Here is a 72,089-nt window from a genome sequence, read left to right as displayed (position 1 = left end):
ATCATGGTTATTAAAGTAATTGTTAAGAAACTGAAACCTTTATTCTTACCTGTTTTCTTTATTGCCAGCTGTGGAAAATAGAAAAATATATATTTTTCTATTCTACTATAATTTTATTATTTATTATCCCCGCTTTCCCTCCCTAACCTCTGGAGTATATGCTAGGTGGATTTTAAGAATCTTATTTCTAGAGACCAGTGGGAAAGAGAACATTGGAGTAGGCCTTTATGGGATAATATTGTTAGTCTCTGTAATAAAATGTACATTGTGTTCAGTTACCTTTGAGGAACTGAAGACCTCCCCAAAGAGTACTTTACTATAGTGTGTAGATCCCCAAAAAAAGTATTTTGGAAGGTGAGCAGGAGGAAAACTCAGTTTAGCTAGGGAACCCAGCTACTGTAAATTTAGCCAGTCACGTTCTGAATAGGAAAATTAGGACTTACCTGATAATTTTCGTTCCTGTAGTACCAAGGATCAGTCCAGACTGCTGGGTTATGCCTCCCGTCCAGCAGATGGAGTCAGAGAGAAACTGAAAAGGCACCACCTATACCCTGGTGCGCCCCCCTGCGATCCTTCAGTATAATCAATAACAAAGCAGAATGATAGAAGAAATCCTAGGCAAGAACCTGTGACTAGAACAAGTGAAACATGAACTCTTGGAAAAACGAGGAAAAAACCCCGGCTGAAAATGCCGCTGAACGAAACGATAAGAAGGTTGTGTAAGCATTCCATACAGGAATTCTGAAATACAAGAATACAGTGTCGGGACTGTTACTGACATGGGCGGGCATCTGGACTGATCCTTGGTACTACAGGAACGAAAATTATCAGGTAAGTCCTAATTTTCCTTTCCCTGTATGTACCAGGATCAGTCCAGACTGCTGGGAAGTACCCAAGCTGCCCTAAAAGGGGTGGGACCTTGACAGTCCTGCTCGAAGCACACCGCTGCCAAACGAAGGTACCGTCGGATCCTGTACATCCAAACGGTAATGTCTATCAAAAGTGTGCAAGGATTTCCAAGTCGCTGCCCGGCAAATTTCCTGAGGGGAAACAAAAGCACACTCCGCCCAAGACGCCGCCTGGGAACGCAGAGAATGAGCCTTAAGACCTTCCGGAACGGCACGTCCCCTACAAATGTAAGTTGAAGCAATAGCATCCTTCAGCCAGCGGGCTATAGTTGTCTTAGAAGCTTTGGACCCCTTCTTAGGGCCACTCCATAAAACGAAAAGATGATCAGACAATCGAAAAGGATTGGTGACGTCTAAGTATCTCAACAACGCCCGTCGAACATCCAGCCTCCTAAGGTCCGAAGCCTCACTGTCTTTCGCCGAAAAGGCTGGGAGTTCTACCGTCTGATTCACATGAAAAGACGTAACCACCTTAGGCAAGAAGGAAGGGACAGTTCGAAGCGAAACACCCGAATCCGAAATGCGGAGGAAAGGCTCTCTGCATGACAGCGCTTGGAGCTCTGAAATGCGCCTCGCCGAACAAATAGCCACCAAGAAAACTGTCTTGACAGTGAGATCTTTGAGCGTAGCCCGCTTCAGCGGCTCAAAAGGAGAAGTACTAAGGCCACGAAGAACTAAATTTAGACTCCAAGCGGGACAGATAGGTCGCACCGGCGGACGCAAATGCTTGACCCCCTTCAAAAATCTGGCTACATCGGGGTGCATGGCTATGGAAACGCCGTCAATTTTGCCGCGGAAACAGCCTAAAGCCGCCACCTGCACTCTAAGGGAATTATAGGATAAGCCCTTCTTTAGGCCCTCCTGCAGGAACTGGAGGACCTGTGACACCGTAGCTGGTCTTGGAGACATGGAGGAACCACGACACCAAGAGTCGAACACCTTCCAAACCCGCACGTAGGTAACCAAAGTAGACGGCTTACGAGCTTGAAGAAGAGTAGTAATGACCGAATCAGAATATCCCTTCTTCCTCAATTGACGCCTCTCAAAAGCCAAGCCGCTAGACAAAAGCGATCGGCCTGGTCGAAAAACACTGGACCCTGCCACAATAGGCAAGGAAGGTGACCGAGACGCAAGGGACCGTCTACCGCTAGATTGATCAGATCGGCAAACCACGGCCTCCTGGCCCACTCCGGCGCCACGAGAACGACCGGACCCACGTGGGATTCTATCCGACACAACACTTTGCCTATCAGTGGCCACGGAGGGAACACGTACAGGAGAACATGTTCAGGCCATGGAAGAACCAATGCGTCCACGCCTTCCGAGCTGTGCTCTCGTCTGCGGCTGAAGAAACGCGCTGCCTTTGCATTTAGGCGCGTCGCCATGAGGTCTACGCGGGGCGTTCCCCATCTTTGAACGATGAGTTTGAGTGCCTCTTGTGACAGTTCCCACTCCCCCGGATCTAACTGCTGCCGGCTGAGATAGTCCGCCTGGATGTTGTCGACTCCGGCAATGTGTGAGGCCGCTAATTGAGACAGATGCGCTTCCGCCCAATCCATTAACTTGCTCGCCTTGGACGCAACCAAGTAACTCCTGGTTCCTCCTTGGCGATTTATATAGGCCACCGTCATTGCATTGTCTGACAGGACTCGGACTGCTTGATGTCGGATCAGAGGGAGAAACCACCGCAGCGCCAAGCGGACTGCCCTTGTCTCCAGACGGTTGATGGACCACTTGGACTGCGAAGCCGTCCAACGCCCCTGTGCGGACTGAGATTGGCAGACCGCCCCCCAACCCGAGAGGCTGGCGTCCGTTGTGCCGATGATCCATTTCAGAGGCTCCAAATCGACTCCCTGGAGCAAATGGGTCGGCTGCAACCACCATTGCAGACTGGCCCTTGCGGGTCTAGAAGTGGTAACGGCACCCGGAATTTTTCCGACTTGAGGCCCCGTCGAGATAATAGCGCTCTCTGTAATGGTCGCATATGCGCAAAAGTCCAAGGCACCAACTCTAGGGTGGACGCCATATATCCACCGGCAGCGACAGAGCTAGTAGACGACGAACGTGCGCCATCAGTCGCTCCATTCGCACCTGCGGCAGGGAAACCTTGCCCCACTCCGTATTGAACAAGGCCCCCAGAAACTCTAGGGTCTGGCAGGGTATCAGCTGGCTCTTGGAGTAGATGATGACCCAACCTAGGGAGCTCAGACGGTAAATGACTGTGCGTACTGCCTCCTCGCAAAGCCTTCTTGATTTTGCCCGAATGAGCCAGTCGTCCAAGTAAGGATGGACGAGCACTCCTTCTCTTCGGAGACTTGCGGCGACGACTACCATTACTTTGGTGAAGACCCTCGGGGCTGTTGCGAGACCAAAGGGGAGAGCACAAAACTGGTAATGGGCTCCCAGGACCATGAACCTTAGGAACCTCTGATGACATTCCTGTACCCCGATGTGCAGGTAAGCCTCCGTGAGATCCAAAGAAGCCAAAAATTTGCCTTTGTGGACCTCCGCAATGACGGAACGCAGAGTCTCCATTCCGAAGCGTGGGATTCTTAGAGTTCTGTTGACCTGTTTTAGATCGAGGATGGGACGGAAGGTTCCTTCCTTCTTTGGGACGAGGAAATAGATGGAGTAGCGATCCGTGCCTTGCTCGGCCACAGGTATGGGAACTATAGCCCCCAGAGCCTGTAACCGCGCTAGCGTTTGCGAAATAGCCTTTTGCTTTTCTCGCGACCCGCAGGGGGAGGCTAGGAAGAAATCGCGCAGAGGTCGTGCAAAATCCAAGGCGTAGCCGCGGTTTATAATGTCGAGGACCCACTGGTCTGAGGTTATTCTGGCCCATTCCTCCCGAAAGTGAAATAAACGACCCCCCACTTCCGGAACGGAGGGATGGACCGGCGTCCCCTCATTGTGGCGTCTTATTATTGGTGAAAGCATAGCTCGCCCCCGTGTGCGATTGCCGCCGGCCACGAAAGGAAGGAGACCATCCTTGAGAGCGTGCTGGCGGTTGCCGCGGTGCAAATGAAGAGGAACCTCTCCCGGAGTGATACCGGCGCTGTCCGCGAAAACGACCACGAAAAGATCCCGAGGAATGAAATGATTTCGGCCTGTCTTCCGGCAATTTGAAGACCTTGTTCTCTCCCAAGGACTTAATAAGCTGCTCCAACTCATCCCCAAATAACAACTTACCCCGAAAAGGGAAGGAACCAAGTTGCGCTTTGGAGGATGAGTCCGCCGCCCAATGGCGTAGCCAGAGGAGTCGGCGCGCGGAGACTGCTGACGCCATGGAGCGGGCTGAAGTACGGAGAAGATCATACAGGGCGTCCGCCGCATAGGCCACCGCAGATTCCATTCGGTTCGCCTGCTCTGCTTCCCCTGGAGGCAAATCCTGAGACGTTAACATTTGCTGCACCCAGCGGAGGGTAGCCCTTTGTACCATGCAACTACAAACCGCCGCTCGCACCCCTAGGGCTGACACTTCAAAGATTCGCTTCAGCAACACTTCCAATTTTCTATCTTGGGGATCCTTAAGGGCCGTGCCACCTGTAACTGGGATTGTGGTATGTTTAGCGATGGCCGTGACCGCCGAATCCACCTTAGGCACCTTAAGCAATTCCAAAGCCTCAAGAGGAAGCGGGTACAGCTTATCCATAGCTCGTCCAACTCTCAAGGTAGCCTCCGGAGCATCCCATTCCTGGGACACGATCTGGGAAAGTTTGTTATGATAAGGAAACGCATGGGACAGCGCGCAGAGCCCCGTCAACTCCAAGTCGCCTGGTAAAGAATTTGAATCAATCTGTGGGACTGGGATCCCCAGTTCTTGAAGAACATGCAAGATCAAGGGGTCCAACTCCTCCTTATGGAACAATCTGAGGACGAGCGGATCATCGCCCTCTACGAGATCCGCGCTCCCCATGTCTGCCCCTGAATCAGGAGTAGGGGGATCTTGAGGGGCAGGCTCCACCAGATTATGCTGCGGGGGCTTAGGAGCTGGGGAAGGAGCAAAATTTCCTAAACCTAGTCCCTCAGGACTTATAGAAATTTTCCCCCGCTTATTGGGAGCCAAAGATCCCTGCTCCCAATCTGCTTCTGCCTCCAGGTAAGCTTTGTGCAGCAAAAGCACAACTTGAGACGAGAAGGGGTGTGGCCTCTTCCGAGTATCCCCCTTAGCATGCCCAGATGAACTGCGGCCCCTGGGAGGACTTAAATCCGGCGGAGAGAGGGGATCATCATCCTCTTCCTCCTCTGACAGCTCCGCTTCACGACCGGGTCGATTTAAAATGGCCGCCGCGCGATCCAAAATGGCCACCGCCTCCGCACTCGGGAACGCTCCCTGTACGTCTACCCCCGCGAGGCCACCCGAGGAGATCAGCCGCGAAGGGATTGACTTCTCGGTTGGGGCTGCTCTCCGTGAAGGCCCCTCATCCCTGGGAATGCACCGGGAACAGAGGCCTTCGCGCGAGAGCCGGAGCCCGGACTCCCCGCACGCGACACAAACGAGTCCCCTGGGCATTGCCCTGAAGAGAAAGGAGCGCGAAACGGGGACGGGTGGCAGGCCACCCCCTCCGGAGACCCAGAGTACAGCAGGCAGGGAATTTGTAAAAACACCTCGGGTTTTTTTTCAATTCAACAGCGCTTTCTGCGGCATCTAGCAATGCAGCACTTTTTTTTTTTTTTTTTTACAAACTTTGAAAACGCTTGGAGCCTGCAGAAAGGAGAAACTCCTTCTGCCAACTTTCTCCGAGGGATGGGCTTCTCTGGAGGCGGAGGGGGAAAGTGACCGGCCCACCGATGAATACTCCCCCTCCTCTCACTGGGCTGGGCAAAATGTACTCCGGGGAAAGGCTTCAGGGCAGAGCCCTGCCTTGCCTGCTATGGCTCCTCACTTCAGCTTTTCTCGAGTTTTAGTCACAGTTGCCTCCCAGATAACTTAAATCAAACCTGAAATAGTGGATCACTTCACTCCTCTTAATAAGAGAAGATAAGGCCATCGCGGAAAGATTAAATGATTTCTTTGCTTCGGTGTTTACTGAAGAGGATGTTGGGGAGGTACCCGTAATGGAGAAGGTTTTCATGGGTAATGATTCAGATGGACTGAATCAAATCACAGTGAACCTAGAAGATATGGTAGGCCTGATTGACAAACTGAAGAGTAGTAAATCACCTGGACCGGATGGTATACACCCCAGAGTTCTGAAGGAACTAAAAAATGAAATTTCAGACCTTTTAGTAAAAATTTGCAACTTATCATTAAAATCATCCATTGTACCTGAAGACTGGAGGATAGCAAATGTAACCCCAATATTTAAAAAGGGCTCAAGGGGCGACCCGGGAAACTACAGACCGGTTAGCCTGACTTCAGTGCCAGGAAAAATAATGGAAAGTGTTCTAAACATCAAAATCACAGAACATATAGAAAGACATGGTTTAATGGAACAAAGTCAGCATGGCTTTACCCAGGGCAAGTCTTGCCTCACAAATCTGCTTCACTTTTTTGAAGAAGTTAATAAACATGTGGATAAGGGTGAACCGGTAGATATAGTATACTTGGATTTTCAGAAGGCGTTTGACAAAGTTCCTCATGAGAGGCTTCTAGGAAAAGTAAAAAGTCATGGGATAGGTGGCGATGTCCTTTCGTGGATTGCAAACTGGCTAAAAGACAGGAAACAGAGAGTAGGATTAAATGGGCAATTTTCTCAGTGGAAGGGAGTGGACAGTGGAGTGCCTCAGGGATCTGTATTGGGACCCTTACTGTTCAATATATTTATAAATGATTTGGAAAGAAATACGACGAGTGAGATAATCAAATTTGCAGATGACACAAAATTGTTCAGAGTAGTTAAATCACAAGCAGATTGTGATAAATTGCAGGAAGACCTTGTGAGACTGGAAAATTGGGCATCCAAATGGCAGATGAAATTTAATGTGGATAAGTGCAAGGTGATGCATATAGGGAAAAATAACCCGTGCTATAATTACACAATGTTGGGTTCCATATTAGGTGCTACAACCCAAGAAAGAGATCTAGGTGTCATAGTGGATAACACACTGAAATCGTCGGTGCAGTGTGCTGCGGCAGTCAAAAAAGCAAACAGAATGTTGGGAATTATTAGAAAAGGAATGGTGAATAAAACGGAAAATGTCATAATGCCTCTGTATCGCTCCATGGTGAGACCGCACCTTGAATACTGTGTACAATTCTGGTCGCCGCATCTCAAAAAAGATATAATTGCAATGGAGAAGGTTCAGAGAAGGGCTACCAAAATGATAAGGAGCCCTGCCTCCCAAATTTTAGGAAAAAACTTAAGACTTGGTTATTCAAGCAAGCCTTTCCGGACACAACTCAATGACACAATCCAATAACTCCTAAATCACCTTGCCGTTTGTTTATAACATTTATTTTGTTTACTACATTTAAATTGTATATTGTTTAACCATTTCTATCCTCTTTTCTATTTTTCCTACTCCAAGTTTGGCCACCTTTGTTAAATGTAACTGTACCTTCTTTCACCACAGTTCTAGTTCTATGTTCTTAAGTTCTATGTATTTTATTGCACCCCCATTCTATGTAAACCAGCAAGATATGTTTTCATGATTGCCGGTATATAAAAACTCTAAATAAAATAAATAAAATAAATAAATAAGGGGAATGGAACAGCTCCCCTATGAGGAAAGACTAAAGAGGTTGGGACTTTTCAGCTTGGAGAAGAGACGACTGAGGGGGGATATGATAGAGGTGTTTAAAATCATGAGAGGTCTAGAACGGGTAGATGTGAATCGGTTATTTACTCTTTCGGATAGTAGAAAGACTAGGGGGCACTCCATGAAGTTAGCATGGGGCACATTTAAAACTAATCGGAGAAAGTTCTTTTTTACTCAACGCACAATTAAACTCTGGAATTTGTTGCCAGCGAATGTGGTTAGTGCAGTTAGTATAGCTGTGTTTAAAAAAGGATTGGATAAGTTCTTGGAGGAGAAGTCCATTACCTGCTATTAAGTTCACTTAGAGAATAGCCACTGACATTAGCAATGGTTACATGGAATGGACTTAGTTTTTGGGTACTTGCCAGGTTCTTGTGGCCTGGATTGGCCACTGTTGGAAACAGGATGCTGGGCTTGATGGACCCTTGGTCTGACCCAGTATGGCATTTTCTTATGTTCTTATAAACTTTCTGTGGGGTTTGTTTTTTTTTCAGTAGATCAGGACCGCAGGTTATGCTCTCTCATCTGCTGGAGTCAGAGATATACTGAAAGATCGCAGGGGGGGGCGCACCAGGGTATAGGTGGTGCCTTTTCAGTTTCCTCTCTGACTCCATCTGCTGGACGGGAGGCATAACCCAGCAGTCTGGACTGATCCTGGTACGTACAGGGAACTGACCATTGTGTGATGGCTGAGACTAACTTGCCAGCAGGGTCTCTGAATGATGAATCGGTAGCTCCCTTCTATCCCCACTCCCCCATTCAGGCACGTGTTGCCCTTGGGAATAAAACCCCATCTATGCACTGCCACAAAGCCATCAGCCTGGACTAAATAATTTTTGGCAGATCCTGTATTGTATAAATGAAGAGTTTGACCATCACTAGTTTCGAACAGTATGGTCCTGCAGTAACACGAATTCTACCACACGATGGCAGCATGTCCGTACATCACAAAAGAAATCTCATGCCCTATATTGTTTAATGGAGATTAATCATACCAGGAAAATGCCTCATTTACCCTAAATTGCTACGGTACGTATAAATTAAACAAACATAAAGAGGTCCACATGTATCATCAACATATTATTAACTGGGGTGAGGGAGTGGCCTGGTGGTTAGAGTAATGGTTCTGGTATTGAGACCTAAGTTCATATCCTGCATTTGCTTCTGACATGTGCACATCATTTCATTTCCTGTTACCTCAGGTGCCTGTAAGCTCTTCAAGGCAGGGTGCGATATAAATGCTGAAATAACTACACTTAAAGAGGCATTTCAACCCAGTGATTTCCAGTGGTCAGCTGCAATGCCAGACACCCTCAAAAGGTCAATGCATGCCTCCAGAGGCTATACACTTGGCTGCCCTTTAAAACCACACCTCCTCCCTCCAAAAATCACATGGGGAGGCGCTGTAAGTAATTAGAATGTTTAGGATTAGATTTTCCCTCAGTGACTACCAAGCTCTGTGTGATCCAAGGCAACATGGGATTCCCAGCAACTCCATGTCATAAGGGACAGATGAGTCCAGTCCTGGTTTTAGCCCATTGTATGCATCGTGGATGATATCTCAATGCAAGCAGTGGCGATAGAACCAGGACTGGATTAGCATGTCCACCCAAGGAGACTGCCTGTTTGTTCACTCTGTGCTTATTTCCCCTGCCTGCTTTAAATATGTCTTTGCATTAAATTGCTGGTTACAGGAATCTGTTTACCTCCTCTGGATAAACAGCAATTATGGAAACTCTGGCGCCATCAGCTGGGCATCACATGGAGATGTCAGCACACCCAGATAGGAGAGCAGCATCTACTGCTGGGCCCCCCTGAGAAGGCAGCTCTCGCCCAACCCACGGGGACAGGCATGGTCAGCCCCAGCCAGACAGAAAAGATTTCTAACAGGAAAACTGGCAGCATTTCTGCAAGGTGTATTATTAAACAGAAAACAATTCTGATCACATGCAGATTCTACTCCGCTGAAGTTTATACCTTTTTTTAACCTGAACTTAATGCTTGTGAACGGTGCAGAATTAACAACCCAGGAAAATGGAGTCACAGAAACAGGAGCCAGCCTGATGATTCAGTTGGTAAGTGCTGTTAACAGCCATGCAGAAGGTCCTTGGTTCAATCCCCAAATTAGCTGGCAAAGCCATGGAGGAAGTGTCTACAGCCCCTGGGTGGGAGGGATTCAGGGTCCTTGTCCAAGGATGCCTCCCAGTAGCCATGAATCCAGGTTGAGCCCTAGTACATTATCCCAGGCCCAGGACCATCACTGCAATGACTAGACTAAACCTAAGTCCTAGTTGAACTGGAAAATGTACAGAGGAGGGCAACCAAAATGATAAAGGAGATAGAACATTTCCATCAGAAGGAAAAGCGAAATAGGCTAGCCTTTGGTTCAGCTTGGAGAAAAGATAACCAAGGAGGGATACAATAGAGCTCTATAAAACCATGAATGGAATATAACATTTATTTTATTTATTTATTTAACACTTTTCTATACCGACCTTCATGGTTAGATGACCATATCAGATCGGTTTACATCGAACAGGGGAATTGTAACAAAAACAGTAAAAGATAGTAAATTGAACAGGAAGAACAAAGTTACATTTAACAAGGTTGGTAAACTTGGAGGCATACATGAAGTTGGTAAAGTTGGAGGCAAACATGAATCAATTATTTACTCTTTCAAATATTACAAAGACTAGGGGACACTCCATGAAGTTAGCAAGCAGCACATTCAAAACAAATCAGAGAACATTCTTTTTCACTCTACACACATTGCCAGATGATGCAATAAAGGAAGTTAGTGTGACTGGGTCAAATTCTTGGAGGAGAGGCCCATAAACTGTAATTAACCAGTTAGTGGGAAAAGCCACTACTTATCCCTGGCCTTAATAGCATGGGATCTATCTACTGTTTGGAATCCTGCCAGTGCCAGTTACTTGTGACTTGGATTGGTCACTGTTGGAAACAGGATACTGGGCTTGATGAACCCTAGGTCTGACCCAATGTGGCAGGTCTTATGTTCTTAAGTTGGAAGGAGACATAAAAGAGGTGGAAAAAAAAATCCCACTCAAAAGGAGGAGAACTGCTGAAAGCAAACATGGGCAGTGGCAAAATGAGTTACCCCCCCTTTACACATACTGATCCCCACCACAGAACAGGTACTGCATGGGCAGCAGCAGTGCAAGAAAGCTCCCACCCCAATATACACCTATTGCCCTATCAAAAACCAGCTAGATCACATCCCAGGCAGTAGTGCAAACTTTCATCACACTGCCCCACTTCCCTCTCCACCACTGACATCATTGGGGAGGTGACTACCAGCAGAGGCCCACTGCAGCTGGCAGGTTATCACCAATGGGCCCTTTGGTGCCCCCCCCCTTCAGGAGTGCTTGGGAGTATTTTTTTATGTTTGTGGGAGAAGGTCTGGGAATAATTATGCCCCCTATCTCCCTAGAGAGAGAGGTATGGGGGCGGGTATATTGTGGCTTGTGATCTTGATGACAGGTTATTACTGCTCTATTTTGGGAGTGGGGTGTAAGCATGACATTGCATGTCACCTAATGCCTTGCTGATAGGCCCCAGCAGTGAGGATAAACTCTTTGGCCCTAGCACTGAGACTGCTAGTTACAGCCAAACTGCGCTGCTGAGGTGGTTATCTATCCACAAGGAGACCCCCATCTCAGGTACGGGGTGCCAGGGTCAGGTGCTTGGCTTTCTGTTTGCTCAGGAGCGGGGGTGATAGAAGCCTAGCCCTCCCGGCCCGGGGAAGAAAACTTTACATAATCGCAGTGGGCGTAGTGCTGTGATGGCCACAGGGCTCTGAAACGAAGCGCTGGGGGCTGTGAGGGGGCCGAGGCTGCTGCTGCTGCTGCTCCTTGTTCGGTCGTCAGGGGCTTTCCCAAATCCCAATCCTTGCCTGGGGGGGAGGGGGGGGTACCTGTTTCTGGTGGAAAGACTGCACACAGGGAAGGAGGTGATTACCTCAGTGATTTCTCTCAGCAAGCAGCGCCCGGAAAGCGGGAAAGTGCAGGGATAAACGAACTCGCGGCTCGCGACTGAATCCCCAGGCCAGGGGGCGGCTCGTGGCTGCGTGGGCGGGGCCTGGGAGAGCTCCTCCCGCGTTCAGCAGTCCGCCGACAGGAGGAGGGGGGAGGCCGCCGCCGCTTCTCGCGGGTGCCATGGTAACGCCAGGCCGGAAGCGCCGCAGCGGGCAGGTACCGTTCTCCTTTGCTTCTCTCGGGGCTCGGGGCTGGGCTCCCCTTCCCCTGCCCGGGAGCGCCGCTCCCTTCAGTAGAGCCGGCTGCAGGCCACCCGGTGCTCCGAAATTAGTGCCCACTCACACCACCACCTGCAGCCTCCGTCCTCCGCTCCTCACATTCCTCTCCCTCTCACCACGCTCATCTTTCATCCCTCCCCGTCCTTCCATCCGCCTCCCCTCACTCTTATCTTCCATCCCTGCCCCCTCCTTCCATCCTCCTCTCCACACTCTTATCTTCCATCCCTCCCCATCCTTCCATCCTCCTCTCCACACTCTTATCTTCCATCCCTCCCCATCCTTCCATCCTCCTCTCCACACGCTTATCTTCCATCCCTCCCCATCCTTCCATCCTCCTCTCCACGCTCATCTTTCATCCCTCCCCGTCCTTCCATCCGCCTCCCCTCACTCTTATCTTCCATCCCTGCCCCCTCCTTCCATCCTCCTCTCCACACTCTTATCTTCCATCCCTCCCCATCCTTCCATCCTCCTCTCCACACTCTTATCTTCCATCCCTCCCCATCCTTCCATCCTCCTCTCCACACGCTTATCTTCCATCCCTCCCCATCCTTCCATCCTCCTCTCCACGCTCATCTTTCATCCCTCCCCGTCCTTCCATCCGCCTCCCCTCACTCTTATCTTCCATCCCTGCCCCCTCCTTCCATCCTCCTCTCCACACTCTTATCTTCCATCCCTCCCCATCCTTCCAGCCTCCTCTCCACACTCTTATCTTCCATCCCTCCCCATCCTTCCATCCTCCTCTCCACACTCTTATCTTCCATCCCTCCCCATCCTTCCATCCTCCTCTCCACGCTCATCTTTCATCCCTCCCCGTCCTTCCATCCGCCTCCCCTCACTCTTATCTTCCATCCCTGCCCCCTCCTTCCATCCTCCTCTCCACACTCTTATCTTCCATCCCTCCCCATCCTTCCATCCTCCTCTCCACACTCTTATCTTCCATCCCTCCCCATCCTTCCATCCTCCTCTACACACTCTTATCTTCCATCCCTCCCCATCCTTCCATCCTCCTCTCCACACTCTTATCTTCCATCCCTCCCCATCCTTCCATCCCCCTCTCCTCACTCTTATCTTCCATCCCTCCCCCTCCTTCCATCCTCTCTCCCTCCTCCTCTCCACACTCTTATCTTCCATCCCTCCCCATCCTTCCATCCTCCTCTCCACACTCTTATCTTCCATCCCTCCCCATCCTTCCATCCCCCTCTCCTCACTCTTATCTTCCATCCCTCCCCCTCCTTCCATCCTCTCTCCCTCCTCCTCTCCACACTCTTATCTTCCATCCCTCCATCCCCTTCTCCTCACTCTTTTCTTCCATCCCTCCCCCTCCTTCCATCCCTCCCCTCCTCACTCTTATGTCTCGTCCCCGTCCTCTCCACTGAATAAGGCTTGGTTGCAGGTCTGCTTAATCTTTAAATTTTTTTCGTATTTGATCTGTTTGTTTATTATGTCTAGCATTTAATGCCTTTTGTACTAGGGAAGTTTTTGTAAATATATGTTATGGATGTTTTAGTTTGTATGCCGCTTAGGCCTTGACTGTGTTAAGCGACTAATACATTTTAATAAATGTAAATGTTCCATCCTCCTCTCTCATCTCTTCCACCCCTCACCTCTCTCATTTTTCATCCCTCCCCTCCTTCCACCCCTCCTCACTCTTATCTTCCATCCCTCCCACTCCTTCCATCCCTCCCCCTCCTTCCATCCCCTCCTCACTCTTATCTTCCATCCCTCCCCTCCTTCCATCCCCTCTCCTCACTCTTATTTTCCATCCCCCCTCACCATCTTCCATCCCTCTCCTTTTTCCACCCCTCCTCACTCTTATCTTCCATCCCTCCCACTCCTTCCATCCCTCCCCCTCCTTCCATCCCCTCCTCACTCTTATCTTCCATCCCTCCCCCTCATCTCTCTCATTTTCCATCCCTCCCCCTCCTTCCATCCCCTATCCTCACTCTTTGTTCATCTTTCCCCCTCTTTCCATCCCCTCCTCACTCTTATCTTCCATCCCTCCCCTCACCTCTCTCATCTTCCATCTCTCCCCTCCTTCCACCCCTCCTCACTCTTTATCTTCCATCTTCGGACCCTGTCAAATGCAGGACCACAATTTTGCTTTAGCCCAGCAGCTGCTTCTAGAGGGTGCACTGGCACCTCTTAGTGCCTTTTTAAAATTTATATTGGTGACACTTGAAAGTAGATTACATTCAGGAACTGTAGGTACTTCCCTAAACCAAGGCACTGGAGGGTGAAGTGATTTGCCCAAGGTCACTGGGATTTAAACACTGGCTTCCCTGGGTCACAGCCTGCTGCGCTAACCATTAGGCTCCTCCTCCACTCTTTGGTGCTTGGTGTCATGTCTGACTGCACAGGTCACACAGCCCAAATGCTGGCCCTGCCCCTGATAGAGTAGTTTTGGGGAATGGTAAAAGTGGTTTTTTTTGCCACCTGCAAGGATGATTATCTTCTTCACTGTATGTCCTGGCTTGATCACTACATACTGCCAGATCACTGCTCTTCATGTAGGTGTTTTAGGATTTTCCGGTCACACATGCTAGAGTTACTGGTGAAGCCTCTTCTTCCTCATGACATCCCTCCATTGGGCAACGTTAAATGAGGCAGTGCCACGTGTGCCGGAAAGGGGGGGGGGGGGGGGGGAGGGAGTAAAGGCAAGTGCAGGGGGCAGAAAGAGGTCATATAGGGTGCAGGATCCTCTTCCAGCTTATAAGGCACACGTACAGCCCTGACTCTACAGAACACATTTGTAAGCAGTTTGATCAAGGTGAGAAAGCTTTCCCCTTAAGCCTGCTCAGTACTGCAGTTTTTTTTGGAGCTGAGATGCTGAGACCATCCACTGTCTCAGTTGCCTGGCTCTGCTTGCTACCTTCCACCCCATGTTGTCACTAGAATATGTATAGTTCATAGCACAAATACACACAACACTGTATAGAGACACATAAAAGATAAGTCCCTACAATCTAGTCAAGACAGACAACCAGATGAAACACATAAACAAATAAGAGACTTTCAGGTTAATGCAATACCAATTGCTGCGGCCAGTGCATGGCTCAATATGCGACTGGATGCACGTTTTGGATACACATCAATAACCCCTGATGCAAAATGGGTTAGAGCATCCAAAATTCGCAGCCAATTGAGGGCATAGCTAATAGCATTTATCACCTGTAAATTAATGTTGATGAGGCTATTAGCTATTACCCCCCATTGTTGCGGCCTGGGAGCCGCGGTTCGAGAGTGGACCCTTGAGCCGAACCACCCTGGGTAGAGTAGCTCGGGAGGTGGAGCCACAAGCACAGGTCTTCGCCCGGGAACCAGGAACCCCCCAGGAGGAGCCCGTAGGGTCCTGGAGCCTTGGGACTTAGGAGACACGCAGGGGTCTTCACCCGGGAACTGGGAACCCCCCAGGAGGAGCCCGTAGGGTCCCAGAACCTTGGGACTTGGGAGTGCAGCTAAGCTCTTCACCCGGGAACCAGGACCCCCCAGGAGGAGCCCGTAGGGTCCCAGTCCCTTGGGACTTCTGCACAGTGATAGTCTCTCTAGGAAGGCCTGGGCAAGGGTGAGCACAGAGTCCAGTAGCAAGAGCCAATAGGCCAGGGAGCACAGAGCAAGCGGAAGCAGGATCAGAGTCAGTAATGTCTTGACTGGAACTTGCAGAATGCAAAATGGGAGCCAGCCGCGGGTAGGCCAGAGCCCGGCAGGAAGTAGAAGGTATCAGGACTCAAGACAGTCTGGCAGTAGTTCCAGTCCAGGCCTGCAGGAGGCACTGTCCGGAGGACAGGAGCGTGGCAGCTGCGGCAGAGAAGCCGTGGACTGAGGCAGGCGGCAGGCAGCGGTCGAGTCAGGAACGAGCAGAGGTCGGTGGCTGGCGGCAGGCAGAAGCAGAGTCAGGAACGAGCAGAGGTCGGTGGCTGGCGGCAGGCAGAAGCAGAGTCAGGAACGAGCAGAGGTCGGTGGCTGGCGGCAGGCAGAAGCAGAGTCAGGAACGAGCAGAGGTCGGTGGCTGGCGGCAGGCAGAAGCAGAGTCAGGAACGAGCAGAGGTCGGTGGCTGGCGGCAGGCAGAAGCAGAGTCAGGAACGAGCAGAGGTCGGTGGCTGGCGGCAGGCAGAAGCAGAGTCAGGAACGAGCAGAGGTCGGTGGCTGGCGGCAGGCAGAAGCAGAGTTAGGAACGAGCAGAGGTCGGTAGCTGAAGCAGAACAACGGAAGTGCAACTAAGAACTACACACTGTAGCGACCCTCGTTGCAAGGCAATGAGAAGACTGAGGGACGCCGGTTATATCGGGCTTGGGGCGTGGCATGACTAGCTCAGGCGGGGTCAGGCTTCCGGTGAGCATATGTCCACTGCCGTATGTCCACTGCCGTATGTCTCGCTGCCGCCCCTGCGCGCGGGGCGGCAGCGAGATGGCCCAGCAATGGCGGACACCCTGAATGCTCAGCAGAGCCGCAGAGGCGGCGTTCCCGGCCTCGGGGGTGAGCCCTGAACACAGCTAGCAAGGGGGAAGCGGTGGAGACCGCAATATCCATGCAAAAAAAAAAAGTGTGGCCGACGCACATAGTATTACTCAAAAAATTAATGCCTGCCTTGGAGGAGGTGTTAATTCTTGAACAGCCCCAAAAGTTTACAGTAAAGCAGAAAAATACTGCTTTTCTGTAGTTCCTCTGACTTAATATCATGGCGATATTAAGTCAGAACAGAAAAAGGAGAACAGTGAAAAAAAAAGTGTGCCGGCAGTCAGGTTAGGAAATGGATGCTCAATTAACAAGCGTTCATTTTCCTAACCCTTGGCTCTGTACAGGTTAGGAAAACAGACGCTCATAAACCTGAGTGTCCGTTTTCCTAACCTGCTGACAGCCACCTCTCCCAGGCTCCCGAAGTCGAGGAGGCGCTAGGGACACAAACTTTTCTCAAGCGCTTCCTTTTTACCGCAGCAGCCTATTTAAATATTAAATCGGGCGCCCAGGAGAGATGGACTGGCGAGCGTTAAAGAGAGTGGGTGCTCAATCATGAGTGCCTGTTTAACGTGTGCCAATATTGCATCAGCCTATTTGAGTTAAGAGAGCAAAGCCTTGACTGAGAAAGTAAAAAGTAGGTGGTTATAGGTGAGGCTAAACTGAGAATTGTGACTTAATATCTTCAAATGCGATAGTGGGGCTGTAATCGTTAAAAGAAAACTCTGGTTATATATACAGTTACAGATCAGCCTATTTGTTTTTACTGTAAACAAGCCAGAATATCTGCTTTTAAAACTGGTAAATTCTAAAGGCTTTCCCTAGCTGACACCTAAGCCAGATTTTGGTTACAAAATATATCAGGACATGTGATCTAATGACAAGTCTAGGTATCCAGTGCCATTTATTTATTTATCAAAACTAACAAAGAGAGGGAAAAGGATCAAAGTCCAATATCCAAATCTCAAACCCACTCAATGGCAAATGACAATATCATAAAAAAATTTTGCTTCGAAATTTACATCTGCAGCCTCTCGCCTCGCAATGGGCCGCAAGCTTTAATCAGCTTGTGAAGCAGAATGTAATATCTTTAATCATTTATTGTCAAATTGCACATCTCAATTCAAAACTTTATTCAAACAAATTACTTTACCACTAATCTAACCTCATTTAAACCACCCTATAAAAGGTATGCCCATGTGAAAAATTTGTACTTGTCATTTCTCACTATAGGTTAAAAAATTTTAACCATAAATCTTGTAAAGAGGAATACTTAGCCAATTCATCGTGAAATATAAGTCAAATTGTTCCCGACATGAATCACGTTTCGATTGTAAAAACAATCTTCCTCAGGGGATTATTTCGCGATGTTTATTACTTGAAGCGGCCAATATTCTTCAGTATCCTCAAAAACACATTAAAAGTGCGCCTACCCTTAACCATACAAACCCCACATAATCCTGCCTACTGACCAATCCAAAAATGGTTCACACAAGCTTCAATCGACTATAGCAGAAACAAAAACTTACCCGGACAAACAATGTCTCACCAAGCACTTTCAAAAATGGCGCCAAGGCGTCTCTACTCATCTCCCAACCCATCTACTCTTATAGCTAGCTTCCGTTACGTACGTCACCGGAAAAGACACAAGCAAAAGAATTTGCGTATCAGTGGTAGTATGGTACTTGTAGTTTTTTTAGTATCTTTTAGATACGATTTCCGGTGACGTATTCCGATTTCCGCCCCATAGGCTCTAACAGGCGAACACAGGCTTTCACACACGTACACAGACTCTCTCACACAGTCACACACAAACTCACACAACCTCTTCCTCACTTTGGGCCGTGGTGGGATAAGCTCCACCACGGCCCTGCTGGCCGTCCTATGCTGGGGAGGGAAAGCTGTTTGCGCCCACGGGAAAAGTTATGCGTAGGTGCACAGTTTAGAGGGAACACTGCCTGTGGCTTGTCCTCATTTTCAGCCACTGGTGGGTTGGACTGCAACGGCAGCCTGTGGCCTCTCCTCATTTTTGGCCATCCGGCGGCCCCGCAGCCTCTCCTGCTACCGCCATCCACCCAGGTGTGCCACTCCATCCAAATGTACAATATGCACACCCAGTCACGCAGGGCCTGGTTACTGTGAATGTACAGGCCAAAGACTGAATTACCCTCTCATTTGTGAAAACAAGATTGAGGCACATGGGTAGGGCAGCGTGAGGAAAGCTTGCACTGCTGCTGCTGTGCTATCAAACTTTGCTCCTCCTGCCTGATATGAGGCAGTGGAAAGAGTGATTCACCCCGCCTTCTTACAATGGTTTATTAATGACTGATCAGCAAAGTCAATATTTACTGAAAATGTACCTGCAAAATGGAAGTTTATTAGCAGAGGAGGTGCACCCAAGTGATGAGAACATTAAACAATAATTAAGAAAATAATTGTTGAACAGAAGTTCAAATTTTCAGAAGGCGTTTGACAAAGTCCCTCATGAGAGGCTTCTAAGAAAACTGAAAATTCATGGGTTAGGAGACTATGTCCTTTCGTGGATTACAAACTGGTTAAAAGACAGGAAACAGAGTAGGATTAAATGGTCAATGTTCTCAGTGGAAAAGGGTAGAGATGTGAATCGTGTCCTCGATCGTCTTAACGATCGATTTCGGCTGGGAGGGGGAGGGAATTGTATTGTTGCCGTTTGGGTGTGTAAAGTATCGTTAAAATCGTGAGCCGGCACACTAAAACCCCCTAAAACCCACCCCCGACCCTTTAAATTAAATCCCCCACCCTCCCGAACCCCCCCCCCCCCCAAATGCCTTAAATTACCTGGGGGTCCAGCGGCACACTAAAACACGGCACACTAAAACCCCCTAAAACCCACCCCGACCCTTTAAATTAAATCCCCCACCCTCCCGAACCCCCCCCCCCCAAATGCCTTAAATTACTGCAGGTCGTTCAGCGGGGGTCCGGAACCCTCGCTGAACGACCTCCTGCAGTCGATTTCCTGCCGGCGCCATTTTCCGTACGGAAAACGATTCGCGGCAGGAAATCGCTTCCGGACCCCCGCTGGACCCCCAGGAACTTTTGGCCAGCTTGGGGGGGCCTCCTGACCCCCACAAGACTTGCCAAAAGTCCAGCGGGGGTCCGGAACGACCTCCTGCGTCGAATTGTTTTGGTCTATGGCCACCGCCATTTTGCGGCGGCCATTTTGCAAAATGGCGCCGGCTGAAGACTACACGATTTAGTGTGCTGCTTTTCCTGCTCTCCCCCTTCCCCCGATTTAGCTACGGACCGCCGCTACGGAGGTAATTTAAGGCTACGGACCCCCAGGTAATTTAAGGCATTTGGGGGGGTTCGGGAGGGTGGGGGATTTAATTTAAAGGGTCAGGGTGGGTTTTAGTGTGCCGTGTTTTAGTGTGCCGCTGGACCCCCAGGTAATTTAAGGCATTTGGGGGGGGGTTCGGGAGGGTGGGGGATTTAATTTAAAGGGTCGGGGGTGGGTTTTAGGGTGTTTTAGTGTGCCGGTTTTCCTGCCCTCCCCCTTCCCCCGATTTACGATTTTTTGACGATAAATCGGGGGAATTGGTATTGTATCGTGGCCCTAACGATTTTTGACAATTTAAAATATATCGGACGATATTTTAAATCGTCAAAAAACGATTCACATCCCTAGAAAAGGGTAAACAGTGGAGTGCCTCAGGGATCTGTACTTGGACCGGTGCTTTTCAATATATTTATAAATGATTTGGAAAGGAATATGACGAGTGAGGTTATCAAATTTGTGGATGATACACAATTATTCAAAGTAGTTAAATCACAAGCGGATTGTGATACATTACAGGAGGACCTTGCAAGACTGGAAGATTGGGCATCCAAATGGCAGATGAAATTTAATGTGGACAAGTGCAAGGTGATGCATATAGGGAATAATAACCCTTGCTGTAGTTACATGATGTTAGGTTCCATATTAGGAGCTACCACCCAGGAAAAAGATCTAGGCATCATAGTGGATAACACATTGAAATCGTCGGTTCAGTGTGCTGCAGCAGTCAAAAAAGCAAACAGAATGTTAGGAATTATTAGGAAGGGAATGGTTAATAAAAAGGAAAATGTCTTAATTCCTCTATATCGCTCCATGGTGAGACCGCAACTTGAATTCTGTGTAAAATTCTGGTCACCGCATCTCAAAAAAGATATAGTTGCGATGGAGAAGGTACAGAGAAGGGCAACCAAAATGATAAAGGGGATGGAACAGCTCCCCTATGAGGAAAAGCTGAAGAGGTTAGGGCTGTTCAGCTTGGAGAAGAGACGGCTGAGGGGGGATATGATAGAGGTCTTTAAGATCATGAGAGGTTTTGAACGAGTAGATTTGAATCTGTTATTTATACTTTCGGATAATAGGACTAGGGGGCATTCCATGAAGTTAGCAAGTAGCACATTTAAGACTAATCAGAGAAAATTCTTTTTCACTCAATGCACAATAAAGCTCTGGAATTTGTTGCCAGAGGATGTGGTTAGTGGAGTTAGTGCAGCTGGGTTCAAAAGAGGTTTGGATAAGTTCTTGGAGAAGTCCATTAACTGTTATTAAGTTGACTTAGGGAATAGCCACTGCTATTAATTGCATCAGTAGCATGGGATCTTCTTAGTGTTTGGGTAATTGCCAGGTTCTTGTGGCCTGGTTTGGCCTCTGTTGGAAACAGGATGCTGGGCTTGATGGACCCTTGGTCTGACCCAGCATGGCAATTTATGTTCTTATGTTCAAATTCAACCCTACCTTGTCTCACTGTATAATTCAGACAAATCACTTTTTCTCGTGTTCCCCTCCATTCTAATCCTGGCTCTGTCGCTAAACTTTCTATGTCCCTAACCAAGTCACATTAACTCCCTGTACAAAAGTTCTAATCCTTAACTGTGCCACACAAGAAGTAGAAATCCAAGCTACATCCTCAAGACAGAGCAGCAGCAGTGCAAGCATCCCTCACAAACTTCAAAACACTACCTCCCCCCTCTCCCCAGCTCCACCCCAGAATAAGTAAAGCATGGAATGCAGTAGTGCAAGCTCCATCCTCACCACAGAGCAGCAGCAGTGCAAGCTTTTCACACACATACACAGGCACACACCCCCCTACACACCCACCCATTATTCCACCACAGAACAGGTACAGCATGGGCAGCAGCAGTATAAGCTTCTCCCTCTCACTCACACACACACCCATTGCTCCACCACAGAACATGCAGAGAATGGGCAGCAGCAGTGCAAGCTTCTCTCTCTCACACACACACAGTCGGGCACACACCCATTGCGCCACCACAGAACAGGCACAGCATGGGCAGCAGCAGTGCAAGCTTCTCTCTCTCACACACACACACTCGGGCACACACCCATTGTGCCACCACAGAACAGGCACAGCATGGGCAGCAGCAGTGCAAGCTTCTCTCACAGACACACACTTGGGCACACACCCATTGCTCCACCATAGAACAGGCACAGCATGGGCAGCAGCAATGCAAGCTTCTCTCTCTCTCACACACGATTACCTACTCCTCTACCACAGAACAGGCACAGCATGGGCAGCAGCAGTGCAAGCTTCTCCCTCTCACTCACTCACACCCATTGCTCCACCACAGAACAGGCACAGCATGGGCAGCAGCAGTATAAGCTTCTCCCTCTCTCCCACTCACACCCATTGCTCCACCACAGAACAGGCACAGTTAAGCTTCTCTCTCTCACGCACTCACACCCATTATTCCACCACAGAACAGGCACAGTTAAGCTTCTCCCTCTCTCCCACTCACACCCATTATGCCACCACAGAACAGGCACAGTTAAGCTTCTCTCTCTCACGCACTCACACACCCATTGCTCCACCACAGAACAGGCACAGCATGGGCAGCAGCAGTATAAGCTTCTCCCTCTCACACCCATTATTCCACCACAGAACAGGCACAGTTAAGCTTCTCGCTCTCTCCCACTCACACCAATTATTCCACCACAGAACAGGCACAGTTAAGCTTCTCCCTCTCTCCCACTCACACACCCATTGCTCCACCACAGAACAGGCACAGCATGGGCAGCAGCAGTATAAGCTTCTCCCTCTCTCCCACTCACACCCATTGCTCCACCACAGAACAGGCACAGCGTGGGCAGCAGCAGCAGCTCACGCTGCCTGTGCTGTTCTGGGCGTAGCCAGGATTGGAGCCCAGAAGTTCAGGGCTGCGGTGCTGCTGCTGCTGCTGTGGGTAGGAGAGCGCCTCCTGCCGGTCGGGGCGCCTTCCCTGGCTTCCCGCAGTCCGGCTCAGCCTCTTCCCCCTCCGCTCATTCCCCCTCAATTCTGGGACCCTCGTGTTCCCTTCCTAAGCAGGGCCCCCACAGGGATGGGCTTTGCACCCCAAACTCGGCGCGGCTTTACATCTGCGAGACTCCTCTCGGGTAGCGGTGCTTAGGGCTCCGAGTGCTCCCTGGAAGGGGGCGGAGTTAACTCCCCTCTCACTTATCGCCGTGGCAGAGCTGGGATTGGAACCCGGTGCGCCGCCGCTGCTTCCCATCCGGCCTGTGGCTCTCTCTAGGGAGGGCGGAGGAGGCCCGGGCGCCTGTGGGCTCTGTAACGAAAGGGTTAAAGCCGCTGCTAGCCCCCGCCCTCCGGGAGTGCGAGCCACACGGGCGCGGGAGGGGCCCCCCTCCGCTATTCTTTCACTTCCCGGGTGCGGGGGGAGCAGCCTCGGCGCCTTCGCTTCTGCTCCGCTTGCTTTGAATGGGCGGGGGTGGGGGGCGCGGAGTCCCTCGCGTTATTTTACTCTCTCCGGATCCCCGCACGCGACTTCAGCCTACACTCGCCAGGCGCAGTCCTCCCGGGAACTTGTAAGCAGCGCCCGCTCAGCCGTCTGCTGCACCCAGGCTTGCAGGAGTCCCGCGGCAGGTAAGCTGGAATCGGGCTACCGGATGAAGGGGGGGAGCAGCTGTCCCTGCACAGGCAGCAGCAGCAGCACTACAAATATACATGCACTGCCCCACCAACACAGGCAACAGGAGTGCATGCTTCACCACGGGAGACATACGAATATACATGCACTGCCCCACCATCACAGGCAGGAGGAGTGCATGCTTCACCACACGCAGGCACACGAATATACATGCACTGCCTCATCACACAAGTGACAACACAAGCAACAGGAGTGCATGCTTCACCACACGCAGACACACGAATATACATGCACTGCCCCACCATCACAGGCAGGAGGAGTGCATGCTTCACCACACGCAGGCACACGAATATACATGCACTGCCTCATCACACAAGTGACAACACAAGCAACAGGAGTGCATGCTTCACCACACGCAGACACATGAATATACATGCACTGCCCCACCATCACAGGCAGGAGGAGTGGATGCTTCACCACACGCAGACACACGAACATATATGCACTGCCCCACCACACAAGTGACAACACAGGCAACAGAAGTGCATGCTTCACCACACGCAGACACACAAATATACATGCACTGCCCCACCATCACAGGCAGGAGGAGTGGATGCTTCACCACACGCAGACGCACGAACATATATGCACTGCCCCACCACACAAGTGACAACACAGGCAACAGGAGTGCATGCTTCACCACACGCAGGCACATAAATATACATGCACTGCCCCACCACTCACATGACAACACAGGCAGCAACAGTAGAAGCTTGTCCCCCTCCCACATGCTCGTCCCCATCACAGGAGGGGCAGCAGTGCAAGTTTTCTTCACAGACACAAACAACAGGTAGAGGAGGGGCAGCAGCAGTCTGTAGCCTCCACCCTGGTGTGCAGGGAGCAGTCTAGGGACCAGCAGTTGAGCTTCTCTGCTGAGTCAGCACTTGGCCTCCCTGCTGGGCAGTGTTTTGCCTCTCAGGGTCCTGCTCAGTAGCTATTGCTGAAAGCTGCTAGGTAATATTTCATGGAATGCATTCATTGTGAGGGCGAGAGATTCCTGTCACCTCAATGAAGAGGTTTTCCCTGCATACCGTTTCAGGTCGTGAGCCGTGAATTTGTGCTCATGGTGAATCATCTGGGTGATTGCTGGTACCCAAATGGATCTGGGAGGACCGGCCAGGAGGGTCACCCAGGAGGAACTTGGGCTTGCCTCGGGAGACGCACCTGGAGCCCATGAGCAGCGCTGTGCTACTGCGGTTCTCTCCTGGGCTATGTAGGGTTATTCTGGGGGCAATGCCTTGCTGCTGCCCCACTGGCACCACTCTCTGCAGCGTCTGAGGCGTGCAGGGAGCTTCCGTACAGGGCCCTGACCCCTCACACCTGACCGGACGGAGAGTTGCCTGCAAGGTTTCTGCTGTGAAGGTTCAGAACCGCTCAGCACTGTATTTATAAACCGTAACCTTGGGCATGTGTGGGAGCCGCAGGCAGCTTTAGAAAGAAGTCATTCTCGCTGCCTTCAGGAACAAGAATACATTCTTCCTTCCTGATTTCAGTGAACTTTTCTTTCCAGTGCTGGTAAAAAAAAAAAAAAAAAAAACCCAAGTGCATCCTGGTGTGGACAGATTATGGAGGAATTCTTGTTTCAAGAAGCAGATAAACAGCTTTGTTTTTCTCTGTTTCCTGTGCAGGCCACATCATCTCCCAAGCTTCCTTTTCAATTGGACTAATCATGAGCACGGGGGAGGTCATTGTTTCCACAGTCCAGTTATACTCAGGGTCAGCCGCACTAAGGGATTTTTTTGTTTTGTGCTTATAGGGAAAATGCTTAGTCCACAGGCCCTTTACTCAGAGGAGTCAGAAAAAAGGAACCCCTCGTCCCCAGAGGTGCAGGAACGTGGAGAGAGCGGCTCTGTCCTCAGGCCAGCCCTCCTGCACATGGTCATAGTGCTGGGCCTGCTGTTCTGACACACTCAGAAGTCCCTGAGGTGAAGGATACCTGCAGGCCACTCATGGGGTTACAGAAAACCTCCACCTGCTGTCGGGTTTTATTTTACTCACTTGCAAGAAAGCCACGGTAGCCATGGGACGCAGTGAGCTAATGCGATGCAAATAGAACAGGAGTGAAATTTTAAAAACACACTAAATGGGAAAAATGCACTAAAAATGTGAGTTAACCTGAAAATCTGCACTAATACTGAAAATCGCTCTGTAAACAGGAGTAGGGGGAATCAGGTTCTGGAAGTTGGAAAGCCTGTGGCTGAAATGGCCTTCCATGCAAGATTGGACATGGGCATCCCGACTTGGTCAGAATTTCTCAAGCAAGACCATTTGAGCAAACAGCCAAACGGTACACACTTTAGTGCTGTGCATCCCGACTTGGGCACCAGAATGTGAACTGCTCATAGTTACATAGTAACATGGTAAATGACAACTGAAAAAAATCAAATGGTCCATCTAGTCTGCCCAATAAGACTTTTTTTTTTTGTTTAGGATAGTAACTGCTGCGCCATGCAGGTTACCCTTTGATTTCACTTGGTATGCCTTGCCAAAAAGGTCTTGCATACAAGATTGTGCCATAGTGCCAGTGCGTAATGTTCAGCTGTAGGTGGCTACACCAGAGAGCTTATGCTTCAGAACTACCGTGTTTCCCCGATAGTAAGACACCCCTGATAGTAAGACGTAGTGGGAATTTTAGGGGGGTCGGCTAATGTAACACATCCCCCGAAAGTAAGACGTACCTGTCATTTCAAAAAAAAATTATTTTTAAATACCTGTCGGAGGGCCGCGTGGGTCCAGGCGGCTGGCGGCGGGAGCCGGGTGGTCGCGTGTTAAATCTAGGCCGCGGGCGGGTGGGCGCTTGTTCCAGGCGGCGGCGGCGGGGGGGGGGGGGGGGCGGGTGGACGCGCGTTAGTTCGAGACGGCCGGCGGGCGGCGGGTGGTCGCGTGTTAAATCTAGGCCGGGTCGCACAGGCGCACATTCATTCACTGCCGGTGGGGGCTGCCTCGGCAGCCCCCACCGGCAGTGAATGAATGCGTGAATGCGTGACGTCACAGCATGTGACTGCCTTGAGCGCCGAAAGCAGCCGGCAGCGGCAGGCGAAAGCAGCCGGCTCCTCCGCCTGGATGAATGAATTCATTCACTGCCGCAGCCCCCACCGGCAGCCCCCACCGGCAGCCCCCAGCGCCGAATCGCAGGGGTCGCACAGGCGCTGTGGGCCTGTGCGCGCATTCATTCACTGCCGGTGGGGGCTGCCGAGGCAGCCCCCACCGGCAGTGAATGAATGCGCGCCTGTGCGACCCGGCCTAGATTTAACACGCGACCACCCACCGCCCGCCCGCCGTCTCGAACTAACGCGCGTCCACCCGCCCCCTCCCCCCCCCCCCCCCCCGCCGCCGCCGCCTGGAACAAGCGCCCACCCGCCCGCGGCCTAGATTTAACACGCGACCACCCGGCTCCCGGCACCAGCCGCCTGGACCCACGCGGCCCTCCGACAGGTATTTAAAAATAATTTTTTTTTGAACACTCAGGTTTTTTTTTCCAATATAAGACATACCCTGAAAGTAAGACAAAGTGGGACTTTTGGGGGTAAAAAGAAAGTAAGACGCTGTCTTATATTCGGGGAAACACGGTACTTGCCATGCCTTGCCAAAATGAACTTAAGAACATAAGAACATGCCATACTGGGTCAGGCCAAGGGTCCATCAAGCCCAACATCCTGTTTCCAACAATGGCCAATCCAGGCCATAAGAACCTGGCAAGTATCCAAAACCAGTCTATTCCATGTTACTGTTGCTAGTAATAGCAGTGGCTATTTTCTAAGTTAACTTAATTAATTAATTAATACAGACCGCTTAGCCTCACTTCGGTGGTGGGAAAAGTAATGGAGTCACTGCTGAAAGAGAGAATAGTGAACTATCTACAGTCTGGAGAATTGATGGACCAGAGGCAGCATGGATTCACCAGGGGAAGATCCTGTCAGACAAATCTGATTGACTTTTTTGACTGGGTAACCAAGGAATTGGTTCGAGGAAGAGCGCTCGATATCATATACTTGGATTTCAGCAAAGCTTTTGATACGGTTCCGCACAGGAGACTGGTGAATAAAACGAGAAGCTTGGGAGTGAGTGCCGAGGTGGTGACCTGGATTGCAAATTGGTTGACGGACAGAAGACAATGTGTGATGGTAAATGGAACCTTCTCTGAAGAGAGAGCGGTTTTAAGTGGTGTACCGCAAGGATCGGTGTTGGGACCGGTCCTGTTCAATATCTTTGTGAGCGACATAGCGGACGGGATAGAAGGTAAGGTTTGTCTTTTTGCGGATGACACTAAGATCTGCAACAGAGTGGACACGCCGGAAGGAGTGGAGAGAATGAGACGGGATTTAAGGAAGCTGGAAGAGTGGTCGAAGATATGGCAGCTGAGATTCAATGCCAAGAAGTGCAAAGTCATGCATATGGGGAGTGGAAATCCGAATGAACTGTATTCGATGGGGGGGGGAAAGGCTGATGTGCACGGAGCAGGAGAGGGACCTTGAGGTGATAGTGTCTAATGATGTGAAGACAGCGAAACAATGCGACAAGGCGATAGCAAAAGCCAGAAGAATGCTGGGCTGCATAGAGAGAGGAATATAGAGTAAGAAAAGGGAAGTGATTATTCCCTTGTACAGGTCCTTGGTGAGGCCTCACCTGGAGTACTGTGTTCAGTTCTGGAGACCGTATCTACAAAAAGACAAAGACAAGATGGAAGCGGTACAGAGAAGGGCGACCAGGAAGGTGGAGGATCTTCATCGGATGACGTACGAGGAGAGATTGAAGAATCTAAATATGTACACCCTGGAGGAAAGGAGGAGCAGAGGTGATATGATACAGACTTTCAGATACTTGAAAGGTTTTAATGATCCAAAAACAACGACATTTAAATTTCATCTTCCATTTGGATGCCCAATCTTCCAGTCTTGCAAGGTCCTCCTGCAATGTATCACAATCCGCTTGTGATTTAACTCCCTGAATAATTTTGTATCTGCAAATTTGATTACCTCAGTCGTCATATTCCTTTCCAGACTATTTATAAATATACAAGCCGTAAAGCCCGTTAAAACGGGCTACATCCCTCTGTCTCTCACCTCCCCCTCATTCTCTCTCCCCTCACTCCTCTCCACCCTCCCTCTCCTCTCACTCAGTCCCCCCTCTCCCTCACTCCCTCCCACTCAGTCCCCCCTCTCCCTCCCTCCCACTCACTCAGTCCCCCTCTCCCTCCCTCCCTCCCTTCACCCACCTCCATTTCCTCCCGGCGCCGTAAGCGCGACTTCCCGCAACCCTCACCCGGCTCCATTAACTCCTCCCGCTCCTGCCGGCAGATCTCGGGGGGGGGTCACTCCCGCCGCGCGCGCCCCCCCCCCCCCCCGAGATCTGCCGGCAGATCTGGGGAGGAGAAGTAGCGGCACCGCGCGCGCGCGGTGCCGCTACTTCTCCTCCCGCTCCTGCCGGCAGATCTCGGGGGGGGGGGGGGCGCGGGAGTGACACCCCCCCCCGAGATCTGCCGGCAGATCTCGGTGGGGGGGGCGCGGGAGTGACACCCCCCCCCCCGAGATCTGCCGGCAGATCTCGGGGGGGGGGGCGCGGGAGTGACACACCCCCCCCCCCCCCCGAGATCTGCCGGCAGATCTGGGGAGGAGAAGCAGCGGCGCCGCTGCTTCTCCTCTCGCTCCTGCGGCCCCACCGCCATTTTTTTTTTCTGATCGACATCCTTGCCCGCACATGCGCAGTAGAGCGCAGCTCTACTGCGCATTTGCGGGCCGTCGGTCACAGGCCATTTATAAGGTAGATTGAAAAACACTGGTTCAAGTACAGATCCCTGAGGCACTCCATTATTTACCCTTATCCACTAAGAAAACTGACCGTTTAATCCTACTGTCTGTGTCCTGTCTTTTAATCAGTTTGTAATCCACGAAAGGACACCGCCTCCTATTCCATGACTTTTTAGTTTCCTTAGAAGCCTCTCATGAGGGACTTTGTCAAATGCATTCTGAAAATCCAAATACACTTCATCTACTGGCTCACCTTTATCCACATATCTATTAACCCCTTCAAAAAATGAAACAGATTTGTGAGACAAAACTTGCCTTGGGTAAATCCATGCTGACTGTGTTCCATTAAACATGTCTTTCTATATGCTCTTCAATTCTGATCTTTAGAATAGTTTACACTATTTTTCCCGGCACTGAAGTCAGACTTGCTGGTCTATAGTTTCCTGGATCGCCCCTGGAGCCCTTTCTGAATATTTACATTGGCTACCTTCCAGTCTAATGATAGGTTACAAATTTTAACTAATAGATCTGAAATTTCATTTTTTAGTTCCTTCAGAGCCCTGGGATGCATACCATCTGATCCAGGTGATTTTCCTACTCTTTCTTTTGTCAATCTGGCCTACTACATCTTCCCGGTTCACAGTGATTTGGTTTAGTTCATCTGAATCATCACCCTTGAAAACCATCTCCGGAACCATTATCCCTCCAACATCCTCATTAGTAAACACAGAAGCAAAGAATTAATTTAGTCTTTTTGCTATGGCTTTAACCCCCTTAACCCCTCTGTCATCTAACAGTCCAACCAACTCCCTCACAGGTTTCTTGCTTAGGATATATTTTTAAAAGTTTTTATTATGAGTTTTCACCTCTACAGCCAACTTCATTTCAAATTCTCTCTTAGCCTGCCTTATCAATGTTTTACACTTATGCTTATGCTTTTTCCTATTTTCTTCAGATGGATCTTTCTTCCAATTTTTGAAGGATATGTTTTGGCTAAAAGCTTCTTTCACCTCCCCTTTTAACCTTGCCGGTAATCGTTTTGCTTTCCTTCTACCTTAATGCATGGACTACATCTGGACTGGGCTTCTAAGATTGTATGTTTAAACAATGTCCACGCCTGTTGTACACTTTTAACCTTGCAGTTGCATCTTTCAGTTTTTTTTCTAACTATTTTCCTCATTTTATCATAGTTTCCCTTTTGAAAATTTAGTGTTAGAGCTGTAGATTTGTATATTATCCCCCTTTCAGTCATTAGTTCAGATTTGATCACCCTTACCTCTCTCACCAAATCCTGCGTTCCACTAAGAATTAAATCTAAAATAGTTCCCTCTCTCGTTGGTTCCTGAACCAATTGCTCCATGAAGCAGTCATTTATTCTATCCAGGAACTTTGTCTCTAGCATGTCCTGATGTAACATTTACCCAGTCAATATTGGGGTAATTGAAATCTCCAAAAATTAGTGGAAACCAAAAAATAATTTTTAGTATAGCCTAGAAGGTGTCAGCAAGCCAGGCGTCTTTTTAAGTTTCACAACGCCTGGCTTGCTGACACCTTCTAGGCTATACTAAAAATTATTTTTTGGTTTCCACTAATTTTTGGTGACTATTTATTGTGTGGTTTACCACTCACTCTTTGATTTAGCGGTAATTAAAATCTCCCATTATTACTGCACTGCCAAATTGGTTTGCTTCCCTGATTTCTCTTAGCATTTCATCCTCTGTCTGACCATTTTGTCTAGGTGGACGGCAGTATACTCCTATCACTATACTCTTACCCAACACACATGGGATTTCTACCCATATAGATTCTACTGAGCATTCAGTCTCTTGTATGATCTTTACCCTGTTGGACTCTATAACCTCCCGGACATAAAGTATCACACCCCCACCAAGTTGATCCTCTCTATCATTGCGATATAATTTGTACCCTGATATAGCACTGTCCCATTGGTTATCCTCCTTCCACCAAGTCTCTATGATGCCAATTATGTCAATCTCATCATTTGCTGCTATACACTCTAATTCTCCCATCTTACTTCTTAGACTTCTGGCATTGGCATACAGACATTTCAAAGTGTGGTTTTGTGTGAAACAATTTTTATTAAGAAAATGTGGTACATAACACACGGTATTAGCGACATATGGTTTCTTCTATATCCCCAATACCATTAGAAACATATTTTAACAACTGCAACACATCTGAGATACCTTCCTCTTCCCCCCCCTCCCCCCAGACCAGACCCCAACTAATTGTCTATTCAAGATGGTCCATTTCTGGTGACTTCACAAGTAGGTGAGCAAGCATGTCCAAAGCAGATCAGCAATTAAGAATCAAGCTTCGAGCCCGATGCGGTAAGGCTTGTACGTATCCATTCCACACCTGGAGAAATCGTCGCCAATGCTGAGGGCTTGATTGAGCGGCCATTTTGTCCATCTGCATCATGTGGTGAAGATGGTTGCGCCACAGCCAAAATGAGGGGCGCGTGGCCTCCTTCCAATTAAGTAAGATAACTTTCTTCCCAACTGCAAAGGCCTTTCGTAGAAACCATCGGGGACCCACCCCTCTAACCAATGGTCTGGGGATGCAGTCAAATAATATCATGTATGGAGATAAGGACAGATCCAACTCCCGCAGATATTTCACAATTTTCCCCCAATATATTTTAATTCCAGGACATTCCCAAAAGGCATGTAAAATATTCCCGTGGGGCCAAGAACACCTGGGACAGGAGGCGGCCTGAACCAACCTCGCATGAAATGCAATCTGCGGAGTTACATAGGCCCGGTAAAGCAATTTCAGTTGCATCTCCCTATAATACATATTAGAAGTGGTCCCCAGCAATGCTTTCATACTAGTCTTGATGACTCCCAAAGGTACCTGGAACCCTCCATCTCTACTCCACCGCTCCACCAAGCATTGATAAACCTCACTAGATGTATCCCTACTGAGGCCATGATAGTACTCTGATAGGGAGGGCCCACGTGGATTACTCAGCCGAAAGAAACGCTCCAGGGTCTGAAGATGGGCAGGAACCCTATTAGTGGCTGGGATCGAATTAAAATAATGCCGAATTTGCATATAGCCAAACATACGGGTGCCTGGCAGTCCATTTTCACCCTGAATCTCCGCAAAGGAAAAGGGGACCCCAGAAGCATCTGTCACATGACCCAGCATGGTAATGCCAGTTGTCTGCCAATCGCGGAACACCCATGACTGAGAACCCGGTGTAAAGTGAGGGTTCCCTATAATAGGCAGTAAAAACGCGTTACACGTCGGAATCCCCAGCTTCCATGTCAGGTAGCGCCATGCATGGTGGAGAGGGGCAATTAGCGGATCCCGGCGAACCTTCTCAGCTAGATCCCTATTGGGACACATGAGTATAAAGAGTACATCCAAGGGCGCCACCAAGGTCTGTTCCGCCAGCCTCACCATATAATTAGAGTCCCCAGAGACCCAGTCCCGAACCAATCGCAGGTTTGCAGCTACCGCGTAGAGTTGCATATCCGGGACTCCCATCCCACCCCTTCCCCATTTCAGTTGTAACCAGTGCAAGGGGATGCGTGCTTTTTTCCCCTTCCATATAAACTTACGTAACAATGCATCAAGGGTCCCCAAATCCTGCCGTTTAATACAAAAGGGAAAGTTTTGCAATATATATAGCCATTTCGGCAAAATAATTAGCTTATATAGATTGATACGCCCGCCCAGAGACAAAGGGAGCTCTCTCCAGTGATCTAGTCTATCCCTCGTGACCTGTAGCAAACGGGTGATGTTAAGAGAATAGACAGAATTCAGGTCTATGGAAAGCAAAATCCCCAAATATTTGAACGCAGCGCCCGCCCAATGTAAGGGAAATGTTCCCATCCATCCCTCTCTCAAAGTAGACGGGAAGCCTAAGGCTTCCGATTTATCCCAATTAATGTTCAGACCCGAGAACTCACCAAAGGCATGAAATAGTCCCAATAGAGCCGGAAGGGATCGATCAGGCGATGTGAGAAAAACCAAGATGTCGTCTGCAAAGGCGGCATATTTAAATATCTCCCGGCTCGAATAGGAATAGAACTGCACTCCTCGAATATTAGGGGTCGCCTGCAATGCCAAGAGCAGTGGTTCAATAGTGAGCAAAAATAGCAGAGGGGACAAAGGGCATCCTTGGCGGGTACCGCGCTTCACTGAAATGGGAGGGGATAGCATCCCATTTATCAATAATCTGGCCTGAGGAGCTGAATAAAGTAATTGGATCGCCTGAAGAAAAAAACCTTGAAACCCCATTTCAGTAAGTAATTGAAACAGGCCCCATTCGACCCTGTCAAATGCCTTTTCGGCATCTAGACTGACCACCAAAAAGGGGATCTCTGTCCGTTTTACACAGGGCCATCGCCACCGCCACCTTCCTGATGTTCGTAATGGCATAGCGTCCCTTGACAAACCCCACCTGGCCTGGTTGGATTAACATGGGTAATATCGTGCCCAAGCGATCTGCCAAAATTTTTGCCAGATATTTATGATCTACGTTCAGCAGGGAAATGGGTCTATATGCCACCGGCTCCAGTGGGTCCTTCCCTGGTTTTGGGATTAAGGTCACATGTGCGGTATTTCCAAAAGGAGGAAATGAACCCCTCTGAATTAGCTTAGTAAATACCCTGGGAAGGAAGTCCACCATGGGGTCAACTAAACACTGATAAAATTCAGAACTGTATCCATCGGGGCCAGGCGCCTTCAATGATTTCGCCTGCTGAATGACTCTACGCATTTCCTCCGCCTGAATCTGTTCGTTTAGCCACCGTTGTTGCGCCACCGTGATCGAGGGGAATCTTAACCCGAGCAGAAAACTCATCCCACTTATCCTGAGACCATCCCCCGGAGCTATAAAGCTCAGTATAGAATTTCTGGAAGGAAGCTAGAATATCGGGGGTGTTGTTAACTATCCGGCCGGTTGCCGTACGTACTGCTGCGACATGTCTTGCTCCCCCAACCGAACGGACAAGGTTCGCAAGCATTTTCCCTGACTTATTACCAAACTGGAATAACCTATATCGATAATAAAGAATACTCTTTGCTGCCCTCTGATGCAGCAGGGAATTAATTTCTGTTTGCAAGGAAATGTATACTGAACGTGTGTGCGCTGATGGGTGGGCAACCAATTCCCTCTTTGCTTTTTGCAACTGAGCACTGAGGAGTAAGAGACGTTTGTCCTTGGACTTCCGCCAGTGAGCAACATATGATATGATGTCACCCCTCAATACGGCTTTAGCCGTGTTCCAAAATAAGTGTGGTTTTTGTTTGCATTAACAACCTGCTTTTCAGTTGTTAGGGATAATTCGGAAATCATTAGCTTCGGAGATTTTTTACATATAGGCACATGGACTATGTTTGCTTTTAATGGAACCTCTCTGTTGGGATGCCCTAACTCTCCTGTTTCATTAGTATCCTTCAAGAATACATTGCTCCGAACCATGCACTACTGAGTGACTGTTGGCTTTCCCCCTTGTTCTACTTTAACAGCTGCTCTATCTCCTTTTTGAAAGTTAGCGCCAGCAGCCTGGTTCCACTCTGGTTAAGGTGGAGCCCGTCCTTTCGTAAAAGTCTCCCCCTTCCTCAAAAGTTTTCCCAGTTCCTTACAAAACTGAATCCCTCTTCCTTGCACCATCGTCTCATCCACGCATTGAAACTCTGGAGCTCTGCCTGCCTCTGGGGACTTGCGCGTGGATCAAGGAGCATTGCAGAGAATGCCACCCTGGAGGTTCTGGATTTCAGTTTTCTAACTAAAATCCTAAATTTGGCTTCCAGAACCTCCCTCCCACATTCTCCTATGTCGTTGGTGCCCGACAGCCGGCTCCTCCCCAGCCATGGATGCGAGAATGTGCCCAAAGTCAGGATGCACAACACCAATCTTGCATGCAAGTCAATTTTGTCAAGAAATGGCAAGAAAAATCAAAGCTTTCTGGAGTGGGTACCTAAGCTGAAGAGTACACAATTTGGGGTTATGAAACTGCATACCGTTCAGGAAAAGCAAGAAATCCTATCTCTGCTGCAAGCCCCAGGGAGCTTACACTGGAAATGTTTAACTCCTGGGTCTGAGGTGTTAAAAGCTCACATTTGTGTTGCCCAGTGTTATTCTACTCTAGTCTCTACCACATGAGCACAGCAGGAGAATAACATGACCACCAGAAATGTAAATTAAGTTTTACTCCTGCTCTAACCCAGGATTAAGAAATTGCGCCTTAAGCTGTCTGCCTTTTAATGCGCCTCCTTGCATTGCTGGGGAATAGCTAATACCTTCATTATCATGGCACCTGCATGCCCCCACACTAAGCCTGGTGTTGGTTTTAACGCAGATTTTTCCTGCACCAAAACCCTGTTAAATACCAAGGTTAAATTACAGTGGAAGAATGCACACAAAACAAGAGTAAAAACCAGTGCTGAGGTCAGCGCAGTTTATTACATCGGCCTCATAGCGCTTGTTAGCAGTTAGGACATCTTGGCCTACCCAGGACTTGATCTCCAGTCACCTCCCTTCCTAGCCCATACCACCATATTCTGTATCTGCTTCCAAGCACAGTTGAATCCCGGTGCTATTTTGGTTGCTACTGTTGCGCTCGTGGCTGATCTTCGCCCTCGCTCCACCCTCTCTACCTCTGTGGCGACTCCCTCTGGGTCTGATGGACGGCTTGCTGCCTTGGCGTCTCCATGCCGCTTCTCCCTGGCGTCCCCGGACCGGCTCGACGCTGCGGATCCGCCATGTTCCTGATGACGTAGGGCGTGCGCTCTGAAGTATGTACCAGCAAGGGCGTGAACCTCAGGGGCGTCCCCCTGTATTGACGTCATCCGCTTCCAACATAAAATGTCTTCACTTGCGCTTACGATTGGAGTTAGTAAGGTGGATTGATTGCGGGGATTCATCTGGACCCGCATCTCTCTACGCTACTCTGCCTCCTTGGACTTACCAGGGGTACCCACTCCTCAGGGGCCTCGCTTTCTTTTCTTGATTTCAGATTGCAGACAGGAAACAGTACTCGCTCCTCGAGGGCCTATGTTCCTGAACTCTCAGAAGATCGCAGATACAGACATATTAAGTTATTATTTCAGATTACAGATAGGAACTGGTACTCGCTCCTCGAGGGCCCATGTTCCTAAACACTCTGAAGATTCTCTACTGTCTAGAAGCTATCGCAGATACAGACATTTGTGAGTTACTATTTCAGATTACAGATAGGAACCGGTACTCACTCCTCGAGGGCCCATGTTCCTAAACACTCTGAAGATTCTCTACTATCTAGAAGCTATCGCAGATACAGACATTTGTGAGTTACTATTTCAGATTGCATATAGGAACCGGTACTCGCCTCGAGGGCTCATGTTTCTGAATACACTGAAGATTCTCTACTACCTGGAAGCCATTACAGATACAGACAATTGTGAGTTACCACCGCTCTCTCAGAGCTTTCCCTGGAACCAGGTACTCGCTCCTTGAGGGCCTAACTCTTTCCAGCTACTGAGCCTTCTTAAGAATCTATGTGAGTGTGCCATCTACTACTGGCTATGTATACAGCATACCCTGTCAACTCACTATCTATAGTCTCTCTACAGCTCAGCAACCCTGGGATTGCAGTTCCAGTATCTGAAGGACTTCAACCCTGCCGGGCATATCAGCTCACTACTGCCACCTCTGGTGGTTCTACTAACCTGTCTAATAAAAGAGCTATCTGTGTCTGTCTCCATACCCAAGCCTAGCCGGTGGTCCCTCTCAGGATATCCTCCTGGGGGTGCTGTCATCTGCCATCGGCCCAAGGATTCACCTATTTACATTAGAGTGCTCACTCCTCCCACTTCAGGAGCTGAGCACAACAGGTTGCTAACTCTCATCAGCATAGCAGATCGTACAGACTGCTAGCTCCTCCCCTCTGGAGGAGCCGTTTGTACAGATTGCGAACTCCTCCCCTCTGGAGGAGCAGATCATAACAGATTGCTAACTCCTCCCTCTTTCAGGAGCCCGCAACACAGATTCTAACAGCTACCACCTCTACATGGTACAGGACAAGGTCTTTTCTCATAAAACATCCTGTGGCTCGGAAAAGCAATAAGTACGGATTTCCCACAGGGAAAAGCAATAAGTACAGATTTCCCACAGGGGACCACAGGATATCCTGGGGACCAGGGCTGGTCGTAGGAGGGAGCCCTGGAAAGCTGACATGCATGGGTCCACCTCCAAGCTGACAGGAAATTATAGTGTTGGGGATGGAGCTACGATGCCAGGGCCGGGCCCAGGGTGGTCACCCCAATTCGTGACGTTAATCGGGGCGAGACGTTTTTACCATGACAACTTGTCCTTGACAGGGAACCATAAGTACATGAGAAAGTTCTGGAAACATCAATCATGCCCGTCCGAAGTAACGAGTTGTCATTAATACACAACATCTGGCAGTAGATATGGTGGCTTGTGCAAGGACACAGAAGCAGAGTACCAGGTATTGTCAGGATCTGGACGTGCTCCTTTACCAATCTTTCTTTATTATTATACTTGTACTAGAGCTAATGCCTGGTCTGCATGCTCACTTTTATTCATTTGGAAGCTTGGAATTTTGCTTTAGATGCAGATCCAGCCTTTGCAAGCCCAGTCAGCAGAGAGCTCGCTTGTCTGCCTCCTGAAGAGGAAGTTCTGGTTTCTCTGACTTCTCTATTCTGCTGTTCCCAAAACACTACGGCCATCCACCAGACGTCACCACCAACCACGGCAGACTCCTTTGGGCAGAACTGAAACCATGACTGCGCAGTACATCATGTGCCCAGTTGGCTCCAGGTTGAGGTTCAAAGCATCCTGGGATTTGTAGTCCAGCTTTCCTGTCCGGCCCATCCGAAAGCTTGACCTATTTACCCTGAAGTTACCCTAAGAGAATGGTGCTGTCAGCAGAGAGAAATGAAATGATTTTCCAAGCAAAGCATATTTTACAGAATAGACAGGCTCTCAGTGGCATCAATGAAGTGCCACTGGCCTTAGTAATCCTAGTCCTTTGTGCTTTTAAGGCAAGCAAGCTCTCATGCTTATATAGTGGCTTTGCCAGCTAGAGCCACAGTGTAATGTTCTGGCAGTTTTGTGGCCTTGGTTTAGAGAAGTGTAATAAAGCTGCTGGGCCAAGTGAAGACAGGAAAGAGGATAGAGCCACGCTGGAGCCAGTGCTACAAAGTTCAGCAGCATTTTTTGCAGATTCCTGTGCACTGCACTTAACAATAGTTAGAAAAGGAAGGCTTCAGACCAGGTAATTACAGCATCTTAATTGAGGCCAATTTGCACATAAACAAGAAATGTTCCTCTCCCGTTCGTATGTGTCTGATTCGGGGGGGGGGGGGGGTAGTGGTGGGCGTGTGCCATGTTTAATCTGCAGCGTAGGCCATGAGGAGCCTCCACTCAGCCCACAAAGCTTCAGCACCCAATCCTTATTTTATGCTTTGGCATACATTCTGCAGTTTCTCATGCCAAGTAACTGGGTTTGCCAGCTTGTGTTTGGAGTCAGAGAATGCTCACCATCGGAGAGCTGTGAGCTCAGAGTGAGGCAGCATCTGGCTGCCCAACTCTTACTTTGCAAGCTTGGTTTGTCTGACTGGAACATGGGGCACTGAGCACATCTGTTGGGGCTAACGTTGGCACCATGTCCCATACCATAAAGGCACCGCAGATCCGATAAAATTAGGAAAGGCTCAGCTTGTTCCCGTAGAGCTTTTTGGCAGCCTGAATTATGAGTTGTTTTTCCCCTCTCCCTGGAACCAAAGGGAGAAATGGGGGCGATATCCCAGGCAGTGGAGTAAAGAACGCCTTTGTGCTCCCATTCAGTTCCGGGCTTGTCCATCGGCGAGAGGGGCATGGAACCGGAGACTGGCCTTTGCTGCCACAGCCCCCCAGACAATAACTGAAATAATCTTCCCCCTAGCCGGTCGGCTTCCGTGACCGTGACATCACGGACGTGCCGTTCAGTGGAGTCTCTGGCAGGTGTATTTTATTAAAATGGATTAAGCGCTTATGTCTAAGTCCTTACAGAATGAAACCGACTCAAAACCAACTATGCGAAAATAATTTACTGCCCTGAACGAGACAATCCCAAAGATCATCATCAATTAATCTGCAAGCTAGGAGATGTTATCTTCTCGGAGAGTCATAGAAAGACCAGGCTCAGCAGAAATGAAGTTCAGGAAGGTTTGAAAGTTTTGTGCATTCCCTGAGCGTTAGGGCTCCAGGTATTGTGCTCCATACAGAAGGTGCAGCCACGGGGAACAACGCACAGTCGCGCTGCGCTTACCGAATGTAGCCCAAAGAGGCCTCCCTGCCCAGATCGAGGAGTCCGGCGCAAAAGGTTTATCCAAGGGGGTGACTTAAAGGTAACGAGTGATGAGAAGTGCTTTGAACTGGACAGGCCGCCAGTGGTGCTGAGGGATGTGAGCAGTGCCCTTTCCCCCACTAATTAAGCATGCTGTAGGATTCAGTAACATGTGTCCGGGCTTCAGTGATAAAGCTGGAAGACTTCTTTCCTCCAGAAAAAGTAAGAGGCTCATATTGAAAAGGGTTTGTCCTGGAAAAGCCCTGAGACTTGAAATTGCCACCCAGCTGACTGGTAAAAAGAAGCAGGCTGTAGGAGGGGGAAGGGGATGGCCGGGCCATGCTTAATATTCACATGGGTAGTGCTGAATATTTCCAGATAAAGAAAGCCGGGTGGGCCTGGCCACATGGATTGCTGTCCTGAAGTAACCTGGGTAACTTTATCTGGATGTAATCAGCAGCAGACGAGCACGGTTAAGTCTCGCTGAATACCCTGGATAAAGTTACCCAGATAGCTTTCCGCTCCACTCGGTATTGCCCTGTAAGTAATCCTGCGCAGAATGACAGTATTCCCAGCCAGAGAGAGACATTTGCTCCTGCCTGGCTTTTTAACTTTGTTCCCAGGGCATTCTGGTCTTTGTAGTCCCTGCTGCCACCATTAGACACCAGCACTACAGGAACCAGAATGCAGTGGGAGAGGTGCCAGACAACCAGGCTGGGGTAAAGGCTCCCTGCAGAAGCAGAATCGCTTGGGGTTTTCTTGCCGTCAAGGTTGCCAGCTGACTCCATTTTTTTTTTCAGAACAGGCTGATCCAGTCCTGGTTTTATTGTTGTCCCCCCACCCCCCCCCCCCCCCCCCAAACTGCAAGCTGGAAACCGTACTCCTGCTTTTTCTCTGCGCCCCCTGCTTTATGTCATGGTTTCTACCAACGCGATGGGCCTGTAGGCACCGAACAGCTCCTTCCCCTCCATGTTTCATTCTCCATTTGCACATTTAATATTTCCCCTCACCCATTTCTTTCTTGTGATTTAGAGGACACGTCATAGCCGCCTACAGACTGAATTTATCTCTCTAGTTTTTTATGGTGTGAGAGGGACAAAGTCTTTTGTTTGTGGCTTAGGTGGGACCAGGCCATATCCTCGCAAATCAGATATGGACAGGAAATTGAATTCTCTCTTGCCTCTTTCCCCTTGCCCTTTGTTATCTATGTGGTTGACTCACCTGCTTTAATCTACACTCCTTTCCTGAGTCTCGGCAAGCAACAAACTACATGTCCCATGGTCCTCTGCTCTTTAATTCATGCCTCCTCCCTGCCCCTATTCATCCTGTTTTGTCATAGCAGACAATACCACGGATTCCAGGTTGACTCCAGAACATATATTGCAGGAGAGCCACAGAAGGTATCCTGGCAGCCTTCTGCCGTCGTCCACAAACAGGGCAAACAAAACCGGAGAAACTATGTTTTGCCGTCTCCAGTAACATTTAATCGGCAGGCAAGTTCTTAAGCAAACATGTAAACACAAGAACGCCCTCCTCCCAGGTTTACAGTTCTGGGCTGGCAGCTGGGCCCAGCTCTTTTAGTTTAATAAAGCAGAGCAAGCCCTGGAGAGAAAGGGAGTGGGGAGCGTCCCTGGCTCCTGGACTCAGGATTAGACTTAGATTGGATTATGGGCTTTGTGTCTTTAGAATGAGTCTCTCTATCAGGATAGATAAATGCTTTCTGGTTCATTTCGTTCCATGTTCTTTGTCTCACGCATATGACCTCACTGCTTTGTGAAATTGGCTGATGCGGTTCAGTGTGGGTGTGGTGAGCTCCCTGGGAATAGCTGTAGGATATAGCAGCATATATAATTAACCCCCACCCCTCCTTGTCCACCCCCACCCACCCTAAGTGGCAGGGCTGGCAAAAACAAAAAATACACAGACACACAGATAATTCACATGGTACTTAAAATAAAGCCGTTCCTTAAAATACATCTTTTAGGTTGAGGATTTATTTCATTCTGTAAATAGATGTCTCCTGCTCAGTTATGATTCTGAGTATACCAGTGCTGCAGTTCTGATCTTCATCAAAGGCCCCTCCAGGCCTCTGACTGATAACTCCTGCACATGACCGGAGCAGAAACAGCTGAAGAGGTGGCCAGGAAAGGGACCAGGAAACCGAGCATAAGAGAAGCTATTTAACTTTCATTACAAGATGTACTAAATCCTAAGACATAAGGCTGGATCTGCTAAAGGGTTTTCCCCACATTGCGCCCATTGGAAAAATACTTAATGCACCAGGCCCATTGCTAGAATAAAGGTAGATTTTAAAACGAGCATGCGTGCGTCCAAATAAGTGCATACTACGCACGCGCGAACACCCATACATTGGAATTTTAAACTGTGCGTGCAGTTGTGCGCATATTTAAAATACGCCTAGCACATATGTGTGCTCCTGATTTTAAGCCGTTACTCAAGCAAACGTACTTCACATATCTTCTTAGGACTTTGCTGGCTTTAACTCACGCAGGTCAACGGATTTTAAAACATGCTCATAAGAAGGACATTCCCAAGAGGTCCACCAGTGTGTCCAGTCTATCTCGAGGTCATCCACACCACTCTGGTTCTTCAGCATGCAGTTCCCCCAGTTGACACGGAGCCCTCACCCTGTCATGTTAGGTCTAAAACGTGATTTCTTCAGACTTACACCTCATCAGGAGCAGCAGTAAATATATGCAGCTAGCAAGCCTCCACACGCTGCTGCCTCTGGTTTTAAATACAGATTTATGCACATAACTGTTGACCCCGCCATGGAGCAATTGGTTCAGGAACCAACAAGAGAGGGAGCTATTTTAGATTTAATTCTTAGTGGAACGCAGGATTTGATGAGAGAGGTAACTGTGGTAGGGCCACTTGGCAACAGTGATCATAACATGATCAAATTTGAATTAATGACTGGTAGGGGGACAATAAGTAAATGTACAGCTCTAGCACTAAAGTTTCAAAAGGGAGACTGATAAAATAAGGAAGATTGAATAAAACTGAAAGGTGCAACTACAAAGGTTAAGTGTGTACAACAGGCGTGGACATTGTTTAAAAATACCATTATAGAAGTGTAGTCCAGATTATTCCACACATTTAGAAAGGTGGAAGGAAGGCCAACAGACTGCCAACTTGGGTTAAAAGGCAAAGTGAAAAAGGCTATTTTATCCTAAAGAACTTCCTTTAAAAATTGGAAGAAGGATCTATCTGAAAAAAATAGGAAAAAGCATAAGCATTGTCAAGTTAAGTGTAAAACATTGATAAGGCAGGCTAAGAGAGAAGTTGAAAAGAAGAGTCAAAATCTCATAATAAAAACTTTCTAAAATATATCCAAAGCAGGAAGTTTACGAGAGACTCAGTTAGACCATTAGATGTTCAAGGGATTAAAGGGGCACTTAGGGAAGATAAGGCCATCGTGGAACGACTAAATTAATTCTTTGCTTCAGTGTTTACAACTGAAGATCATCAAGAGTGATGATTCAGATGAACTGAACCAAACCATGGTGAACCTGGAAGATGAGTAGGCCAAATTAACAAACTTAAGTGGAGCAAATCACATGGAATAGATGGTATACACCCCAGGGTTCTGAAGGAACTAAAAAATGAAATTTCAGATCTATTACTAGTAACTTGTAACTTATCATTAAAATCATCCATTGTACCTGAAGACTGGAGGGTGGCCAATGTAACCCCAATATTTAAAAAAGGCTCCAGGGGCAATCAAGAAACTAGAGACCGGTGAGCCTGACTTCAGTGCTGGGAAAAATGGAAAACTCTTCTAAAGAACAAAATCACAGAACATATAGATAGACATGGCTTAATGGGACATAGCCAGCATGGATTTACCCAAGGGAAGTCTTGCCTTACAAAGCTGCCACATTTTTTTGAAGGAGTTAATAAACATGTGGATAAAGGTGAACCAGTAGATGTTGTGTATTTGGATTTTCAGAAGGTGTTTTACAAAGACCCCCATGAAAAGCTTATAAGAAAACTAAATCATGGGTTAGGAGGTGATGTCCTTTCGTGGATTACAAACTGGTTAAAAGACAGGAAACAGAGAGTAGGATTAAATGGTCAGTTTTCACAGTGGAAAAAGGTAAACAGTGGAGTGCCTCAGGGATCTGTACTTCAACCAGTGCTTTTCAATATATTTATAAATGATCTGGAAAGGGGTACGACAAGTGAGGTGATCAAATTTGCAGAGGAGAAATTATTCAGAATAGTTAAATCACAAGGGGATAGAGATAATTTGTAGGAGGACTTTGTGAGACTGGAAGATCTGGCATCCAAATGGCAGTTAAATTTTATGTTGACAAGTGCAGGTGATGCATATAGGGAAAAATAACCTTTGCTGTAGTTACACAATGTTAGGTTTCATGTTAGGAGCTACCACCCAGGAAAGAGATCTAGGCGTCATAGTGGACAGTACATTGAATTTGTCGTCTCAGTGTGCTGTGCTGGTTATAAAAGCAAACAGAATGTTAGGAATTATTAGGAAAGGAATGGTGAATAAAATGGACGAATATCATAATGCCTTTATTGCCTCCATGGTGAGACCATACCTTGAGTACTGTGTACAGTTCTGGTGTCAACATCTTAAAAAATATAGTTGCACTGGAGAAGATACAGAAAAGGGCGACCAAAATGATAAAGGAGAAGGAACAGTTCCCCCTATAAGGAAAGGCTAAAGAAGTTAGGGCTGTTCAGTTGGAGAAGAAACGGCTGAGGGGGTTGTGATAGAGGTCTGCAAAATCAAGAGAGGACTAGAATGGGTAAATGTTAATCGTTTTTTACTCTTTCAGATAATAGAATGACTAGGGGGCACTCAATGAAGTTAGTGAGTAGCACATTTAAAACAAATCAGAGAAAATTATTTTTCACTCAATGCACAATTAAGCTCTAGAATTCATTACCAGAGGATGTTGTTAAGGCAGTTAGCTTAGCTGGGTTTAAAAAAGGTTTGGATAAGTTCCTGGGGAAGTCCATAAACTGCTGTTAGTCAAGTTGACTTAGGGAATAGCCACTGCTTATTGCCGGCATTAGAAGCATGGGATCCATTTAATGTTTGAGTAATTGTCAGGTACTTGTAACCTGGATTGGCCACTATTGGAAAGAGGTGTCACATATATGGAAAAGGGGCAGGGCATAAAAACATAAGAACATGCCATACTGGGTCAGACCAAAGGTCCATCAAGCCCAGCATCCTGTTTCCAACAGAGGCCAATCCAGGCCATAAGAACCTGGCAAGTACCCAAAAACTAAGTCTATCCCATGTTACCATTGCTAGTAATAGCAGTGACTATTTTCTAAATCAACTTAATTAATAGCAGGTAATAGATTTCTCCTCCAAGAACTTATTCAATCCTTTTTTAAACACTGCTACACTAACTGCACTAACCACATCCTCTGGCAACAAATTCCAGAGTTTAATTGTGCGTTGAGTGAAAAAGAACTTTCTCCGATTCGTTTTAAATGTGCCACATGCTAACTTCATGGAGTGCCCCCTAGTCTTTCTATTATCCGAAAGAGTAAATAACTGATTCACATTTACCGATTCTACACCTCTCATGATTTTAAACACCTCTATCATATCCCCCCTCAGCCATCTCTTCTCCAAGCTGAAAAGTCCTAACCTCTTTAGTCTTTCCTCATAGGGGAGCTGTTCCATTCCCCTTATCATTTTGGTTGCCCTTCTCTGTACTTTCTCCATTGCAACTATATCTTTTTTAGAGATGTGGTGACTAGACTTGTACACAGAATTCAAGGTGCGGTCTCACCATGGAGCGATACAGAGGCATTATGATATTTTCCGTTTTATTTTCCATTCCCTTTCTAATAATTCCCAACATTCTGTTTGCTTTTTTGACTGCTGCAGCAACTGAGCCGATGATTTCAATGTGTTATCCACTATGACGCGTAGATCTCTTTCCTGGGTGGTAGCTCCTTATATGGAACCTAACATTGTGTAACTACAGCAAGGGTTATTTTTCCCTATATGCATCACCTTGCACTTATCCACATTAAATTTCATCTGCCATTTGGATGCCCAATTTTCCAGTCTCACAAGGTCTTCCTGTTATGAAAGTGGACCCTTGTTTCGAGGTAGATAGCTACCGTCGAAGTGCGAGGCCGCTTGGACTGAAGAGGCTGGCTCGAAGACTTCACCCTGGAAGCACGTGACCCCACCAGGAGGAGCCCGTAGGGGTCCGGCCGCTGGGACTTAGTCGACTCCTCTGAAGACTGTAGAAGGTCTGGATGCAGGCGCCTCCTGCAGGTCGTGGGTTCCAGACGGCTGGCGCCTCCAGCAGGTCAAAACAGTCTGAGGACGGAGTCGTAGAAGAGTCCAAAGCCGGTCCGGGATTCGATACACCAGCGTGATCCGAGTCCAGTCCAGGGTTAAGCCAGGAGAAAGGTCCAACGCCGTACCGGGGTCAAGCCAGGAGAAGGGTCCAACGCCGTACCGGGGTCAAGCCAGGAGAAGACACGTCCACCAGTCCAGAGGTCAGAAGCCAAGAATCAATCCACGGAGCAGGGGAGAAGAGCGGGACGAAGAACGAAGAACCAGGAACACACACAGGCAGGAAACTCAATACCAAGGCAAGGACTGAATGCTCAGCCCTTGCCTTAAGTACAGGAAGCCAGGGGAGGAGCCTCAGGGGGAGCCATGACACTTCCTGTCATGGCTCCTTTAAGACTCCCCATCAGCCGTGCGCACGGCTCCTAAGAGCAGAGGGGAGGAGCCGGATCGCCGCGGAGCCATGCTGCTAATCAGCAATGGCAGCTGAGGAAGGGACTGCCTGTCCCGGCAGGTACCCTCGACTAGCCCGGCGTCCCGGGTAAGTTAAACTGTTGCGTCTGCCGGCCCAGTCTCAGTCGCAGTCGGTTGCGGCCAGCAGCCATGACACCCGGTCCCGGCTTGCCGCAGCCGACAGCGCTAACACTTCCTGCAATTTATCACAATCTGCATGTGATTTAACTATTCTGAATAATTTTGTATCATCCCCAGATTTGATAACCTCACTCGTCTTATTCCTTTCCAGATCATTTATAAATATATTGAAAAGCACCTGTCCAAGTACAGATCCCTGAGGCACTCCACTGTTTACCCTTTTCCACTGAGAAAATTGTCCATTTAATCCTACTCTCTGTTTCCTGTCCTTTAACCAGTTTGTAATTCACGAAAGGACATCGCCACCCATCCCATGACTTTTTAGTTTTCTTAGAAGCCTCTCATGAGGAACTTTGTCAAACGCCTTCTGAAAATCCAAATGCACTTTTTTAGGGGATTAATTAATATCAGTGCAATAGGGAGGTTGTGTGCACAAATTGGGTGTCCAAATAATATGGAATAAATATTGTATTATTGTGTATCGAGACATTGTAATGTTGAAATGTTTAATACTATTTTAGTGATTTAATAAATAAAGGATTGTGGATTTGATATGTGTAATAGTAAATATTTGAAAAATTTCAAAATAATTACCCTTATGTGTTGTTATTCTGTTTGGAAAGGAAAAGAGCCAGGTTCAGTGGACACATGACTCTGGTGGCTTCTCCTGCCCATATTGTAGGGTGCATTACAAGCAGCTATTTTGAAAGCCATAAAAGATTTCTGCTAAACCCTCATGTGCTCATTGGCTCCTGTTAGAATCTCTTTTACTATCTAGCAGTAGGAGAAAGTTAAGCTTGCCAGTGACTAAATCTGGGAATAAAAATTCAGATGATAACCACTCTTTTGTCAAAATGGCGATGCCCGCTTGAAAGTCAGTTAGGAAAAGCTTTCATCTGACTGGAGATACTTTTCCCTTTTTAAACAATGTCTTTGATCCATTTAATACTCTTGAATATGAGAATGAGGGAACTTATTATTTGCCCTTTACATTCATGGAACTCTCTTCCAGTCGGTGTTAGGGAAGAAAGGGAGTATTTGTTCTTTAGAAAGAAGCTTAAAGGGTGTTTCTTTGCCAAAGTTTTCCCTTCATCTTTGTTCTTCCCTTCTGCAACTTTTTCTGGGTGGCCTTTTTGATGTTGGGATTATACTCACTGATTTTTGTTGTTGTATTGTCTTGTTGGCTTGTTTGGTTTTATAATTAATCATTTTATGTGCCTGTCGCACTTTGCAGAGAGAGAGAGAGAGAGAGTTCGCTGGGATCTGCAGAATAGACATTTTTTTGTGAAATAAAAAAAATGGCTCTTAGGCTGACTGAATGCTTTTCTTTCAATATATTCAATGAAGATCCCTTCTTCTCATGACCCATCCTTAGGGATCTACACCCTTGGGAATCTAGTGAATTTAAAACTAATTCTATGACAGGAATATTCTCGCGGATTCTCTTAGAGGGATGACCTGATCCCAGACTGCCTCTCAGAAAAGCCTGGAAGAAACCTGGCTTGACATCTCTGTTGGGAGCAAATTGCTGGTTAAGATTCATGCCCTTGGCTATAAATGTTCCCTAGTGTCCATCTGTAAGGAACTATAATATAAGTTAATAGACAGACTATGGGCCAGGGCTGGGGAGGCTGTGCAGGATCATAGTCCTTGCTTAAAGGTAGCATCTAGTGGCCATATTCAGGGTTCTGGTAGGAGTCCAGGCCTATCACTATAATGAGCCGACTAGGCCCATCAGGGGGCAGGGGGAGATATAAAATAAGGGAAGAATATTCAGTACTTTTAAATGAAGGATCACAGTGCCAGATCTCACCCATTTCCAAGGGAGCTAGAAGCTCAAGGGAGCAGGAGAAAATTACCAGGTGGAAAAAATATGCAGCCTGTGCATTACACTAGCAAGTCTCCCCTCTGCCGGAGAAACTGTTGGGATTGATTGTTTCTTCCACAACTACCAGAGGAGAGACACTTTTTTCTTGGAAAAGGGTTCCCAAAACTTTTCAAGAATGAACTGGTCATTGCTCAGTTTGCTGGGATAGTTGGGTATTCGTACTGGACTTGGTTCCACTGGAACTGGATTCAGATGGCCGCCAGGGCTGGGTCCTGACTTTTATGGTCCGGGGTACTGATAGGCAGATGTAACCCCCATCCCCGGGTGCGGACTGCACACCGATTGGGCCATAAAAGATGTTGTTGTCTCTTCGGGGCTGGAACCTCACCCGGCTTGCTTTTCCACAGTCCCCATTCCCCCAGGGTTGGGATCCTTGGTTGGTGGGAAGACTTTACTTTTATCTCTTTCTGCCTGGGAGAGAGGAGCTCCTTTCCTTCTCAGTATGTGCCTCAAGTGCCAGTAATCATGCTGCAGGCACTGAGTTAGTATCCAAAATCAAAGTCTTTACTGTAGCAAAAATGAAATGGAATATGACAGAAACTTATTCCTCAGCACCACAGAATTTTTCAGCTTTACAGTCTCTCGTTTCCTCAGTCTGTGCATGAGTTGCATAATCCCGGGGCAAGGAAAACACCCACACTCCAGGGCTTGGTTAACTGCAGTTCCCAAGTGGGCAGGAAAACCCTTGTCCCAACCTGGTAAAAATGCTCTTTCTCCCCAGGAGGTGTCCCGAGTATTCTTGTTGTGCTTTTCTCAGTTAGTTGCTCTCTTGGGGCAGATTTTATAAGAAACGTGCGTGGTTCCCGGCATGCACACGTGAATGTACCGATTTTATAACATGCATGCGCGTGTTATAAAATCGGATGGCCACACGCACATGCGCGCCGGATTTTATGATCCATGTGCGCAAGGGGAGATGTACTTTTGCAAAGTCTGTGTGGTGACGAAATCAGGCCTTCCCCAGTTTCCTCCCAGTCCGTCCCAATTAAGGAGCAGCCTGGGAAGGAACTTCCCTACCCCCCCATCTAAACCTCCTCTCCGACCCACCCCCTTAACCTGTCCCAAAAACTTACAAATTTTGTTTCACTACTTACTGCTGCCCTAGAGCAGAAGTAGTTTGCGCGCACTGGCCGACTGCTGGCGCGTGCTTACCCAGGACAGTGGCTAATGGCCGGCCTCCTGACCATGCCCCCCCCCGCCCACCCCCTTTTCAGGGCCTGGCAATTGTGCGCATATCGTCGCTTATGCATGTGCCAGGCCCTTTTAAAAGCACGGTGCCAGCAGGGCCCAGTCACGCACGTAAGTAATGATATTTGTGTGCGTGGCCAATTTGAAATTCAGCCGTTAATGTTCTCTTTAAACTTTACACAAATTGCTGATGGGAGGGATCCCAGTTGGAACAAGCAGCTCCAGACATCCTTCAGATGAGCAGGAAAAGGGGCAGCCAAAACCTCTTCCCAGATCTTCCAACAAAATCCTTCTACCCAAAAATGAGATAAACACTGGAAGATCCTAGCACCGGGTCACCTCCTTCCTTTGTCCTTGTTGACGATGTAGAGGGACAGGTCTTCCCTAACCTATGCAGCCCTAGAAATCAGGTTCCCCATTCCCTGAGTCCAGACGATGCACAGGGTCTCACCAGGCTTCCAATCACATAAAATCTTCAAAAAGCCCCAAATATCCCGGGATATCAACCCTTTCCCAACAGGGAGTGTATTGGCAGGACAGATCCCCAGCCCAATACACAGATTTCCAGCAGGGTTTGCTGGAGTCCAAAGAGCAGTCCCCAAAATCAACTCAGACAAAAACTCCTAACACCTTCTGTAACTTCAAAAGCAACCCACACTGCCCCCCAGAGCTCTCAGGAGAAAGCTCCTATAAAACATCTCAAAAGGGGATGCCCATTCCTCAAAATGCATTGGCACTGCCGATGCACAAGGTTCCAGCACTATAGAAGCAAAAGTCCACGGCACCATAAACTCATAAGTCCATAGTACCATCAAAGCAATTGAAATTCTTGGCACAAAAATCTTCGATGTACTTGATGCATTGATCCTCTACACCTGTACCACCAAGTTACACATCAATGCTTCCAACAGAGCTACAGTATGTGCCTGCTTACAAAAGATGTTAATGGGAGCAGGGGGAATACGATACTTCTACCTCCACCAATTATTAGAGCTTTTACACCATCAAAATTAATGGAAAAAGGGCTATGCCTGTAGACTCCAGATCTCATTTGTTCTCTGGTACCTCTCACATCTAATCGGTCTCCAAATTCTGCAGAGCCCAGAAGTTGTGCAGGATTCCATATTTGTATCACTAGAGCAGCGATTCTCAACCGGTGTCTCGACACCCCAGTGTGTCGCCAAGCACCGGCAGTTGTGTCACAGTTGCCGGTGTCCCACTGCCCCAGCTGTGCTTCCCTTCTCCCCAGGGGTGGATTGGGCCTATCAGGGGATTGATCATCCCCTGGTGGGCTGAAGCAGTTGGTGGTGGAGTGATGCTGCATGCCGCCACTGGAAGCCAGGCCAGCGGGAACTGAAGAGCGGAGTGACGCTGCGTGCTGCCGCCGGAGGCCAGGTCGGCGACGGCTGAAGAGCAGAGTGACGCTGCGTGCCGCCGCTGGAGGCCAGGCTTATTGGGCCAAACAATGAGAAGAGGCTCCACCTGAGAGAGGAAACTTGCTTTTGTGTGTGTGTGGTAGAATGGAAGCAAGAGCATTTGTGTGTGATTGAGTGCTTGTATGTAAGTGAGAGAACATGTGTATGATTGAGAGAGAGACTGGTCGAAGGTAATGTGTTTTTGTGAGAGAGAGAGACTGCTCAGGGAGGTGATGTGTTTCTGTGAGACAGGCTGGTCAGGAAGATGACTGGTGTATGTGAGGAAGAGAGACTGTTTAGGGAGGTGACTGGTGTGTGAGAGAGACAGAGACTGGTGTATGTGTGTGTGTGTGAGAGAGACACAGAGACTGGTCAGGGAGGTGACTGGTGTGTGCGTGTGAGAGAGACTGGTTAGGGAGGTTACTGATGTGTGTGACAGAGACTGTGTGAGTGTTGCAACCATCCCTTTCCGACAGCTTCATTCCGCCTACCTCTCTTTGTTTGCTCCTCCTCATGCTGCGGATGGACGCTTGGCTACCGCGGTGTCTGCCTGCCGTCCTCTCCAGCGTCCCCAGACCGGCTTGGGCGCTGCCTCCCGCCATGCTCCACTTGTACCATAGGGCGCGCGCACCACGGAGCCCTTCTTCTTATTTCCTACTTGGCACGAACCTCCGGGGCGTCCCCCCGTGATGACGTCATGATGCCTAGATATTTAAAGCCTACAATGTTTGCTAGCCTTTGAGTTAGCAAGAGTTATCCTACGGGAATCCTACGGATGGGATTCACTCTCCATACCCAGCTACTCTGCCTCTCCAATCTCTATTGGACTCTCTAATGCTAACGGGGTACCTGCTCCTCGGGGGCCTCACTTGCTTTCCAGGTCGCTATCAGGAAACCGGTAGTTGCTCTTCGAGGGCCCATGTTCCCTGACCCGCTGCCTACTCCTACCTTCTCTTCTGCCTGGAAGGATTTGCTAATCTTGAACATCAGTGAGTACTACCATCTTCACCTCAGAGCTGTTCCCTGGAACCAGGCACTCGCTCCTCGACGGCCTGCCTCCATTCCAGCCCCAGTGCCATCTCAGAGAAACTGCTGCGTGAGTACATCATCTGCAAGCCTCCCAGCTCTCAGGGATCAGATACTCACTCCTCGAGGGTCTGCTCTCCCTACCCTGGGGATCTCCATACTGGGGTCTTGTATATTCTCCACTGTACTCATTCTCTCAGTTCTTTTCACTACAGCACTGCTACCAGAGGAGTCGCTATACCAGCCCTGCCGGGCTATTCCAGCAGCTCAATACTGCCACCTCTGGTGGCTTCCTTACACAGTCTAATAAAAGATCAAACTCTATGTTTGTGTGTCCTGAGCTAAGCCTGACCTGTGGCCCCTCACGGGACTTTCCCCCCGTGGGGGTGGTCAGCTGCCACAGTGTCCAAGGGTCCACCCAAACCTCACAGTTTACAACAGTGAGTGACTGGTTGTGGGCCCTAAGGAAGAGGACCAGTGAGCAGCCACTGCTCTTCTGGTGCTATTGACCTGCAAGGGAAAGGAGTAGGAGAGTTGCTGGTGAGGGTAAGTAAAGGTGGCTTTTTAAGTTTGTTTTTCTTGATTGACTGCCATTTTAATTATTGGGTATTATGTGATGTGTCTGCTGTTTTGAAATATTTCTATTGATGTTTGGACAATTTTTAATAATTTGTATGAGTTTTTAATAGTTGGATGTTATTCTGTTCTTCAGCTGTTTTGTAACATTGATTAATATAGTTTTACAATTATTTCTGTGTGGGGCTCTATAGCAGCTTGGCTTGTTCTGTTTTCCTAATAGCAGGTGTATTGGTGTTCAGGGCCTGGTTTTATATTTGTAGTGTTGCCTTTTCATAGATAGGGTTGTTACTGTTTGAGTGTGTCCCATAATACAGGTGTAACTGTGTGCAGGTTAGTTTGTGTGCATTATTGCAGATCCTGGGACTATGTTAAGTGCTATATTTCTCTTTCCATTTCTCCAGGTTTGCACTGCATACAGAGTAGCTTTTTTGGTTTTCCATTCCAGTTTGTCTCCATATTTATAATTTGTGGTCTTTCTGTACTTAGTGAAGGTCAATTCTGTGTGTGTTACCGAGGCATTTGTATCAATCTTATTTGTTGTATTTTCTCAATAGGATATGCATTAGCAGTAAATTATTGCCTTTTCATAAGGAAGGCTATTGTGCCTGCCACTAAAGGGAGTTTGTTTTGCTTTTACTGAGATGTCATCAGAACCAGAATAGCTTTTTTGTATGGTGAGTTGTATGGGTAATGCCCTAGATCTGCTCTGCCCCCATTGTTGGGGGTCGAGGGGGTTCCTGAGGTTGCAGAATGTATATTTACATGTAGCCCCGAGAATGTTTTTTGGCCGGGACACACCTGACAGATGGTTCTCACATGCGTGACACACTGAACATGTGACCATCATGGGGCTAAATGTAAACATGCACTCTGCATCCACAGGAATCCCCTCAACCCCCCGCAATGAGTGCAGAGCAGATCTAGTGAAGGTCAATTCACTAGATGGTGGGGGTGGAAGGGAAATAGAACCAAGAGCTAAGAGAAACAGATAAGTATGAGAGAAAAAATGAGTGAAGCTTGCTGGGCAGACTGGATGGGCCATTTGGTCTTCTTCTGCCGTCATTTCTATGTTTCTATGTTTCTAGGGCATTACCCTGTACAACTCGCCATACAAAAAAGATATTCTGGTTCTGATGACATCTCAGTAAAAGCAAAACAAACTCCCTCTGCTACCAGGCGCAATAGCCTTCCTTATGAAAAGACAGTAATTTACCACCAATGCATGTCCTATTGAGAAAGCACAACAAATAAGATTGATACAAATACCTACATGCTAGTTAAATACCTCACTGCGGTCACACACCCTTCACCAAGTATAGAAAAACCACAAATTATAAATATGGAGACATAAACTGGAATGGAAAACCAAAAAAACCACTCTGCATGCAGTGCGAACCTGGAGAAATGGAAAGAGAAATATAGCACCTAACAGATTCTCAGGATTTGCAATAATGCACACAAACTAACCCGTACAAAGTTACACCTGTATTATGGGACACACTCAAACAATAACAACCCTATCTATGAAAAGGCAACACTACAAATATAAAACCAGGCCCTAAACACTAATACATTTCCTATTGGGAAAACAGAACAAGTCAAGTTGCTATAGAGCCCCACACAGAAATAATTGTAAAGCTATACTAAAAATGTTACAAAACAGCTGCTGAACTGAATAACATCCAACAATTAAAAACTCATAAAAATTATTAAAACATGTCCAAATATCAATAAAATATTTCAAAACAGCAGCCATCGCATAATACCCAATAATTAAAATGGCAGTCAAACAAGAAAAATAAACTTAAAAAGTCACCTTTACTTACCCTCTCCAGCAACTCTCCTACTCCTTTCCCTTCCAGGCCAATAGCACTCACCAGAAGCAGCAAGGGCTGCTGAAGCTCTGACCTCACAGTCCTCTTCCTTAGCCCCCACAACCAGTCACTCACACACACACCCCCAATTAGACCCCACGACCAGTCTCTGTCTCTCTCACACCAGTCATCTTCCTGACCAGTCTCTCTCTCTCACACAGAAACACATCACCACCCTGACCAGTCTCTCTCTTAATCACACTCTTAATCACAAGCTCTCAATCACACACACATGCTCTCGCACCCATTCACACCCGCTGTCACCCAGGCACTCATTCACACACAGACACACCAGCTGTCACCAAAAACGTATTCTTCCTTCACTGCATGGATGGGCTCCAGTTCCGCCAAGGCTATACTCCGGTGGGCCTTCTTTTTTCGCCACCTCGGGAATGGGCTCCCGTTGTGGCCTCAATCGGGCTCTGGTTTCCTCTTTGCTGCCATGGGGATAGGCTCCCGTGGTGGCCTCGGTCGGGGTCGGGTTTCCTCTTCGCCGCCACGGGGATGGGCTCCCGTGGTGGCCTCTGTCGGGTTTCCTCTTTGCCTGTGGCGGCCTTGCTTGGTCGAGGTCAGGTTTCCACTTTGCCGCCACGGGAATAGACTCTCGTGGCGGCCTTGCTTCATCTGAGTTCAACACTTCTATTCTTCCCACCCCACCCCCGGGCTTTCTGATGCCTGCCTCACCGGTCAGTCAAAGGCTTCCTCCCTTCTTCCTACTCCCACTGGCAGGTAGAAGGGAGGAGGCTTCCGATTGGCCTGAGCGGGGACAGGCAGCATGAAGGAGACTTCCCATTGGGCAGTGAGGGTAGGAAGAAAGGAGGCTTCCAATTGGCCCGCGGGGGCTGGATAAAGGGAGAAGGAAAATAAATGGGGCAGTGGGATACTGGGAGACGTGACACACCTGCCGGTGTTTCACGACACACTGGTTGAGAAGCGCTGCTTTAGGAGACAAAAGTTAAGTGCCTAGCACTGATTTTCAACACTAGGCACCTAACTTAGGTGCCCAAACCTAGATGCTGCAATAGCAGGACTAGATCTAGGTGGTCCGATTTTGGCAATTAACATTTAGGTAAATTTTCAATCGCAAACCTAACTGCCTACGTTGAGCTGAAACCTAGCCTGTGCCTACAGTGGCCAAAATCAGGCTGCATTAGTCAGGCATTCAACCATGGCAAAAAATTGACTCCTAAATAACGTAAGGGTGTTTCAGAACAAGTAGATCATCTACAGGCACGAAGACCATGGTAAACTAGAAGCAGCCTTTATTCACTCCATGTAGTTATCAGGCAGACATATCTTGTGTATAAAACCAATACCGCAATCAATTCTAATAGTACTGTTGGTCAAAAACGCCTTCAGCTCTTGGCTGGATTAGGTTTATGAATTCCTCCTGCATCTGACTTTACGCACAGAAAGCCAGGTTTCATCTTCCCAGAAACCTGCACGAGGAACGAGAAATCGTGTCTTAGTTTAGCCATCAGATGCGTCTGTGCTTCTTAAGGCAGCTGGGCCGGTGGTGCAGATTCCCACAGGAGCCTCGCTACACCCTTTAGAGAAGAAGCTAACTTTTAATTTAAAAGTTATTTTTTCTTTGCTTTCCATTATGGCATGCCTCAGGAGGGGAAGTTCCCTCTCTAGCAGGATATTAGGGCAGCTGGCTGCCTTGCACAGAAGCAAGCCTCAAATTTGCAGAGCAAGGAACTTTTAATTGGAAAAGTTACTTTCTCTTTTAGAGGGTGGAGGGGGTATATTTGAATGCCGTCGGGGGGACGGGGGGGGGGGGACGGGACCATTTCAGCCTCATGGCCCTTGTCTTTAAAAAAAACCTAACATTTCAGAAATGTTCTCATCTAGGAAGGGAAGATGAGCACAGGAGAGGCTGTGGGAGGTGAACTCTAGAGCAGAGCCCCACTGACTCTGCCAGACCTTTAACTACCTCTGAAATCTACTTTTTTTCCGATGAACCATCTTAAAAAAGGGACTTTGTGGTTTCAAAAGTTCATGCACGAATTCATTTTTATGTGGATTCAATGAAGGGTATCCTGCAAAGAAGCAGAAGGAGCCTGTTTTAGGAGAACAGCCACAAGTCTTTAGCAAAAGAAGTGACAAAGGATCACAAAAAATATCCTTGTAGTGAGAGGCTTGCAAAGTATTTTGAAGAAAAAATTGTGAATTTGCAGTGTCATCTTGTTTTTTTATCCACAACAATACCAGAATGTGACTTTACTGATAGGGAGGTTATCCCCACTTGGTCTGAATTTAATGAAGTGTGTCTCCTTGATACAAATCACGTGGCTGGTCAGGTTCAGTGGGCTGCCGATGATCCCTGCCGTTTTGAGTCTGAAAGATTTCTCCTGTCCATTAATAAAAAGGATAGTTAAGCAAACGCTAAGTGAGGGAGTAATGCCAGATTGTTTAAAACTTGCCACAGTGCATCCGGTGCAAAAGAATCTGAATATACCTCGTGATGATTTAACTAACTTTCGCCTAATATCAAATTGCCTGCATTGGCTAAAATAATAGAAAAATGTATCTTGATCCCGCTTGATGAGTTTATGGAGGAAGCATCCATATTGGATGAAAATCAGTTTGGTTTTAGAAAGGGATTTAGTAGGAACATCTGTTGTCTTTGCTTATGGACTCCCTTTATAGGCAAATCGATAACGGGGGAACTGGGTTTCTGGTTCAACTGGATGTCTCCGCGGCATTTGGCACTGTAGATTACAATTTGATGTTGAAACGCCTGCATCAGGTGGGAATACAGAAGGTTTGAGAGTTTTTTGCATGGGAGGAAATCAAGAGTTCAGCAGGGTATGGATGTTTCAGCTGGGAGAACCTTAAACTCGGGGGCACCATAAGGCTCAGCACTGTCTCCTGTGCTGTTTGATATCCTTTTGGCACTGTTTGGTTCTTTTTTGAAAGGTCTGGGAATACTGTACTGTATTTATGCAGACGATGTGCAGTTTTATTATTCCCAATGATTTGAGAGGTTCGGTCAGTTCTCCCCTACTGCTGGGTTGTTTGAGAAAGGTTAGGAGTTCGGGGGTTTGTCTCTTAATGTGGCAAAGCCCAAGATTGTATGGGCTGGGGAAAAAGCTCTGCTGTTGAACTTACAAATTAGTGATGAGGGAAACCACCTTCCAATCTAATTCGAAACCAGGAGTTTAGGGCTTTTATTGGATTCTGCTTTTAACATTTTCCCCACATGTTAGACAGGTGCTAAAGGCTGTGTTTTTTACATTGAAGTGAGTTAGGCCTCTGAAACTTTTATTACCTGTTTCGAACGGTGGTCCATACTGTAGGGATTGGTCATCTTGGGGGGGGGGGGGGGGATGTCTGATAAATTTCTATGACCCTTGCAGTTGGTGCAGCCTGCCGCTGCCAGAGTGATAAGAGGTAGAGGGTACTGGGAACCTATAACCCCAGTTTTAAGGGATTTGCAAGGGCCCCTATAAGGAACCGTTCGTATTTTAAACTTTTGATTATAGTTTATAAACAAATATATTCAACAAGGTCGTGCCCAGTGAAGAATATATTTAAGTGGCATGAGCCCGGGCGGTCATTACGTTCTAAGAGGGCCGGGCCATTGATAATGCCTCATTTTTAGAGTAGAAAACTGATTTTATTCAGAGGCGGGCAGTATCTTCTGCGGCACCAGTATTATGGAATGCACTCCCTAATGCCCAGATTTTAAAAGCCTTGCAGGGGTAAATTTCAGGGGTTACACGTGTGGCTGGGCCCTGTGCGCGCCGCATGCGTTTTCCAAAGGGCCTGGCCATGCGCGTAACTCCCGATACACGCTGAAGTGCCGGGCCTAAAGGAAGGGGCGGGCGGGCCAGGACAGCGCGTGCCGGCAGCTGGCCAGTGCACGGCGTTTACTTCTGCTTCGGAGGAGCAGCAAGTATTAAAATAAAAATATGGGGATAACTAGGGTAGGTTTAGGGGTCAGGGAGGAGAGGGGGAAAGGTGGGTAGGGTTAGGGAAGTTCCCTCCCAGTTCGCTCCTTAATTGAAACAGACTGGGAGGGAACTGGTTTAGGCCAGTTGCGTCGCCACGTGTATTATTCAAAAAATTCCCCATCCTGTGCGTGGTGCGGGTCACCTGCCTGCACATGCGTGCGTGCACATTAAAATCCAGAGCGCATGTGTGCACGGGACCCGTATTTTATAACATGCGTGCGCTGACACACGCACGTTATAAAATAGCTGCGTCCATGTGCACGGGCCGGGAACCGTGCGCAAGCACATTTTAAAATCTACCCTTAAGGGTTTACGTTTAGAAAAAGATTTATTAAAGTTTAGAAAGGGAGTGAAAACATTCTTGTTCCAAAAGAATGTTTTCTTGTTAGAATTTTAATAACTGATGTTTTATTATATTGTATATTATGTGAGTGTTGTGCTTATTACGTATGTTTGATTGTTAGCTGCACCAAACAATATATAGGAGGTTGTGGGTTAAAAGGACTTAAAGTAAATAAATAAACAGGGGTTGCGTATCATGCTGTGAACGATGAACGCGGTGCTCATCCCTTTGGTCTTATACCTCGTATTGTTCATGCAATGAAGAAAACTTACAGATACAACGCACAATAAAGCTCTGGAATTTGTTGCCAGAGGATGTGGTTAGTGCAGTTAGTGTAGCTGTGTTTAAAAAAGGATTGGATAAGTTCTTGGAGGAGAAGTCCATTACTTGCTATTAATAGTTCACTTAGAGAATAGCCACTGCCATTAGCAATGGTTACATGGATAGACTTAGTGTTTGGGTACTTGCCAGGTTCTTATGGCCTGGATTGGCCACTGTTGGAAACAGGATGCTGGGCTTGATGGACCCTTGGTCTGACCCAGTATGACATGTTCTTATGTTCTTAAAGAAATGTACTTAATACACTACTGGGCTGGTGGGAGTGGCAAAGCTGGAGGGGCTTCCAATTACTTTCTCTCTGAAATGGAAACCGTACAAATTTAGAAGAAATGCGGGAATGTCCGAAAGAGGGACTTGTTTGGTGGCCCTGCTGCTTGACGTCTGCCTTTTCTCTCGTAGATGACAGGATGCCTGGCAGCCTCTGGGGGGGACCCTTGAGGAGTCCCAGGCCCGACGCGCTCTCGCTCTGAGGGCGATTCCACCATGGCTTTGCTTTCCCCAGGAAAGGATGAGCAGTCTGTGGCACCGCTGAGTGTTGTTGCCACCCGCAAGTCCGAGTGGGTGTCCTTCAATGAAGAAGCACCCTGTCCTGTTCCCTCGAATGGTAAGGGTTTCCTCCCTCCCTTTACAGCCCTAGAGATTTTATGTTAGAGGGGGTGAAAAGTGCCAGCCTGCTCTGTGTAACTAAGGCTGTCCAGGAAGGGCACCTTCTTCACAATCCAGGTATTTGTCACAGGCCTTAGAGAGAGAAGTTCTCAGTAAAAGGCAGAAGGGGCACTTAGTGAATACCATGGAAAGGGCCACGTCTGCTATTTGTTCACTGTTTTGTGTATACAGTTTTTCTTTTATATTCTGTGGTGAATAATTTTTCTACATAAGGCAAAATTACTTTTTTTTTTTTTTTTTAATGTTTTTTGCCTATGGATTTCTCTGCTTTGTTACATGTTTAATGTTTCAGACTTTGGGGCTTTCTAGCGCGCTTCCCGCAGACCTTGGGACTTAGTCGTGGATTAACATTTGTTGTAGTGATTAAACAATATCTCTGTAAACTGCCCAGAGAAGAGGGGCTGATGCAATAAAGTGGGTCCATCCTAGCACACAGGTTAACGAGCGGTTGGACACATGTTTTGGACGCACTAGACTAACACCCGATTCAGTAAGGGGATTAGCACATCCAGAACGCACACCCAAACAACTGCGTAGCTGATAGTGCTCATCCCATGTAAATTCCATGTAGATGAGGCTATTAGCTATTACTCCTGATGCAGTAAATCCCCAGGCACCCAACGCACATTTTCTAACAGGGAAAATTTAACTGCAGCCCCAGAACTGTGGTAAGTCAAACCACGAGCCAGGGGCTCCTGAGAAAATAAAAAATACTGTTCTCTGAGGTTCCTCCACAGAGGAGGAACCACAGACAACAGCAGATCTACTGCTTGTGTTGATTAAGAATTAAAAAATAATGTAATGGATTCATTAAAAAAAAAATGTCTGGATGCACAATATACACACTCCAGGCCAATTTCACCCCTTGCTATTGTGCGTGTATATTGTGTGTGCAAATCAACTGAGGCAGGATAAAATGGACACTCCTGTTGAGCGCCCAGCCATGTCTCCTGGGCACCTGATGCACTGGAGCACGATGGACGCACAATTTCTCCCTAGCGCGTCTTCTTCAACACAGCAGCTCATTTTAATATAGCATCGGGCGCCCAGGAGAGGTGATTGTGCACGCGTTGAGAACACGGGTGCTCAATAGCCTTGCCCGTTTTACCGCACGTTTGATTGCATTAGCCTGAGTGAGGGCAGTGTCCTGCTCTCTTGGCCAGAGGCTAGCACTGCCAAAGCAGAGTCCCACATGAATGAAGAGCATCTAAAGGGCTGGAAGGTGCTGGAGGCGATATGATGGCTCGCTGAGGAAGGGTAGAGGGAAGCCTTGCAAGGCTGGCTGAAGAGATGCATCGTACACCCTGACTGTAAACAGGAGTTGGAGGGTGATGTAGCTGAGAGCCAGATCCGTCAAACCTGTCTGACCATCTTGCAATTCCCATCCCAGACCCAACCTTTTCAAAGGGGTTATTTAGTGGTATAGGCAGAGGGATAATCATTTTGCAATAATTTTCCATAATAAAGTTGCTAGATTGACTGTATCGCGGTGGTTGCTAAGTAACTATATTGTAGTTGCTAGGTGTTTTTAGGAGATACTCCTACAATATGATCTTGTACGAGATACATTTCTTTGATGGATTCTGCATTTGCTCTGCTCTTGTGCTGGTGAGCTGCTGCTGCAGGCGTTGTCCTCTCTGTCTGCTCCTTCCTCTGCTACAGGTGGCACAGAGAAGCGGCCGTCCTCTTCCTCCGAAAGTCCATCTGAAGAAGATCAGAGGCAGGATGGGGAAACCCAAGGGCACCTGTGTCTGTCTGAGCTGGCTGGTCCTACCGACAAGGCAGGAGGCCATTCTCCACCCGGGGAGCCTTGCTTTCTGAAGTCGGATCTGTCTGCGTCCCTCACCACCTGGGTCCAGTTTGAAGAGGCGGCATGGAATGGCTCTGCCCCAGCCCTCCGGCAAACAGGTGGGAAGTAGTGCAAACAGAGCAGACAAAGTTAACCAGTTCTCTTCATCTAGATATTCAGTTGCACGTAACCTTTTAAAATGTGTGAGATTAAATTTAGGGCAGTCATGTATGAGAACAAATTTACTACCTGATACAAAATGGGAGAAAAGCATTAATGAATCTGGCTCTTAGCTAGTTAGAGTTGAATATTGCTCTAAACAGCTACATTTGAAAAGCCCAGCATGGGCACGACTGACCTAGCCCCTTTTTTGCCCAGATAAATCTGTATGCACAGCAATTTTGTGTGCACGAACTTTAGCCAGACAGCGGGGGGATATTTACCAGTTATATTTATGTGGTTAAAAGCCAGTTTTAATCACACATCTTTTGACTATCAGCCCCTTGCTTCCCAGCTCACAACACCTTCAACCAAAGTGCTAGTCATAAACCAGGTCATATGAAGGGTGCCAAATTATTGGAAAAACAGAAGCAGATGGGACGAGCCATGTATGAGATAAAAATATAGAAGCAGTGTGTGTCATGAATTGGATGTCACATATACAGCGCTTGGTAGATTTTGTGCATACAATAGAAATAACTTGGCAAACAGCTAAAGCAAAATGTATTGGGCCATACAGGAAAGATATCGTGACACCGAGAATCTGCCACCACTGAACCAAAATGGGCACGCGTCTGCACTGCACTTGTATGTCAGTGTCTTCCTGTCCGTCACTGCCAGGCAGTAGTGGGTGAGTTTTGGAGAACAGTCATGGATTGTTGACATGGGTGACAATGTCCCAGCCCAAAAGAATTTACCAGCAGGGAGGGCAAGCGACTCGCTGAATATCAAGCAGACATTGCTGGACCTGATGTTTGAAAGCACCCTGCTGTGCCCTCCACACCACACACAGGCGTTCAGAGCTGTTCTAGGGCTCTGTCTGAGCCTTCTGTCCTATTGACCAGATCTCCAGGAATTAAAGCTTGAGCCCTCATCCCAGCCCTTTGGAGGCTGGGGGCAGGGGACTGGCTTAGCTTGGATCCCTTCTGCATTTTCAAACTATTATTTTGTGTGGCAGGAGGAGGGGGATGGTCCGGGCTCCCTGGCAACCCATTCCTCCATACTCTGCATAACAAAGGGGGAGGTGTCTGCGACTTGGATAGCTTAACTCATGTCCTGTCAGCAGTGTATGTCCTCCCCCTTCCCCGGCAGGAGGCCTGAAGGATGAGACCTGATTGTATGGCAACCCCCTTCTCTCCCTCCCTCTCTACGCCAATTCCCAATTTCCTCCTGCCAATTCTGATTCTGCTCCAGGCTGAAGAGAGCTGGCATCACAGACAATTCATATCAGATGGTAGCATTCCTTTTAACATCACATTTCTGGCACCCAGACTGCATCATCAATGCGACTGAATCCCTGCTGGGCAGAGCGAGGCACAGGGGCATAAAAGGCTCGAGTCGCTTTAAGGCTGGAAGAAGCTCAGTGATTTGGGCCCTCCGGCACTTGCCTAGTATCACATTGCTAAGATTGGAACTGAGACTCATGTTTCATAAACACGTACTAAAGGAGAGCTGCTTGATATAGTGGATATTCAGAAAGCTTCTGACTCCTCGTGGGGTAGGAGACATTGTCCGATTGTGGACTGGTAACTGGTTAAAAGGCTGGAAACAGAGCAGGACTAAATAATCGGTTTTCCAAATGGAGAAAGGTCCTTCGTGGAGAACCACAGGGATCGGTCCTGGGACCTGTGCTGTTTAACATATTCATAAATGATCTGGAAAAAGAACGAGTGAAGTGATCAGATTTGCAGATGACCCAAAATTATTCAAAGTTGTTTAAAAAAAGAAAAGTGAATTTTGAGAAAATGCAGAAGGACCTTGTGTGATTGGGAGACTGAGCAACTGAATGGCAGATGAAATGTATTAAAGAAAAATGCAGAGATGCACATAGCGAAAAATAATCCCAACTACAGGTATATGATGCTGGGTTCTGAGTCACTACCCAGGAAAAGGACCTTGGAGTCCTTGTGGACAATACATTGAAATCCTCAGCTCAAGGAACAGTGGCAGTCAAAAAAGTGAATTGAATGTTAGGAATAATCCAAAAAGAAATGAAGAATTAAACCCAAAATATCTTATTGCCTCTGTATCGCTCCATGGTACAACCTCATCTTGAGTATTGTGTGCAGTTCTGGTCACCCCAACTAAAGAAAGACAGAGAAAAACTAAAAAAGATGCAGAGGAAGGTGATGGAAATGATAAAGGGGATAAAATATCTTTACTGTGATGAGAGGCTATGCCGGCGCGGGCTCTTCAGCTTGGAAAAGAGACAGCTAGCTGAGAGGGGACAGGATAGAAGTTTATAAAATCACGAGTGGCTGGGTAAGTAAGGGATAGTTATTTACCCTTTCAATTAATGCTAAAACAAATGGACACTCCATGAAACGAACCAGAAGATTGAAAACAAATAATAGAAAGTGCTTTTTCACTCAGCGCATGATCAAGCTGTGGAATCTGTGGTCGGAGGACGTGATCAAGGGGAGTAGCACAGGGGGTTTAAAAAAGGTTTGGACGAGTTCCTGGAGAAAAAGTCCCTAGCACATTATTAGTCAGGAAGACTAAAGAAAGCCATTGCTATCCCTGGGCGTGAGTAACAGGAATTGGATTACTTTATGGGATCTGCCGGGTACTTGTGACCTTGAGTGGCCTCTGTCAGAGACAGGATGCTGGGCTCGATGGATCTTGGACTGACCCAGCCTGGCACTTCTTAGGTTCTTACGAGATTCAGTGATTCACCCGACGTCACATAGAGAGTCGGTGGCAGAGCTGGGAGTAGAACTTGTGTCTGAGACTCTTCCTGTTTCTGCTGTCTTGTTTAGTAAAGCTTCAGTACTAATAGAATGTAAATAATTCAGTCAACACATTCATTAAGATCTGATTTTTCTCTCACCCCTGAGCTAATTATTGTTTCTTTCCGTTTGGGTTTGCATTTATAAAGTGCCTTAAGTGGTATACCACAAAAGAGCAATAAATAGGCAGGAGAAATTAAGAAATCTAAAATCCATATCCACACCCTCCTCAATCCCAACCCCACCTCAGAATTCCCAAAGGTTTGACAGTTTTGAAAGCTGCTCCTATCACCATGAACTGCTCTGCTGATGGCTAAGCCCCCAACGTGATAATATCTAATGCAGGTCCTGAAGAGCGGGCTCAGGGAGAGAGGACTTTAAAACCTGCAGCACACCCAGGGCTGCTTTTAGGGATGAGCGAGCAGGGTAATTGCTTGTGGTCTCCCCTTTGGCAAGGCATCAGGGTGCTTGGTATTAACTGGGCTCACTCTTTATGTCTGCGGGGGAGGACCTCTGTGTTTGTGTAATACCCACTGCCAGAACATCTTCTGCTCCAAAAAGACTCGGAATATGTAGGAAATAAAATAGATTGGGACAAAAAAAAAAGAGAGCAGGAAGCAGCAGAACGGAGATGCAGGTGAGTTTGTGACTGCTTTGAACTGTTTCTGCTTCCTGCTGCTTGCTTTCCCCTGACAGAATAACAGGCTGTAACACATTGAAGGATGAATAATGGAGATATAGCTGCATTTCCCTTTTGAAGAATGCTCTCCCAGGATTAACTGTGCCAGGGTTCCCACAGATGCAGAAAAGGAGGCTGAATGTACTGCAGACACCTGGAGCCCTCAGCACAGCGGGGCGACCCACTCTCCCATGGCTTAAGAGACCTTCATAGATTGCCTAATTTAACCAAGAGTGCATGAGAATAATGATAATGCTGTCGTATAGATCGAACATCACAGTTTCCATCCCAGAGGTGGCTGATTACCTGTTGCTGAAGTATTCACTTGCAAAGAGCACCGAAATCCTGTTTGAAGGAAAAGTGCTGTATATAAATTCTAATTATTATGTAAAACTGCAAGTCGCAAAGCAGTCCTGAATCATTTACTCTTTTGGTCTTACCCCTAAAAACATCAGACAGGAATGGTCTCGCATCCGGTACCTATGGGAGACGCTCTCTGACCTCTGAGAGCAGTTGGACAACCCATTCAGAGGACACCAGCAGTCCCAGCATTGCCCCGTCCTACACAGACCTTCGGTCTGCAATGCTCGAGGAGGCGTCCAGTGGAGGGGCCTCGGGACCAGACTCTGTGGGTAAGTCAGTGACTCAAAATCTCATTCCTGTATGATCTGATCCCTCTCGTCAGGTTCACCCAGCCGGACTCTTACCTTGAGGAGACTGCAAGAAATGCAAGCTGCAGCCAAGAGGACTGTGTCTGTAAGAGTGTCTCTTCCAAATGCACCTGTTTCACAGACGATGCTCTGATTCCATAAGATTCATTTTATCTCCAAGTTATCCCAGAGTCTCAGCCATGCTTCCATCTCCTGTACGATGCCAGTTTCTAAAGCTAGATTATTTTCCTTTCTTTGAAAACCACAAATGCCAGACTGTTGTCAGCAGGTGTCTTATGTGTAATGGGGCAAATGGGATTGGATCCTAGGGGCTGTGGTGCAGTTCTCTACAAAAGTCACAGCTTAGCCTTCCTGGTAATAGGTAATGGGGGCCAGTTCTGATCCAAGGAGTCTCGTGCTACACCAGTGGCACTGATAGGGAAGTGAGAGCACATGCTGCCAGGGGCGTTACCCTGTGCCATCTTTCCCTGCGGCGGCCAAAATCCAAAGTCCCTTTTGTTGTCGTCATAAGCTGCAGACTATATTGGAAGTTGAATGCTTTTCTTTGTAGCAGCACTAGGAAAATATATTTCGTGATTTCATTTGGCAGCTAAACCACAGAACGGCAATCCATGGTACCTTGCGCCTCTGGCAGCTGTCCGCTTGTCATGCAATCTGTCCTGCTGCACTGTCTTGGTAGGATGCTCTGTCTTCAGCCCAGGAGGTGATTAGCTCAAGCTGAGCACCCGTTGTAACTGCCATAGCTCATCCTGTGCAGGACGTAGCCCTTGAATAAACCCCCTGATATCCTACTGCCTGCTGCTCTGGCCTTATAACACAATGGAGGCCATGCCTCACCTATTCTTTGTCTCTTCCGCACCCAGGTCTGTGTACTTGTTGCCAGTGGTTTCTCTAATGGTGTAAGAGATGTCCTCACACTGCTTGGGTTGGCTTTGCAATGCTGCTTGCTACAGTTGGTAGAAAAGTGGCTAAATATGAGGTGGGAGAGGGTTAAAAATAGGGACTCATGACGCCATAGTGCAGGTCCCGAATGGATTGGAAGCTCAAGGGAAGGTATAGGAAACTGTCAGCGAAAGAAGAAAAAAAAATCCAGCTCCCCTGCCACATCCTGTATGTTCACTGGCATATAAAAGCATTTCCAGGACCTACTAGGCCTGGTGTGGTGGTAAAATCACGCCTTAGTAATGGGGAGCCTGTGACACGAGTGGCATAACCAGCTCTAGCAGCTCTCCGAGGTCTCCAGAGTGACCAGTAAATTAAATGCTCCTGACACTGACACCCCCTCCCCCCCCCCCCATAAACAGGCTCAGGCCAGCACTGCATGGCACCCAAGCTCAAAAACTTCCCTCCACCATCTCAACCCGATTTTAAAGGTTTGCTGAACCTCAGGGCTAGTTCAGTGAAAGGATTAATACTTTGCTGCTAGGCAGGTAAGGCGAATTCTGGAGTAGTTTGACTCCTGCTGTTGGAGTGAAGGTTTGGTATTTTGGGGGTGGAGAGAGGCCGGCACTGACAGACTTGAACGGCTGGCCCCTAGTGACTGAGAGAGAACAGGTTCAGAGGGAGTGTCGCCCATCTCTACAGATACAGCACTGCTGCTGTTAACAATGCACGACTGGGCAGGCTCTCCGCAACCACATAGTACCCTGATAGGGAGCTCTAATACCAGGCCCCTCACCTCTTTAGAAACCTTCCCATCCGCATGCTAATGCGACCTGGACGGAGATAGCTGTGCCACCAAGGCCTCAAAGCACCCTGGGCAAACCCAAAGTCTCAACGTCGGAAGTGTCCCACTCTACACTGCCCAGAATCAATGAGCATCACCTGCCCCTCTCCAAGATTTGTTTCTTTAGACCTTTAAAATAACTGAATTTTTGCCAGGCTTGGATTTATTTCTCTAAACTCGAGCTTTGAGCAGTGAGGGGGAAATGTGGAAAACAGGATTTACATTCAGACAGCATCCAACACGGCATTTATCTGTGCAGTCTGGGTAAACAAGCATCGGGGTAACTTGCTTGATGCGGCGGTTACTACCCTTAACCATTAAGCCTTATGATTTACCTTTGATGCAACTCCAACATTACTCTCTGCATCAGCGGCAGGGGGTGGCAGGAAATTTGAATCAAACAGTTACCAACAAGGGCCCTGAACTTGGTGGTTGGTGAAACAGATAAGTATGGGAAAATAATGAAAGAGATAAGGATGGGAAAATAAGGGGAATGGAACAACTCCCCTATGAGGAAAGACTAAAGAGGTTAGGACTTTTCAGCTTGGAGAAGAGATGGCTGAGGGGGGATATGATAGAGGTGTTTAAAATCATGAGAGGTCTAGAACAGGTAGATGTGAATCGGTTATTTACTCTTTCGGATAATAGAAGGACTAGGGGACACTCCATGAAGTTAGCATGTAGCACATTTAAAACTAATTGGAGAAAGTTCTTTTTTACTCAACGCACAATTAAACTCTGGAATTTGTTGCCAGAGGATGTGGTTAGTGCAGTTAGTGTAGCTGTGTTTAAAAAAGGATTGGATAAGTTCATTACCTGCTATTAAGGTCACTTAGAGAATAGCCACTGCCATTAGCAATGGTTACATGGAATAGACTTAGTTTTTGGGTACTTGCCAGGTTCTTATGGCCTGGATTGGCCTCTGTTGGAAACAGGATGCTGGGCTTGATGGCCCCTTGGTCTGACCCAGTATGGCATGTTCTTATAAGTATGGGAGTTTGCTGGGCAGACTGGATGGGCCGATTGGTCTTTTTCTGCCGTCATTTCTATGTTTCTATAATACTCTGAGCCTTGCCCGATAAAGCCACATGGTTTAAATAAAAATGAAGAGGGGCAAAGCAGCAGCCAGGTGATTTGGCACCTATGCCCAAATGAAAAAGTGCGCCCTCACCCTGAACACAACATAAACACCACGAGCTGCGAAACGCTGTTAAATGTCTTTGATTTTAACAGTGGGGGGGGGGGAGGGGCTTTGATTTTATTTTTATTGTGACCCATGGGTTTTCTCCTGCTCCTTCGGGCTTCCAGCTCACTTGGAACCAGCACAGAGATCCTGGCTCCAGGAGCCTTCACTCACAATTACCGGGCATCTTTTTTTTTCCCCTCCCAACTTGCGGTGTACGTTCTGGGCTGGGGGCCATGCAATCATGGGCCCCCAATCCAACCACGAGGTGTCACCCCTCTCCCGGCCACACCCTCCCCACACACAATTACAAATTATGCATTTATAATACTAGATTTTACATGAAAAGGACATTCTTAGGTAAAACAAATCACAACAACATATATTATATTTACATGCATTGCGGTGGTGCCAACCAGAAAACCTTTAAAAACAGACACTTGGACCCATATGGAATGAAGCCTATGGTAGTGCATGTTAGGTGTATTTATTTATTTACTTTAAAAATATGAGTTACCCGCCTCTCCAATGATCGTAGCAGGATACAGATAAAACATACATAATAAAAAACGGTAGGCTTGGCCCTCACAAAGCCATGAGTACACTGAATTACAATTACAATGTACTAAATCTCATATACCAAAAGAACATTAACTGCCAGCATATAAAAAGTAAGCAGCTACCTATGAAAGGGCAACCCTGCAAATACTACACCAGGCCCTGAAACACCAATACCCCTCCTATTAGGAAAATAGAACAAGCCAGGCTGCTATGGATCTCCACACAGACACTAGGTGCCAGCAGAACACCTCACTTCGTTCACACATGCTGAACAGACACGCCCTCACCAAATCGTGAACAGAGAGACCATAACGTTTAAATAGAAACATGCAGACCAAAACTGAACTGGAAACCACTACAAGACAGATTCTGTATGCAGTGCAACTATGGAAAAACAGAAACATCACCATCCCTCATAAAACATCAAACAAAATCAGGAAATATAAATTATAACAGTAAAACCATACTAATGAAAATGATAAAGATTTCCAAAAACTGACAAAGAGAACTTCTAATATTTAAAACCTCTTATCTGTATCCATTTCCAAATGTCCATAAATATTTCAAAACAGCTGATACATCAAATAACATCCAATAATTAAAACTAATGATAAAAAAAATCCCCTACTGTTCATAGCTGGGAAATTTTGATTTTCAGAGGCCCTGAGCTTGTCATGAATTAGCAGGGAGTGGGGTGGGGGTTGTTGTATACAAACTCTCTCTCTCACTTGCTCAATCATCTACGCACACATACTCGCTTGTTCAGTCTCCTGTGCTCAGTCACACACAGTCATGCGCACTCATTCACACATGCTCATAAGCTCTCTCTAACCCATGCTTAACCCTATATACACATATGCTTATTTGTGCTCTTATGCTCAACTATATGCGCACATGTTTGTTCACTCTCACATGCTCAATTCATGCATGTTCATACGTTCTTACACATGCTCATACTCACACATGTTCAGTCATACACACATGTTCATATGCTCTCTCACATGTTCAATAATACGTGCTCCTACGCCGTCTCGCATGCTCAGTCATGTACACACACACAACAGGCTCTCACATCCGAGCCACATTGCTCTTCATTGCTGTTGCTTGAGGCCCTGCTGCACTACTCCTCACTGCCGGGCTGGGAGAGGAAAGAGGAGGAAGTTAGTGGTTTTCATGGCCCCCGCAGGCCGCACTGCTTTTCATTGCTGGGGCGGGGAATGATCCCGAGTGTGGGCCCTGCTGCTTTGCACTATCAGGGTGGGGAGGAGGAGACGAATGTATTTTGTGGTGCTGCTCTTCATTGCTGGGGCGGGGAGGGATCAGAAGTGCACGCCACGCTGTTCTTCATTGCCGGAGCAGCAGGAGGGAAGAGGAGACTGATAGTTTTTGTGGCCCCATGGACCACTGCTCTTTACTGCCAGGGCAGGGGGAGGGAGGAGGCAGCCCATAGTCTTCACACGACGGCGCCCCTGGTGGATATCGTCTCTGGCCAAGGCCATATAGACAATTCTCTGTCAAAATAGGCAACTCTGAATCTTCCCACTTCAGCCTTTCGCAAGGAGTTCCACAAGGATCCTCCCTCTCATCTACCCTTTTCAATATATACCTTATCCCCCTCTGCCAGCTCCTATCCAGCCTTGGCCTCAAATTCTATATATAGACGATGTGCAAATCATCATACCCATACAAGAATCCATCTCCAAAACATTAAAATTCTGGGAGAAGTGTCTCGCTTCCATAAACTCCTTACTTACAAATCTCCACCTTGCCCTCAATACCAACAAAACAGAACTGCTCCTCATATCAAACCATCAAACTCCAAACTCCACTCTCTCTTGCGACCCAGCACTCAGCTCTATTTCCTCACACCCCTTTGCACAAGATCTCGGTGTCCTGATTGACCAGCACTTAAACTTCAAAAAGCACGTCAACACTATCCTCAAGGAAGGCTTCTACACGCTCAATATCCTAAAAAAGCTCAAACCCTTACTCCATACCCAGGATTTCCGCACCGTTATCCAGGCGACACTCACATACAAAATGGACTACTGTAATTCTCTACTCCTTGGGCTACCTTATTCCACCATAAAACCCCTTCAAATGCTGCAGAATGCCGTCGCTAGAACCATCACAAATGCCTGCAAATTCGACCACATTACCCCCTCCTTAAGGAGCTCCATTGGCTCCTAATCCCTTCACGCATCATCTACAAAACCCTTACCATTATTCATAAATCCTTATACAACCACAATTCCAACTGGCTTGACAAGCCTTTCCACTTCTTACCCCACAACCGCACTACCAGAGCAACAACCAAAGGTACCCTCCACATCCCATCCCTTAAAAATGCACACCTTACCTCCACTAGGGATCGTGCCATCTCTATTGCTGGCCCCTGCCGCTGGAACTCACTACCCTCAAATCTCTGCCTTGAGCCTTGTTCCATCAAATTCAAGAGAAAGCTGAAAACCTGGCTCTTCAAACAGGCATTCCCAGATTAGGACCTCAGCCCCCTCTATCCATTGCTCTTATTATGCCTCCAATTCAATACCCATTTTCTAACATTTTAACTTGCTCTCAGTTGGATTTCCTGTTTTCTGTATATTATTCTTTCTCGTTACGTTCCTTCAGCCCACTGCCCAGTCCGTTTGATGTAATTTTCTACCTGCAGTTTGATGTAAACCGATATGATGTTTCTACTAATATCGGTATAGAAAAGCCGTTAAATAAAATAAATAAATAAATATTGGCCATAGGTTAGCTACGACTCTGAGGAGGGAGCAAAACCATTAAATGAAATTCATCTTCACAGCATCTGCTTATCAAACATGGTATTATGGGAGCAGAAGGAGCCAGAGCAGTACATGAACAAAACAGTACTTGCACAAACCTACATAATCGGCAACAGAGGGTCAATAACAAATTGTTGAAGCCATTTAAAACTGCTGACTTTACAGTCACTGAGAGCTTCTCAGAC

General features: G+C 47.7%; 1 protein-coding gene across 1 annotated transcript; it reads left to right on the top strand.

Annotated features, from left to right (window-relative positions):
• The first annotated feature begins 23,040 nt into the window (after positions 1–23,040).
• Positions 23,041–65,783, top strand: LOC115081984 (stonin-2-like). The gene is made up of 5 exons (XM_029586225.1): positions 23,041–23,244; positions 59,289–59,493; positions 61,218–61,463; positions 65,427–65,607; positions 65,657–65,783. The coding sequence occupies exons 2-5, from the start codon at positions 59,373–59,375 to the stop codon at positions 65,781–65,783; spliced, it is 675 nt and encodes a 224-aa protein (XP_029442085.1). The 5' UTR covers positions 23,041–23,244; positions 59,289–59,372.
• Positions 65,784–72,089: the final 6,306 nt, after the last annotated feature.

This window comes from Rhinatrema bivittatum, unplaced genomic scaffold, assembly GCF_901001135.1.
Source record: "Rhinatrema bivittatum unplaced genomic scaffold, aRhiBiv1.1, whole genome shotgun sequence".
In the NCBI taxonomy this organism is placed as follows: Eukaryota; Metazoa; Chordata; class Amphibia; order Gymnophiona; family Rhinatrematidae; genus Rhinatrema; species Rhinatrema bivittatum.
The sequence above is the reverse complement of the archived record's forward strand: the minus strand, read 5'-3'. Positions and strand labels throughout refer to the sequence as shown.

What these genes read in the sequence shown, in the direction of transcription:
- LOC115081984 (XM_029586225.1), top strand. Translation starts at nt 59,373, where the DNA reads ATGGCTTTGCTTTCCCCAGGAAAGGATGAGCAGTCTGTGGCACCGCTG. An exon ending in CTGTCCTGTTCCCTCGAATG is followed by an intron (nt 59,494 to 61,217) that starts GTAAGGGTTTCC and finishes CCTCTGCTACAG; the next exon opens with GTGGCACAGAGAAGCGGCCG. An exon ending in CCCAGCCCTCCGGCAAACAG is followed by an intron (nt 61,464 to 65,426) that starts GTGGGAAGTAGT and finishes TAAAAACATCAG; the next exon opens with ACAGGAATGGTCTCGCATCC.